Genomic DNA, 72,089 nt, shown 5'->3' with positions numbered 1-72,089 from the left:
CTTGCTATTGATAACGCAATGCAGATAGCGTCCTCTACAGAAATCGTCAAAATCTTTGCTGAGATTCTTGTTTGATTCACCTTTGAATCTGGTTCGGCACTTTTTGTAAATTTCACATTGTTGAGAATGGTTTGAAATAAACAAACGCATTCACAAGCATCTTGACACAAACTATATGAATTGCCTCCTGCTTTCAGTAAGATCACTGATTTTGGAGATAGTTTTCTCCTCTCCGGGAGCTCTCCATATTCATCCGTCGGGATAATTCGACCAACTTCAAAGCAAAACTATGAACCTGCATCCACAGAAAGGTTATCAATTTTAAAACATACTGATCTGTGTCGATTCCTTCAGGTGTTTGCTCCTGGTCTTGATATCTCCGGTTGACTTCCCGATTTCCCGACTCTTGTTCAATAAGAAAAGATATCTTATGCCAAAACAAATGAAACATAAGAGGGAAAACTTTTAAAAGAAATGAGAAATCTTTAAGAAATAGTATGTTGAAAAGTCGCTGCCAAGTCATGTCATATCAGGCTTTTCGAGCTCCTTTGAATCTGACACTTGCTGATGAGTTTCAGAGGCATTCCGAACATGTAGGGAAGACCCATGACGAAATTTTGAGGCCATCCTCAAAATTTCTGTCCTAGTTTACTTTCTTGCTTATCTCTCCATTGTAACCGAACAGATCGCGGAATTTTTGAGATCTTCTCAAAAATTCTGTCCCAGTCGCAAATCTCAAAATGTCTTTTGTCTGACTTGCTGAACAGGAGATTTCTTTTGAAGAATTTTTGAGTCCCTCTCAAAAATTCTGTCCATGTTCTATTTTAAAGGGGAATGGAAATCTTAGAGAGATATGACCGAGCCCTTGTGGCGCCTACGTATCCCTTTGAGGCAGGAATCAGGTAAAACGTAGTTCCCCTTAAAGGTTAACAAGAATGAAATTTACAAATAAAGCCAATCGAGGCCGACAAAGGCCGCCTACGTATCTCATTCTTGAGAATTCAGGTCGAACGTAGTTCAGATAAAAAGAGATAATTAAGGGGGTAAATGGGGTGACCGAAGCCGACATAGGCCGCCTACGTATCTCGTTCTCGAGAATTCAGGTTAGACGTAGTTCGTAATAAAGAGGGATGAGAATTCAAATTTAACAAATACAGGCAAACAAAACAATTACAAGTAAATGATAGAAAAATGCAAAGCAAAACTTCACGCGTAGTATCTCTTGACAGCATCTGAGTTGATAGGCTTGGGCCATACAGTGCCATCCATCTCGGACAGTACCAAAGCACCTCCAGATAGTACTTTACGAACCATGTAAGGACCTTGCCAGTTTGGTGCAAACTTCCCTTTGTATTCGTCTTGATGAGGAAAAATACGCTTAAGAACCAACTGACCAACTTCAAAATTTCTGGCTCTTACTCTTTTGTGAAAAGCACGAGTCATTCTCTGTCTATACAACTGACCATGGCAGACGGCGACCATTCTCTTCTCATCAATCAAGGCTAGTTGATCAATCCGCTTACTAACCCATTCAGCGTTACTTAACTCAGATTCTTGGATGATCCTCAATGACGGTATCTCGACTTTAACAGGCACGACTGCTTCTGTTCCATATACTAGCAAGTATGGAGTAGTCCCAGTCGATGTTCTGACCGTTGTTCGATAACCTAGTAGAGCATATGGCAACATTTCATGCCAACCTCGCTGTTTGTCAATCATTTTCCTCAAAATCTTCTTGATATTCTTGTTGGCGGCCTCTACAGCTCCGTTCATTTGAGGGCGATAAGCAGTTGACCTCCGGTGAATAATCTTAAATTGTTCACATATCTCTTTCATCAGATGACTGTTGAGATTTGCACTGTTATCAGTAATGATGGATTCTGGAACTCCAAATCTGCATATCAGATTGTTGCGGACAAAATCAGCCACCACTTTCTTGGTCACCGACTTGTAAGAGGCTGCTTCCACCCACTTGGTGAAATAATCAATGGCCACCAAAATGAAGCAACATAAATGGCCAAGGTGAACTCATAGCATTAAGTTCGTGAGGTGGCACCCGTATCAGATCGTCGTGCACTTTACACTTGTGGAATTTTTGCACGAATTTGAAACAGTCATTCTCCATAGTTATCCAGAAATAACCTACTCGAAGAACCTTTCTTGCTAAAGTAAGCCCATTCATGTGTGTACCGCAAACTCCAGCATGTATCTGTTCAATAAGCCTCACAGCTTCAGCAGCGCCTACACATCTTAACAGACCCAAATCCGGAGTCCTCCTATACAGGACTTCTCCATTCAGAATGAAATTGAGAGCCATGTGACGTATCGACTTCTCCTGATTAGATGTAGCGTCTTCTGGATATGTCCTAGACTCCAAGTATCTCTTTATGTCAAAATACCAAGGCAAACCATCTGGTTCTGATTCAACGTATGAACAATGGGCTGGATTTTCCTTCAAATCTATATCCAGCGGGTCGATGTAATCAGTATCCGGATGTTTGATCATTGAAGCGATGGTGGCAAGAGCATCAACTAATTCATTCTGTATTCTGGGTGTATGTCTGAACTCGATCTTGCGGAACCTTTTACACAGATTTTGCACATATTGCACGTAAGGTACAATCTTCGGGTTCTTCACAGCCCATTCTCCTTGAACCAGGTGAATCAAAAGGTCTGAATCTCCAATAACCAGTAGCTCGTAAACATTCATGTCAATGGCCATTTTCAAATCGAGAATGCAAGCTTCGTACTCAGCCATGTTGTTTGTGCAGTTGAATCGTAACTTAGCCGCCATAGGATAGTGCTGACCAGATTCTAATACCAAGACTGCTTCAACACCTTTACCCTGGTGATTCACCGATTCATCGAAGAATAATCTCCAACCTGGATAAGCTTCAGAGATATCTTCACCCACAAATGACACTTCTTCATCGTGAAAATACGTCTTAAGTGGTTCATATTCTTCGTCAACGGGGTTTTCCGCAAGATGATCAGCTAAAGCTTGTGCCTTTTTTGCCTTTTGAGTCACATACACGATATCAAACTCACTCAATAGCATTTGCCATTTAGCTAACTTCCCCGTCGGCATCGCTTTCTGGAAAATGTACTTCAACGGATCCATTCTGGAAATGAGATACATGGTGTATGAAGACAAGTAGTGTCTCAGCTTCTTGGCAAGCCATGTCAGAGCGCAGCATGTTCTCTCCAGCAAAGTGTAGCGAGACTCGTACAGAGTAAATTTCTTGCTGATGTAGTAGATAGCCCTTTCCTTCTTCCCTGTCTCGTCGTGTTGACCAAGTACATATCCGAATGACAAATCTGAAACTGACAAATACAGTAACAAAGGACTCCCTTCTCGTGGAGGAACCAATACTGGTGGGTTAGACAAGTAGCTCTTGATAGCGTTGAAAGCAGTCTGGCACTCCTCAGTCCACTTAGTTGGGGCGTCTTTCTTCAGCAACTTGAAAATGGGCTCACACACCACTGTTGATTGTTCTATAAACCGGCTGATATAGTTAAGCCTCCCTAAGAAACTCATCACTTCTTTTCTCGTCTTCGGCGGAGGTAACTCTTGAATTGCTTTAATCTTGGAAGGGTCGATCTCAATACCTCTTCTGCTGACTATAAACCCCAATAACTTCCCAGCTGGGACTCCAAAAGCACATTTGGCGGGGTTAACTTCAAGTTGTACCGACACAAACGTTCAAAGAATTTCCTCAGGTGCGTCAAATGATCCGAACTCTCACGGGATTTGATTATGACGTCGTCCACGTACACTTCAATTTCCTTGTAAATCATGTCATGAAAGATAGTCGTCATGGCTCTCATGTAAGTGGCACCAATGTTTTTGAGGCCGAACGACATTACCCTGTAGTGATACACACCCCAAGGTGTGATGAATGTCGTTTTTTCTGCGTCTTCTTCTTCCATCAAGATTTGGTGATAACCTGCGTAACAGTCCACAAATGACTGCATCTCATGTTTGGCACAGTTGTCAATCAGAATATGGATATTAGGCAATGGAAAATTATCCTTCAGACTAGCCTTGTTGAGGTCTCTATAGTCAACGCAAATCCTGATTTTTCCATCTTTCTTGGTGACCGGAACGACATTGGCCAACCAGGTTGGATATTGCGTTACTTCTACCAATTGAGACTCTATCTGCTTGGTGATTTCTTCCTTAATCTTCAAACTCAATTCAGGCTTGAATTTCCAAGACTTTTGCTTCACCGGTTCGAACCCTGGGTTGATAGGTAGCTTATGAAATACGACATCAGTATTCAACCCCGGCATGTCACCGACTTCCCAAACAAACACATCACTGTATTCGGCAAGCATATGAACCAGGCTCTCCTTCTGAGTTTCATTCAGGCAAGTGCTGATCTTAACCTCTTTGACACTCTCTGCATCTCCCAAATTCACAATTTCTGTCTCCTCCAAATTCGGTTTATGTTGATTCTCAAACTGTCGAAATTCTTCTGCCACATAATCCGGTTCCCCACTTTCTTCGTCGTAGTCGTCAACCTCGTCGTCATTTGCCTCATTTTGCTCATTTAGCTCATGACACGACATGACATTGACAGGTTTGTAACTTACGTTACTGAAATCACAAACAGACAAAATTAGGAAAGTAAAAATATAACAAGCACTTGAATAAACAAAGTCAAAATAAGGAGGCTTTCATGTAAATCGAATAAAAAATGCAAACTTGGGTCATGGCACAAGGCCATGTCGCCTTTTAAACGTCATAAGAAAATTCAAAATCAAGAAAATGCAGAAATGATGGGTCTCGGGCCTCTTCCGGATGACCACCAATTTTGGTATGCACAAAATAGCTCCTTTCTACCACATAGTTTGGGACATCAGGATCGGCGTGGACATCCAATTTTGCAGCATCTCCCCTGGTTCAGCATCACGAATGCCAGCTAGCTCAGTCTCCTCCTCGATGATGGCATTGATCTCCTTGAAAAGGTCACAGATTCCTTCCCCATCGTCTTCAGGCTCGGCATGCTCCTGGACTGGAAAGGATTGATAGAGATGCGGGATCGGCTTAGTCAACCCTTGATCCTTTTTCAACTTCATCTTCATATCATCATCTGTGGGGATGTACCCCATACCATACTTTGATCCTTGATCAAGGACTGGAACTGGCTCGATGATCCCTTGGGCATTCCTTCCTAATCCGAAACCTGGTTCGAATCCGCTCTGCAGCATTACCGTGGCGATCATCCTGTGGACGGCCGGCATGGGAGTATGCGGGACCAAGCCCTCATCGGTGGCATTTACCAAATCCACCGTGTAGAAATCCGAAGTTTGCGGCGTCTCATCCAAGACCGGCACCTGCTTGCCTGAGTGGCCCTTTTCACCATGAATAACCAGTTCTTCATTTCTCCACACCAGTTTCATCAATTGGTGGAGAGTGGAGGGGACGGCTCCAGCCATGTGAATGAATGGCCTTCCCAAAAGAAGGTTATAGCTGGTGTTGATCTCCAACACTTGGAACTTCGCCTCGAAATCTGCGGGGCCCATTTGGATGGTCAAGTTCACCGCTCCTAACGTCTCTCGCTGCACACCATCGAATGCTCTCACATTGACCTGGTTTTGCTCCAACTTTCCGAGGTCAAACCTCAGCTGCTTTAGTGTGGACAAGGGGCATATGCTCAGGCCAGATCCATCGTCTACCAAAACGCGGTTGACAATCTTTCCGCGGCATACCACGGTGATGTGTAGAGCTTTGATGTGGGCCCTCCCTTCGGCCGGCAGTTCATCATTGCAGAAACTGATGCGGTGTCCCCGAATGACTTGTTGAATCATAGCAGCTACATTGTCGCTGATCGTACCTGAGGGAACATATGTGTCATCCAGGGCTTTCATCAAAGCCTGTCTGTGGGACTAGGAGCTCATCAGCAGGGCCCACACAGAAATCTGGGCTGGAGTCTTCTCCAAGTGCTTGACAATAGAGTAGTCTTTGGGCTGCATTCTCCTCCAGAACTCCTCGGCTTCTGCTTTGCTGATTGGTCTCTTGGCATGATCTTTATTTTGTCCTCCGAGAGCAATCTCGTCAGGAGTGTAACATCTGCCAGATCTAGTCATGCCTTGAGCCACGGTCATTTCTATAACAAACTTGGGTTTGGCGAGAGTCTTTGAGGGCACCAAGGCAACAGCCTTTGCAGGTGTCAGAATGACGAACTCTCCCTTTTCTTTGACGCTCAAAGAAGCGATAGCCCTTTCCTAGTCTTCCTTAAAAACATGAGTAATTCTCTTGGCTTCACGCTCATCTTCGTCAGTTTCTATCATGTTGATGTTTCCACCCCCATGATTTGGCAACGGATTCGTGTTGACGTTTTGCGCCGCAGGCTGAAAGGGAGATCATTTCCTGGTCAATCAAGTCCTGGATCTTGTGCTTAAGATTGATACAGTCTTCTGTATCATGTCCAACACTGTTGGAATGATAAGCACATCTCTGCTCCGGTCTGTAGAATCTGGAATTGACATCCACGGGCTTGGTCCCCATAGGGTGGATGTATCTGGCCGTGGATAATCTTTCGAACAATTTAGTTCTTCTTTCAGCCAACACGGTGAAGCTTCTGGAGGGCTTCTTCTCAAACCTGGGGCGAGGGGGATCATACCCGCCCTGCTGAGGGGGAGGGACTTGTTGATAACTGCGGGCATTTGGTCGTGGAGCTTGGGTTCTGGGGTAGGGATTTGTTTGGTAGTTTGGCATTGGGGCTTGGTAATTTGGATGGGGGCTTTGATATGCTGGGGTTTGTATTTGATAAGGGGGGGACAGTGCTCGATAGCTTGGCTGTACATTAGCGCAGCTGGGAGCGACATTCTAGTAATGGCTAGGGACTTGATAAGCTTGGGGGTAGTTTGGATATACGGAGGGAGAATTTTGGGGAGGATTCTGATACAACAAAATATGGGCATCTGGATAAGTGGGGGAGGCATTGTAGTGGCCGGAATGATTTGATTGTGGACGGTAGGCTTGATGAGGCTTTGATGGAGGGTTGGAGCGGCCTTGGGGACGTGGTAAGTTTCTAGAGGCCTTTCTTCCCCCGTATGATATCGCGGAAACTTCCTCTCTTTTCTTCCTTACCAGTCTGGAAGACCCAGGCGATGCAGACACTCGGGCTATCTTTCCCGACTTCAGGCCATCTTCGATAGTCTCACCTACTTTGACTATCTCGACAAACTTGGCTCCCATTAATAAGATGACTCTATCATAATACTCGGGCTCCTGCACACGTATAAACACCTCTACAATCTCCTTTTCTGTCATCGGAGGCCTTACCCTCGCTGCCTCATTCCTCCATTTGTACGCGAACTCTCGATAGCTGTCTGTGGGCTGCTGCTTCATCTTCTCCAAGGAGTACCGATCAGGGACTATCTCAACGTTGTATGTGAATCTGTCGATGAAATCCTTATACAGTGCGCTCCAATTCGGCCATTGTCGAGTCTTGTGGGACGTGAACCATTCCAAGGCCTCACCGCACAGGCTCCGGCTGAACAACCTCATCAACAACGCTTCATCTTTGCCAACTCCCACGAGTTGGTCACAGTACGCTCTTAGGTGTGCCATGGGGTTGCCCACCCCTCCGAAGGTATCAATCTTCAAGATCTTGAACCCTTCAGGCAGGTTCAAATCTGGCTGGATACATAGTTCTGCGTAGCTTAACCCGGCGACATCAGGAGTGCATTGCAATTCTTTCATTGCCCTTTTGATCTCCTCCTTTATGTCTACCTTCGCTTCTTCCCTCGCCCTCCACTCTCTTTCTTTCTCATCGTAATGGTCCAACTCGGAGCCGTGCACCTCATGCTCGGCCGGGACGGGGACTTGAATGTGGTTCTTTTGGAGAGGGGTGGAGCTAGAGGGGTGGAGCTATGTAAAGGCTTGGGACATTCTGTGCGGTTTGATAGTTTTGCGGATAATTTTGGGGATTGGTATTTTGGTTTAAGTGGGGATGCGGTGTTTGGGAATTGAAGGCGGTGGGATTTTGGGGTAGTGGGGCTGTTTGAGTGTTGTGGGGGTGTGGTGGTATTTGTGGAGGATTGTTTGGGAGTGGTGAGGGAGTTTGATAGGAGACTGATGCGTATTGGGGGTTTTGGGTTGTCATATCTACCCCAGACGGGTTGTGCATGGGTGTCGATGGACGGTTGTGAGTAGGATCCGAGTTGGATGAGGGGAAATATGTAGGAGGTCCTGCGTCGAGAAAGTTGGGGCCAAATCGGGCGGAGGAGTGTCTTGCCTCCGTTGCATCTCTACCCTCATGTCAGCTATTTGTTGCATCAGCTGCGCAATAAGGTCATTCTGCTCTGCCACGGTGGGCTGAGCCACCACGACATCTGTGAGGCTGACTTGTTCATTGTTGTCTCCCATGTCTGTATTTGCGTTTGGTCCGGGGAAGGAATCTGCGGGACCTTTTGATCTGGTGAAATAGGGGTGATCTAGCAGCTTTATTGACACAGATCAGTAAAAGTTACCTGAGAGGTAAAAACAATTCAAAGGCAAATTTGTTAGTGCATATCTGGAGTACAAAATGCATAATATCGCACATAAAACATATAAACACACAGGTCTCTTTGTTTGAGGATATATTAACCCACGAATGAGGACGGAAATATATTCTGACCAAACAGGAATTTTTTTGTTTAGCGCTATTTCGGGAAAGTTGAATCACGTTGAGCCATGGTCTTCTTGCAGCTGCTTTTCGACGTCCGTTGATCTTATCTTCGTATCTCCGAAACATGGAGGAGAATGAAAATTTTCTGTGATAGGGGCTGGGCCGGGAAGGCTGCCTACATATCTCACAAGGAGAATTGAGGCCCAACGTAGTTCGGATCTTAGGGTGAAATCTTTTCATTCACTCTCTCATTGTGATTACAAGGGAATTGAAAAACAATATTGAAATTCCTAGAAGACAACATTGTGGCGATTTCTCGTCTTGTGGCTGCATCATTCCTTTCCTCTCAAACACTCGGAAATGGAGGCTTTTAGACGATTTCCTCCTCATCGTCCTCCTCAATTGATTCTTTGTCGGGACCACCGTCATCTGCTCCCTATTCACGGGCGGGATATTTTCCACCCTTTAAGTTGCTATGGGTCACCAATTCCTCGTAGAGTGCCGCAGTTCTGGCCAACAACACGGCAGTCTCAATATCTATCTTCGCTTCTCTCGCCTTTCCTTCGTGTATCTCCAAACGAAGCAAGTTCAGTCTTTTCCTTAGGATTTCGGTTTCCATCTCAACCTCCTTCTTTCTCTTTATCTGCGACGCCAGATCTTCATCCAAGGTCGTGACCGCAGCTTTGTAGATCGCCGTGGTCATGTCTACTTTGAGCCCTTCCTCCTTAACCTTTTGAATCTCTCGAGTGATTCGCTCGATCTTTCTTCGCAACCTCTCCTCGGTGAGCTCCGTCTAGACGTTCTTGCCTTTGTCCATAGCGGTGATTCAACTTTCCTGAGATGATAGAGCGGTATTTAGGATTTATGGTATGGGAGATGGATTTTTGAGTGAGAAACTTGAGACTTGGGAATTTTGGTCGGACATTTATAATAGTGGCTTCTGTATATTCTTTGGAATTTTTGCTAGGAGTGGGTTTACGATATCCTTAATCATAGCGACATAACACATAAACATTTAAACATATATATCGCGTCCTAAACATGCATGTGACCCTTTTGTGCCAAGGGTAGGCCTAACGAATTGAAGGATGTATATGCTTTTTAAACCCGATTATTATCCCCACAATATTTCATTAATAACATCAAAAATGTCTGATAAACATAAAACAGAAAATAATCCTGAAAATAAATCACAAAACAAAGTACAAATAAAACAGTCCCACACAGGGGATGGTAAAAATCAGGCCTCCTGTAATCCTTCGTCAAGTCTGGTCCTCTTGGCGATGTTGACCTCTTCCCACATGGCATATCTATTCGCCCAGAGATGATCTCTCGCCAATCGAGCTTCTTCTTTACGTTTGAACCCCTCTATCGATTGAATCTGTCGCTCCATGCTATCATCTAACTCTGTCATGCATTTTCTGGTAGTTCGTAGTTCTTGTTTCAATCGAGCTATGACTTTGGCATCTTCGGAATGACGACGTTGATGCTCTAATTCACTCTTATCAAACTTCTCTTGAAGGCGGTGAAGTCGAACTTGATGTTTGGCTCCAACATCGGCAATAATGTGAGAAACGTTTGGACCAGGCTCAATTGTTCCAGCGAGACTCTTTTTTAACCATTCTTTGTACTCCCTTGAACATTCTGGACGAAACCTATCTATTACAGGCTCACCCAACACTCTTCGAGATCTCCACATCCTACGGATGTCTTCTGAAAATGCAACTCGCCCATTCTCACGGTCAGTTACGAATTTCCTCATATCTGCAATCTGGGGCAACTCTTGTTTCCCTCCTAGTTGCCTCAGAACTCGACCGGGAGCATATAATCTAGTTCCTCTTAGTCCAGCAAATACCAGATAAGGGACTTTTTCAGTTCGAACCACCATATTCTTAGTTACCACCAAACTATCTATTGACCATTGTACGTCTTCTTCTCTCAGCCCTCGAAGCCTCGGATACCAAAAACTCTCTCCTCCAGTCTTGTTACAACGATTGTGATACAACCACCAGTCATGACTATGTAGCTCGTCGGATCGTCTTAAAGGATATGGTTCTTTTGGGTTATGAGTCTTGATTAAATGACGCATCATCCACCACTGTAGTATCAGATTACACCCTTGAAAGAAGCTTTCTCCGTTCGGACAATTGTCTAAAGCCCTGTAGATGTCGTCAAGAATCATAGGCGCTAAAGTGTAGTACTTTGTCGATGTTTTGTAATCCACTCCATAAAAAATTGCATGAGTGACCATATATACACTAGGATGAATAGTATATTTTGGCCCTTGAGGGAAAACCATCGTGCCGAGCAAACAAATCTCAAATGCAAGGGGACGCGTCTCTTTCCATTTTTCTTTTGAGAAGAACTCGTCTTTATGTTTCTCATAAGCCCTTGCACGCCCAAATCGATAATATAACTTTCAGAATGGTATATTCGGGCCAGGGAGCTTGTCCATCCACTCGGCTTTATCCAATGACAACTTCTCTTTTAATTTTAGCAAAATCCCATATTATAGGATTTAGGAGATCTGTATCTGGATGTCGTTTCCTTTTGTTGCACATGGCGACACATTCATAACTGATATATATATATTGGAAATATGCCATGAGAATGCAGTTTCTAGAAAAATTTATAACTTAAACAAATAAACAGTTAATACAAATAGTCAAATAGAGTTAATCTTTAAGGTTAGAATCCTCCAAGATCCCCAGCGGAGTCGCCATTTCTGTTTTATCAAAAAATTATTTTTGAAAAGAGTTTGTTTTATTTGTAGGTATTTTTCGACTTTAGGAGTCGCCACTTAATTTTTTAAGAAAAATCAAGAAAACTTTGTTTCTAAACAACTTAAACAGAAAAAATTGTTTTGAAACTATTTTTAGGGGGTTCGGGATTCTTATTAGTGTCTTAGGAAGGTCTAAGGCACCTAAGACACTCCGTTAAACACGATTTACCGGCGATTAACTGTTTTGACTATTTATTTTTAACCTTTACAATTTCAAAGTTGAGCTTATTTCATTTAAACAAGTTGACAAGTTTTGCAATCTTTGTTGTTTATTTCACAATTTTGCGAATCTATTTCAAAGTTGACCTTCTTTAATGTTTTATCTAAACCAAATTTCACGAATTTGAAATACCGTTTTTAGGACTTAGTTTTAAATTTAGTAAAGTAGAAGAGCGCCTCGGCGGGGTTTGGAGGTTCCTAAGCTTAGACTAACGACATTTAGACAACACACATAGGCAAGTAATAAAGAGTGAGAGAGTAAGGGAAAGAGAGAGATTTGGGTCCAAACTCGGGTTCTGTTCGCCTTGATCAAGTTTTGGACCCACCTATTTTTTGGGTTTTTGGACCCATTTTTCTTTCGTATCTGTCCTAATCTAAACATACAAAATAATACAAGAAAGTAAAACAACAAGGGCTTATTCCCATTACAAATAAAATACAACGCATAAAATAAAGGAATTTCTAATTTATTTCTTCAAGTTCTTCAATCTTTGTGACATTGGGGTCCACACTTTGCCTAGAATCGGTAGAAGAATGGAGCCTTTACGGCTCTTCCGAAATGCTAAAAGAAGAAAGGAATCCCAAACGGACTCGAGAGAAAAATTTCCCACGCAATGAAGGAGAAATGAGTTAGCATACAAAATGACAAAATAAATCAGATGAGTTTTGGATGAAACATAATAAATAAAAACATAAAACTCTAAAGAAAGTCAAATAAAAAAGAGAAACCAACCAAAATATCCAGGATTAGCAAACGCGCTAACTTTAAGATTCATTAACTTCCAACATGCTAGGCCATATCAATTGCCAACATCAATAAAGAAACATCCCAAGGAAAATAACATGAATAAATTGACATTCAAAGATCTTGTATCATGCTGAAATAAATAAAATAATAGCTCAAAACTACCAAATCTACAGCTACGCTATTTTGACTTTAAATAGGTGCAAAGTTTGGTTACCAACACAATAAGAAACTAGACTTTAACAAAGACTTTCCTTCACTAATCTCAAGTGTCATTTCAAACGTTTAGATCAAAAACAAATAGACATGAGGTTCTAATCTGAACCCAAAAACAACCCAAACTCGCTTGTAATTCAAAGGCAATAAATACAAAAGAAAACTCAAAGGATGCCAAACAAGACATCGGATAAGCCTAGTTGGTGTTCCTTAAGGAAATAGCTACAAGAACAACAAAGAACATCCAAGTTGTGACATAAAGAAGATGATAGACCCAACTAAAGCAAAATCGAATGTGACTCTATACAAGAGTTCGAACAAACAAATCAACCCACTTATCATATTGGAGAAGATAAGCGAGAGAATTGCTATACAATACAAGTGAAGAAAAAATAAGAACTAAGATATTTCCCCTTTATCAAATAAGCCTGAAACAGTTGTCCAAATGCAAATAGAGAGAAGACATATTCGAAAGCTTAACAGACAAACCACGTTTCCGGGATGAAACATATAACAATTGTCATGCTGATTCCAAATTTCAAACGGCAATGTATTACTTAATAAACCAACAAGAACAACTAAGTCATATAAAAGCTAACTTCCAAAACATATATCGAATAATATCGATCTCACAGCGACTAGCCAACCAGCAGACCCAACTGAACAGAATCACAGCTCGCAATACACCTTGAAATCTAACAAATGATAGATATAACACTTTTATGTTCATGGCAACATAGGCCTTATACCCACATTCGAACCTTTGGCTCACCTAATCCAACACGAACTAACAAAACGAACATTATCGACAACAGCAGCATTCAAAACACAAAGCGACGAAGAAGCATTTTTGAAATAAAAGAGACGAGAAGATAGTAAGAGGCAGGGGAAGTTTACCTCTTCGATAACAACAACTGGGACGGTGAGCAGCAGGCGACAGCAGCGAACTCCACCATAACGCGAGGATTCGAGAGACGATTCGACAACGACCCAAATAGAAAAACAAGACAGGAAAAGAAAACGAAAGTCAGGCGGAGTCTACTGTCGTCTGCGAATTTATTTAACACAAACGGAAAGGGAAACTGAGTGCTCTCTAAAAATTCGTCTCAAATCTTCGTGATAGAACTCTCCAAGTTTTCTAACGATTTTCAAATCCGAAAAAAATCAACCAAAATCTAACCAAAACGTCCAACAACAGACGGAAGAAGAAGCAGAGTCTTTCGAAAATTTTCTCAACCAAAAATTGCTAACCCCCCATTTAGTCTAGGGTGGGGGGTTTATATAGAGAGGACGAAAACTAGGGTTTCTCCTTTGGAGGGCGGGAAAAAAAATTCAAAATTTGAAATCTCTTTCCCTAAACAGAGCAACATCTTTTTCCCAAAATTCAAACCCATTCCGAAAACGGAAGGGTAGAATGGACGCTCTCGATCAAACCCTTGTCCCATAGACACCACGTGGCATCATCTCGCCATCTCAAGGACGAGCACGCGAGCTTGCCCTCGCTGAAAAGCACTGCGCCAGCAGAACGAGGAAGAGAGGAGACTTCGGGGAGGGAGAGGGGGAGAGAGGAGGAGAGAATGTGGGGAGAGACGCGGGAGGAGAGGTCACATGGGAAGGGATTTCCATTTGGGGGGGGGGTCTATTTTTCTGCATTTTTTCTTTTCTCTATTTCTGGGAATTGTTCGTTCTTTTCTGGAAATGTTGGGGCATCGCGTGGGGGGAAGGGGAAAGAAGAAAGGGGAAGCGGGTAGGGGTCGGGTCAACGGGTGTTGGGTCGGGTAGGATGGGTTGGATATTTTTAATGTTTTGGGCCGTTGAGGAATTGGGTTTTAAACAAAATAAAAGGGCTATTGAGGAATGTTTAGCGGGTTGGGTTATAAGATTAAAGGAGGGTGTTGGGCTGTCCAGGTTGGGCTTGGGAATTCATTTAGTGTTGGGTTGAAAGAGTTGAGATGGGAATGGGATCAATTCGTGTTGGGCCTAGGTGTTGGGCCGTCTGTAGTTTCTGAAGTTTAGGATGGGAGAGGGATTTTGGGCTAGAAAAGGAGTGGGCCTGGGGTTAATTGGGAGGGAATTGGATTAATTAAATAACCAATTGGATTAGAATGATAACATTGGCCGAATCCTTAAACAAAACGATCTTGTATGAATTAACGAATGAGCTTCCTTATTTTAGTGACATAATCGCAAAAGTGGCTTAAAAGGTGTGATTATAATTTAGATTAAACTAATTTAACAAAATACTTACTAAACGAAACTATGTATATTTTGGTTTTTTTGAACAATCATGGGATATACCAATTTAATACACCACGATGTAAAATATATATTATCGAAAAATTTCGATAAAAGTATCCGGAGTGGCGAAAATCCCCGTATTATATTATTATATTCGTAAAATTTATAAAACTAATTAATTTAAAATATTTGGAAATTTAGGAACCTCGATAATTAATTTATACCGACGCAGGTCAAAATTGGGTGTCAATAGTTAAGATTAAGTCAAAACCATATTCCTCGTTGTATTGCCCTCAACCTACAAGCTAGGTTTTTAGTTGATAATGATCGCTTATACTTCTTTAGGGAGTTATAATTTGATCTTATCAAATTTGAGAGCTACTGTAGCAAAATGTGGCTTTTAGATTAAGTTTAACTATATTATAGAACTTTAGCAAACTAATACCTAATTTTACTTTTTCTTTTGTTTTTGTTTCTATCAGTTCCTACTCTATTTCATGCCAAGTACACAGAGTCAAGGTGAACCACTGACGCCTTACGATCTAGAACTGAACAGAACATCGCGAAGGATAAACAATTAAGGGGACATCTAATCCTATTAGAGGAAATCTAGGTGATGGAGTTGAGTTGCAACCACCTGGGATTTTTAATGAGAAGCTAATGATCGAGGTGGTCATCAAATGGGAGATGCATTGAGGGACATAATCCACTAGAACCAAGGTATTGTGATAACTATAGGGTCGACTTACATGTCACTGAATGTGAATGACCTATTGTTGTACCTCCTCCACCCCTGGGTATACAGTCGTGGCGATGAGCATCCTGATGTAGATGCTTACAGCGAGGGTCATATGAAGTCTAAAACTTGTAAAATGACTTTGGATAGATAGAGTGTAGTATATAGGGTCTAAATGTCCAATAATGATGCCTCAAGGACTAACCAAAGGGTAGTTGAGGAGGAACCCGATATGGGTGTGCAGGCTACCAAAGCAGCCTGCGTGAGTCAAGAATCAATGGGCTGCTGCACGACACGCATCCCACACGGAACCTACTGTGTCAATTCATTTTTCAAAAATAAAAATATGTGTTGGCCTCGCTACGCGGATCCATTTCCCAGATTCGGTAAAACCCTATTTTTGACATTTTGACTTCACAAAAAGACCCATTCAAGTGAGGGATGTTTTGGGTAATTTAAGGGGTGACTATATATTGACCTAGGATCAGTTTTAAGACATTTTATGTCACTCCAAACCCAATTCCCAAAACAAACCCAAAAGCTCTCATCTCTCTCTACTTTCTCTTTCCCAAAATTTCTCCATTGAAGAAGGTAGAAAGCTTGAACAAGATGGTCAATTTTGTCTAGGATTTCACTTGAATTTCGTAGATTTATCTTCATTAAGGTAAGGGTTCTTCACTCCTGGGTTTTTCTAAATTACCCAATTTCATGGGGTTTTCCAATTCAAATGGGTTTTCTTCTAAACTTCAAATTGATTAAATTGTGATTTCCTATGACTTATTGTGTATAAATTGTTGACTTATCAATTTTAATTGATGCAATTTAATGTTGATCACGTTCCATTCTACAATTTCCCTAAATCTTAGATCTTGGTCATCAATTTATGGGAATTGAAGAACAAATAGAGTATTATACTTGTTTTATCTATTCTAATTCATGTATGGATTGAATAGGGTAATATATGGTTGGTATTGGATCTAATTCTTGATGAATTCACGATGAACCCTAATTCCCCTAATCCTAAGTTATGAATTGATGTTTATTGGGATAGAAATGATGCAATTGACCAAGCTCTTATGTGAATTACTATTGATTGATGTTACTACATCTCTTGTTGTATGTAATTGTTTGGTTGACGGTAAGACCATAATGATTGATATTGAAGGAGATTGAGTAATTCTTTCTAATCCTAAATTTTACTTCAATTATGATGGCTTGTGATTGATGATGTAGTTCAACTGAAGCATGACTTGCGATTAGCCTAAGTAGGCGTTGGTATTATGTTTAATTGAAATCTCTTGACAATGATATTGTTACATATTGTTTAAGATGAAATTATATAAGGTTGGTTATGAATTACCTATGTGCCTTATTATGACAGGATGATGATGTTATGTTAATCTCACATATGAGGGTTTCCATGAAAGGATATTCTTATGCAATTCCTAATGAGCTAATGACAATGACTATACAAGGGATTATACCCTATAACCTAAACTATGTGATGAATAATAAAGAAAGACATTTTAAAAAGGACTTAGATTAGCACCAAGTTAACTTGACATTGAGAGTTGTTGTCTTCCCATGGAGGAAGATTCATCCTATAGTTCCACACAATATGTTGACTCCCCTATGAGGGACACTCACCCAATGTATTCTCATGACATAAGGCTCCAATGCCAATAGGCATGTCAAGGGTTCAATACATATCTCCTAGTTCTTGAACTATGTTTCTCCCATATAAAGACTAACTAGTGGATCCACCTAGAAATTTACATTTATGTTTGGTTCTACTTTGGCCGGTAGATAACCTTCCATCGGTGTAAGGTTTTACAACACCAGATTCCACACTTAACTCTTGAGGTCTACATCGGTTAAGGAAAGTGTTCCAGAAAGTAAAAATATTGAAGTAGTGGACTATACATTAACTAAGGTGACTTGAGAGGTTTGACTAAGCTTAGGTAGGGGTATGGGACTCTACCTATGCCTTGAACTTGTTTTCCTTAAGGAATCCTTTGGAGGTTGTTATTGTATTCTTATAAAATATATGTTATGAATATGATGATTTACATGTTAATTATCTTATATGTTGTTAGTTTCATTTATGAACATCCTATTGGTTTATATTGCTAAATGTGATGATGAATACTATTGATGCTATGTTATAATGAGTTGGACATTGCATATAATCTATTTTTAGGTTTACTTGATTTAGTAATGTCATGGGGCTTTACTTGATCATTGCACTATGGGTAAGGATCTTACTTATGTTATGATGTTATGAACTCTTATACATGCTTGTTAATGTTATGAATTGATGTTGGAGTTGTCTTGATTATGTATTCAATTATGTCAATATAAATGTCGACTTGAATATACTTTTAATGTTGGTATTGTGTTGTACATGGTTATGACTTATGGATTATGTAAGCATTGGCTTATATTAGATCTTGATTGTGCATAAAGCTTTCCAAAGTACTTTGGCATGGATTTGAATAAATATCCTCTTTAGAACGATTTGACTTTTTTATGTTCATATATTCATACTCAGTACAAGTGTGTACGAACCCCATGTTTATGTTTAATACAAATTGTAGGATCTGGCCGTTGAGCTTAGTTGAAGGCCATTGAAGACTACTTGGATATTCCCTAAGTGTTGGGTAGGTCCTCACCTTCCGAGGACGATGCCACTATCTTGCTATTTGATATTGTTTAGTCTTAAAGAAAATTTAGTTCATTCTCTTTCGTTGTTGATTTTGTATATACCTATATAAGGCCTTAGATGATTTAACCTAAGAGGCTAGTCTTAGTCCTCAAAGAGAACCACAACGCCGATTACGTCTAGGGGTGCTCCCCGGATGTGACAAACTTTGTATCAGAGCATGAGGTTTAATATCTATTGGAAGATGTATCACTAAACAATGTCTGATTGATTCTTATTGATAAATGTTAAGCGCGCCAGAATTATGTATAGGAAACTATATGATGCTTAGGAAATTCTCATTTTCTTGGAAATCCAATGTTATGCCTCTAGAGTTAACTTTATGTGTGCTTTAACCTAAACCTTGTATTGTGGTGTAGGTATGAATACTCAAAGAAATGATGCATGAAGACTTGATGAAGAGATTGCTAAAGCTGAAGTTCCTCCCCGTGGAAATCAAGTTCCTCCTCTTGAGGAAATAGCTAATGATGATCAAGCCCCGACCAATCCTCCGGCCATAACGGATGGTTACATAAGGGATTCCTTTCTCCAAATATCTAAAGCCATTACTATACAAGAACAATCCGTCACTACTCAAGCTCAAGATATGATGGCCCAAGCAAACCGGGATGTGGTACCCCGAGGAAACCAACAAATTAGCACCATGGCCTCTCTCTTGAGGAATTTCATAAGGATGAATCCCCATACCTTCTATGGGTTCAGGACCTCCCACAACTGATTGATGAAACCTAAAAGATACTATATGTTATGGGGTTGACTACTAGTGGGAAGGCCGGCTAAGCCACTTACCAACTCAAAGATGTGGCCCAAATATGGTACGTCAAATGGAGAGATAATAAGCCTTTTAAGGGATGGTCTGGTGACATGGGAGATTTTCAAGACGGATTTTCTTGATAGGTTCTTTCCTAGGGAAAAGAGAGAAGCTAATGTGGAAGAATTCATCAACTTTTTCCAAGGAGGTATGAGTGTTCTTGACTACTCTTTTAAATTTATTAAGTTGTCCATATATGCTCCTTAATTGGTTTCCAACCCTAGGGATGAAATGAGTCGCTTTGTAATGGGAGTGTCGGATGACTTCAAAGAAGAATGTCATTCGGCTATGTTACATAATAATATGAACATTTCTCATCTCATGGTTCATGCTCAACAAGTGGAACAGACAAGGGCTAAGAGAAAAAGTAGAGATGCCAATATGTCAAGGTCTTTTGATGGTGGTTCTTCAAAGTAAACGCTCTATATCCAAGACAAGCCTTAGTTCAAAAAGAAATTCTCTAATACAGTTCCTTCTAAGTTCCCTAAGTCTTGTAATGATAAGAAGATTCCTAAAACTAAATCCCAAAAGGAAAGGGTGGAAACTCACCTAGTGAGAAGTCTACTTGTACCAAGTGTTGTAAGGGTCATGAGGGCGAGTGCTTAGTGGGAACGGGAAATTGCTTTGGTTGTGGGAAAGGGGTCACAAGGTGAGAGATTGCCCTAATTTAAAGGGTCAATACAAGGGGAGTGAACAAACAAGTGGTTCAAATGTTGATCCTACAAAGAAGAATGGGTTGAATGATCACCATTCTAGGGTTGAACAAGAGAGTTCTCCCAACATTCTGACCAGTATGTTACAAGTTTTCTCTATTGATATATATGCTTTACTTTATCCAGGTGCTACCCGATCGTTTGTTACTCCTTTGGTAACTAGTAAGTTTGATATTTTTCCCGATATCTTCAATGAACCTTTTATGGTGTCTACCCCGGTGGGTGAGTCAGTGGTTACAGAGAGGGTATATAGAGATTGTCCTATATTGTTGCCCAATAAAATTACTTATGTTGAACTAGTTGAAGTTGATATGGTATATTTCAAAGTTATATGAGGTATGGATTGGTTGCATGCTTGCTTTTCTTCAATAGAATGTAAAACAAGGGTGGTGAAGTTTAACTTTCCAAATGAATCTGTGTTAGAGTGGAAGGAGGGAAATTCTATTGCTAGAGGTCAAATCATTTCTTGTTTGAAAGCTTGCAAACTAATCTCTAATGTGAGTTTATACCATATTGTTAGAGTCAAAGATTTAGACTCTAAGATTCCTCCCATTGAGATGGTCCCCGTAGTGAGCAAATTTCTAGAAGTCTTTCTAAATGATCTTCTCAAAATCCTTCTTGAACGGGAAATTGATTTTGGTATTGATTTGCTACAGGATACAAATCCCATTTCAATTGCTCCTTATCGGATGGATCCGGCCATATTGAATGAGTTGAAGGCTCACCTCAAGGATTTACTAGACAAAGGTTTCATCAAACCTAGTATTTCCCCATGGGGCGCTCCAATTTTATTTGTAAAGAAGAAGGATGGGTCCCTTATAATGTGTATTGATTACCGAAAACTTAACAAAGTTATCATTAAGAATAAATATCCTCTTCGCTGGATTTATGACTAGTTTAATCAACTCCAAGGGGCAAGCTACTTTTCTAAGACGATTTGAGGTCGAGATATCACCTACTTAGGGTGAGAAATGAGGATATTCTCAAAACGGTATTTAGAAAAAGATATGGTCACTATGAGTTTAGGGTGATGTTATTTCAGTTGACTTATGCCCAGGTGGCATTTATGTACCGTATGAATAGGGTGTTTTGAAGTTACTTTGATTCCTTTGTCATTGTGTTCATTGACGACATCTAGGTATATTCGAAGAATGAAAATGGGCATGTGGACCACTTGAGAGTGGTTTTGCTAGTCCTTAAAGAACATCAACTTTTTGCCAAGTATAGAAAATGTGAGTTTTGATTGAGGTCAGTGGCTTTTCTTGGTCAGATCATCTCTAATGAAGGGGTAGAAGTGGATCCGATAAAGACTGAAGCGGTCAAGAATTGGCCTAGACCATTGGCTCCAGCCAACATGAGGAGTTCTTGGGTATTGGGTGTTATTATTGAAGGTGTTTTTGATTGTTTTACGTCCATTTCTTCTCCATTGACTACCTTGACCTAAAATAATAAGAAGTTCAAGTTGTCGGAAGGATGTGAAAGAAACTTCCATATGTTGAAAGATGGGCTTACCTCCGCTCCGACGTTGACCTTACTGGAGGGTACTAAGGGTTTTGTGGTATATTATAATACATCTCTACAGGGTTTAAGGTGTGTTCATATGCAGCATGGTAAAGTCATAGCCTAAGCCTCTAGGCAACTTAAGATTCATGAGAAGAATTACCCGACTCGTGATCTTGAGTTAGCGGAGGTTGTTTTTGCTTTGAAAATATTGAAGCATTATTTGTATGGGGTTCATGTTGATGTGTATACTAAGCATTAGAGACTTCAATATTTTTTTACCCAAAAGGAGTTGAATCTCCGATAAAGAAGGTGGTTTGAGTTGTTGAAAGATTATGACATGAGTGTGCTCTACCACCTCGATAAAGAAAATGTGGGTGTGGCCGCACTAATTCATATGACTATGGGTACTGTGTCTCATGTAGATGATGCAAAGAAAGACCTAGTGAAGGTTGTTGATATGTTGGCTTATTTGGGTGTTCGATTGGAAGATTTTCCCCGAATGGTGGGATTGTGGTTCATTATAACTTCGAATCATCCTTGGTGGTTGAGGTAAAGTCTAAGAAACACCTTGATCCATTATTGATGCAGTGGAAGGAATCAATCCTTGTTAAGCTTAATGAGTCTTTCTCCAAATGGGGGGGGGGGGAAGGTGTTTTAAGGTACTAAGGAAGGTGGTGTGTACCCAATGTGGATGACTTGAGAAATCGGATCCTAAAGGAAGCTGATCAGTCCATTATTCAATTTATTCGGGTTCTACTAAGATGTATCATGACCTTAGAAGAGCGTTTTGGTGGGATGGCTTGAAAAAGGACATAGAAGAATTTGTTGCAAAGTTTACGAATTTCCAACAAGTTAAAGCCGAGCACCAAAATCCTGGTGGTTTACTTCAAGAAATCCAACTTCCCTCTTGGAAGTGGGAATACATAAATATAGACTTTATAGTGGGTTTGTCTTGGACTTGAAGGCAAAATGACTTTACATGTGGATAGATTGACCAAGTCCGTCCATTTTATTCCCGTTAAGTCCACTTACTCGGCAAAAGATTATGCAAAGATCTATTAACATATGATTTTGAGTCTTCATGGTGTTCCGTTATCCATCATATCGGATAGGGGCGCACAATTTACATCTAGGTATTAGAGATCGTTCCAAAAATGGTTGGGTACGGATGTGATGTTGAGCACCCTTTTCATTTCTAAACGGATGGCCAAATAGAGCGTACTATCAAAACTCTTGAGGATATGCTTAGAGCTTGTATCATTGACTTCATGGGTAGTTGGGATGACCGCTTGCCTTTTGTTGAGTTCTCTTATAACAATAGTTATCATTCTCAATATTTATGGTTCCTTTCAATGTTTTGTATGGTAGGAGGTGTAGTTCTCTTATTGGATGGTTTGAGGTTGGTGAATCCTTGCTTCATGGTCCCAAATTTATCTATAATAACTTGGATAAGGTTCACCTAATAAAAAATCTCTTGCAAACTGACTATAGTCCGCAAAAGTATTATGCCGACAATAGGAGAAGAGCATTGGAATTCGATGAAGGTTATATAGTGTATTTGAAAATCTCACCCATGAAAGGGGTGGTAAGATTTCACAAGAAAGGGGAGTTAAGTCCTCGTTATATGGGTCCCTATGAAATTTTGCAAAGGGTTTGCAAGGATGCATAAGCGTTGAGGTTACCGTGTGAGCTATCTTCGGTTCATCCAGTTTTACATGTATCTATGCTAAAGAAGTGCATCGGTGACCCCAAGTCAATTCTTCCTATTGAAGGCCTTGTATTTAAAGAGAACCTCTCCTATGAGAAGGTTCCGGTTCAAATCCTTGATTTTCAAGTGAAAAGCTTGAGGAACAAGAAAGTGGCCTCCTTAAAGGTGTTATAGAGGAACCACCTAGTTGAGGGAGCAACATTGGAGGAAGATGCCAACATGAAGTCCTACTATCCTCATCTTTTCTAGCTAAGGTTAGTTATTCATATTAATAATGAATATAATGAGTTAATTTGAGTTCGACTTGTCTTGGAAAGATATGCATGTTCATGGTAAAAGGATTATTTTAAAATGAAAAAGGAAAATAGTTTTTTTGCTTTTTTGCTTGAATTGCACTTAATTCTGTATTTGGTATGTTGTTTCCTTCATAATCTGATATTGAGAATGTTGGTTGTTTGAGAAAGAAAATTTGGCATAATTTACTCCTAAATGATATGTTCAGCTCATGTTGTTGTTTTGAGAAGGAAATTCCTCATGTTGAGACTATAAGCACTTCAGTGTGGAAATTGATATTTTTGATTCATTTGTGTAAGTGCCATGATTATGTGTTGAATGGAGTTGTATAACACTCCTTTAGTTGTATATGGAAGTTTATATCGATGTGATATATTTTTGGTTGGGCTACTAATCTTGAGTCTATCCTTTCCCTTTTATAAAGTTTAGTGCCATTTTGGGACGAATGTTACTAAGGGGATAATGTAACATTCCAAAAAGTCGAGACCTAATCTAGATCCAAAAATGAGTTTCTAAAGGTTTAGATACTGTTATATGACCATAAATAATGTTTATAAGTCATCCGATAAGTTTTAGAGCCAAGACGTCAAGGAACGTCCATTACGTCCGGAATCTAGCTTAATTTGAACTAGTTGACGTCACTAAGTTTTGTGAAGGTTTTGAAAGTTCAAATGAAGTCTAAATCTAGTAAAAAGACTTTTTATAGATAGATTATAGTATATAGGGTCTAAATATCCAATAACGACGCCCCAAGGACCACCCGGAGGTTCCTTGAGGAGGACCCCAAATCTGTGAGCAGGCTGCCAAAGCAGCCTGTGTGAGTTAAGAATCAGTAGGCTTCAATGCGACGCACATCCCACACGGACCCTACTGTCTCAATTCATTTTCTAAAAATAAAAATGTATGTTTTCCTCGTGACGGGGATCCATTTCCCAAATTCGGTAAAATTGTATTTTTGACATTTTGACTTCACAAAAAGACACACTTAAGTAAGGGATGTTTTGGGGAATTTAGGGGGTGACTATATATTGATTTAGGATCACTTTTAAGACATTTTAAGTCACATAAATATTGTACTTTATCGAGCTATCGGTTTTGAGTAGGCATATCAGGGTTTCAACACAACACAGTCCATGAATGACGTAAAGAGCTGACTTGCCCCCTCATTTCGTACACCGCATCAAGGTAGATTGATGCAGGAGCTCCCATCGAGTAGAAGGACCTGAATATTGCCACTCAATATTTATTTGGGATCATCAGCATCTCTATAATTCCCTTGCTGAATGAGTCTATATTTTGCAACCCAAAGTTGGCTTGTATCGGACCTATCATAGCTAGGAAAAGAGTAAGCTTGGGACTTATTATGGATCAAGAGATGGCCATGAGTGCCAAGCAGCACCATACATCCATTGCCTTCCTGGTCCTCATTACAAAGCTATGCCACCATGCTGGGATTTCTCATGACGAGAAGAGGTACATAGAGGTCACCACACATCATCCACAAATATCCGATGCAAAGAGAGTGAGAACACATGAAAAGAGGAAGACAATAGGACACAAGCTTCGATGGATGTATCCCTAGAGGGTGATGTTGAGTCGATACCTACAGAGGCATCTTTAGTTACTCTGGCCATCGAGTCCGCTTTCACTTCCTCCTAGGTTGCTATTTCATCAACTTCTTCCTAACCCACGAGGATTAGTCAGGCAATGATTCGTATGATTGGACACTAACCCTAATCTATTGATGTGTGGTTTACCGAGTCCGAGGCTCAGGTACCTTGGATGACTAAGAGGGATACCCTAGCTGCATTGACACAACTCGGTACAGTTATTGAAACTCTCACAACTAGAGTAGAGGCTTGTGAGAGATGACATGGGTCTATATTATAGATGACGAATTTTAAAGCCTACGTTGAAAATTTGACAAAGATGTCGACTACTTGGTGTCAACATACTTCACTTTACTCTTGCGCAAATACTTTCAGCAAGCCATATATGGCTTGCTAAAGATATTCTGCAACTCACTTATCGCTTTGGCAAATCTACATGCAACCTAATTTCTGTAATTTTTCTTTAACTCTTTCAAGCATTCAACTTGTTTTTGTAGATATGGCTAGAACAAACCTAGATATTCCGGCCCATAAAACAGTATGGGGCATTGTTATAAATGAGAGGGCATCTTTTCCTTCAAAAAAGAGAAGAAGGCACCTACCGAGGAAGGCAAAAGCAATAGAAATGCACTTGCATCCAAAGTATCTAGATCACAAATTCGGTAGCGAGGGGGATTACTCTAATTCCCTTGTTGCATTCTCTAAGCCTGAGGATGATTAAGCTCTACAATCTGATAAGATGAGATTTATTCAAGAGTTCAACAAGATTTGTCTCGGATCCCAGAGGCCACACCTCCTTCTTCTAATACAATGCCAACCCGACATAGATGGTGGTTCCAGTTCCATTAATATAGGGTCCTCGCCTTGGATAATAAAAAATAAGAGGTATAGGGATTAAGGACGATTCGCAAGGAGAAGCTGTTATCCACAGATGGTATAGAAAATAGGTATCCTTGTGTGTGGGACACTCTATAATTCCATAGATTTAAGCAGTTTAGCAGGACTCGAGGCCCACACATTCTTACATAGTTTTGGGAATTTCACTCATCATACAATGACCTATTACTAAAGGGGAAGAATAATTCCAGTGCCTTCAAACGATAAAAAGAATCATGGTTTGGGGGATTGAGGTAGGGTGAAGCAACGATCAATTGAATATTGTACTTGACAGGGCTATCTATTTTGGGCAAGTGTATCAGGGATTGACTATAGCATAATCCGTGAATAACCTAAAGAGCTGACCCTCCCTCGTCATATCATACACCGGTCGAGGTGGATTAAGACAAAAGTTCTCATTGAGAAGAAGGACCTGAATATTTCCTTTCATCATCTCTATCATGTCCTCACAAAATGAGTACATCCTTTTCCATCCAAAGGTGGTATGTATCAAATCCATCATAGCTAAGAAGAAGGTCAACTTGAGACTTAGTATGGACTAAGAGATGGCAATGAGGTCCAAGCAATGCCATACATCCCTTCACTTCCTTGTCCTGATTACACAACTATGTTAGTGTGTTAGAGTTCCTCATGACAAGAAGAGGGACATAGAGGTCACCCCCACATCCTCCACAAATATATGATGCAAAGAGGATGATCACAATCGAGAGGAGGCAGACAATTGAGTGGACACCTGCAAAGGCATCTTTGCCTACTCTAGACACCGGGCCTTCTTCCACTTCCTTCTAGTTTCATAGTCCATCTAATGCTTCCCAACCCACAAGGATTACTTAGTCCATGATCTATAAGATTGGGCACTTACCCTACTCTATTTATGTGTGGGCTACCCAATCGGAGGCTGACGTACATTGGATGATTGAGGGGGCTACCCTAGCTGGGTTTACAACACTCTTAGAAGGTATTAACACACTAACGACAAGACAAGATACTTGTTCGTGTCGACCATGGTCTATATTATAGATGATGACTTTGAAGGCCGAGATTGAAGATTTAAGAAAGCATGTGGGATACTTGAAGTTCAGATACTTCACTTAGCTCTTGCAGGCAAGTGATAATAGGGATACCTCATCTAATTCTTACATGCCTCTTACCACTACGGAGATTTGCCTATGAATGTTGTGGCATTTGATGAGTATCAGTTAGAGATGCAAGAGGAAACAACATTTACAAACCTGCAAGATTTATAGGAGATGATTTTAGACTCGATCATTTAGACATCACAGAAAGAGACGTCGATGGAAGGCCCTAGTTGAGCCAGTACTAATAATGTAATTCGAGCATTGATACCCCGACATATAGAGCGACTGTGTAGACAAGACCCTTCTTTTTCACACTTCTTCTCATTTTTTTATCTTTGTATCATTTTTGTTTCATTTTAGGACAACTGCCTTTTTATTTGTGGCGGATGAGGTATTTCGAATACCTACCTCTTGTGACAATCTTTTGTATATATAATTGGGGTTTTTTACTTTTAATTGCGTGTAGATATTATTTTTTTGGATTTCTAAGCTTATGGCTTCTTATGATGAATATAAATTGTTATTATCCCTTCTAAATAATTGTTACCACTTTTTTTGTGTGACTGTGGTTGTTCTTGTGAAAAATTTGAGTATCAGTTGTGATCAATATTGATGACCTGAATAGTTCTTATACTCTAACAAAATGAATGTGTGTCCATGATGAGAAATAATAAAGTTGCATAAAAAATATGTGAACTTTTTGCATCTAGTTGTTACTACCCGATTATTGAATAAGTGTCTTTTGATGAACATTGCACACTAGCGAATGTGTGGAGTCTCGTTTAATATTTGTGCCAATGCCTTATGTGATAACCTTACCATGAACATTGTAGGATGAATACTAATTTTCCCCGTTTGTTTAGTTTACTAAGTGATGCAATGTACCAATCGGAGTGTATACCCTAGAAGATATGGCATCCTAAAATCGTCATCCACCATGTGAGACTCTGATAAGTTTTACTCAAGCCATACGTGCCATTCATTGCACCATATACTCCAAAATAAGTAAGAATTTATAACACTTTTTATACACGAAGCACTCTTTCATTTATACGCAACCAGAAAACTTTTAAAACATTTAACATTTAAAATGTCTGATTAAACCATCTAATACTTTTAATGTACAACATTAGGACGAATCCCATACAAAACATAATATAAAGACTAATACATAAAGGAACATGTGGGTCTTGTCCTCCAATCTATGAGGAATCAACAATACTTCATCTTCAACCCTCAGAAATGTATCCATCATCCATGGCATATCAAGACTTCCAATTCCCTACAATTTACTCAAAATGGGAAACAAAATGCACATTGAATGCTATTAAGTATGGAAGCCATACAAAAACCCATGATAAAGGGACATTTAGTATATAACATGATTTTAATATACTTTTACAAAAACCTTCATAAAAGAGTTATGAGAAATAATACAAGAGGTTATCCTAAGACCCACCTAGGTAAGGTACAAAAGGGCCGCCCATACAAACCCTTCACACACACCTAGATGGTTCGCTAGACTACATGATGTATAGTTTTTCAAATTCATCACATATCACATAACTCCATATTCAATAAGATAAGCCTTTACATCATTTACACACCCTAACTAAGGTTACTCTAAGATTCACCTAAGTAATACATGAAGAGACCGCCCATAAACCCTCTTCAAGACTACCTAAGCAATCCTCAAAGCTACCCTATATAAGTACCCTTTCCATGAACCATACTTCATTAAGAAAGCTATACTTTTAATAAAACCATTTTGAAAGAAAACCAAACATTTAGATGACTTTACATAATGGTTTTGGAAAGACCTAGGGAGCCTGCAAACATAGAATCATAAAATCCAACTTGTGCCATGTCTAAGTAGATTCCTATTCAACTACCTAGACGTTGTAAAACTTCTCCAATACTAGATTGTATCCCACATGATGAGAATAGGCATTAATTGACAGAAATCATACTACCTAGGCATGGAATCCGGAGTCCTCCCTACTCCGATTGAGGGTGTTCTTCTTGCCAAAGGTAGAACTAGGACACATCCCATGTAGGCACATGGTTAAGGAATATAAAGGATTTCTATAAACTCTAGTCTCCTTTTAAGGTAGAGATACTACCCAGTGCATATTCACTCAGTACTCAGACTTGTTTCTCAAAGAGTAAGTTCAATAACATAAGGGAATATTAAAAGGTAGAGATATTTTTCATTACCTAACCATATTTCACCTACCAAAGATGGGTCCCCTAGGTCTTTCACTCAATTGTCAAGAAGGATAGCTCAATGATTTTCTTACATATGGTTTCATTCCGTTACAGCTAACCTATCCCCAAGTTTACCATTATGAATATAAAGGGCTCCTTTGTACTCTATTCTTCTTCAAAAGTAGAACTACTACCCAAGGATATTCATTCATACATATACAAGACAAAGGTGTGTTAGACTACTTAGTCAGGATGCTCATATTTACATATCTTTCATGCATACAGAAGAGAAACTTAGGTCTACAAAATAAAGACAAAACATTATTCATATCCCATATTTAATGTCATTCAAGTACCAAGTAGGGACACCAAGTCTACCACACAAGATACTACATTATTCTTTAAGGACACTTCTTAGCCCTTCATCACCATACACCATCACATAGAGAAGAATAACAATCTTGTACCCTCATCTAAGATCTTATCATCACATGAATACTTCCACTTCATACCTTAACATTATATAAGATTACACATATATCATATCATGCTTCTATTCACATCTTCATACAAACCATAACATCTTATTCATAATCACATTACTTCACATAATCATTTTCATATATACCTTTATATAATCCCTAATATGATGCTACTATATGTACATAAAAATAATGCTGACAATGCATGTTCATAACCTAATAAACACATAAACACTGCCACCATAAGTTGACCATACCAACAAATAAAATTCAATACAAATTCTACATAGTTTAGAGAGATCAAGTTAACTTACAACCTTTCCATCATCATCATCATAAACTTTTCTTAGAAATTTCAATCAACTCACTTCACAAAGGTTGATATATAATATTCATATAATCAAATCGAGTGAGCCCATAAATCATTCAATCAGTATATACACATAAATAAATAACCCAAAGCAGTCTACATATGAATTCACCACTATCAAGTCATAGTCAATTCACCCACATTATAGTTAAATTTAGTGATTTGAGAAGGTCAATGGTTAATGTAGAATATAAGTAGAAAACATCAGTTATAAATCCATAACATCATATACTAACATTTGAAAATGTTACATGTAGGAACCCACAACTTAGAATGGAATTTGGACTTTTTCATAAACTTAAAGATCATTGAGATCACTTTTAAATTGACTCTAAGGTGATAGAAAAACTTAGATGAATATATCACATACCTTAATTGAAGAAAATCCAAGGAAATTTGGAGAATAGACCACTTTAAATTCACCTTCTAGCTTGAGCTCAAGTTTTGGCTTCTGATAGAGGTTTCAGAGAATTTAGAAAGCGAAGAGGGTTTTGGATTTTTGATTTCTTATTGGGTAGTAGGGTTTTTTCTCAGGAAAAGGGTTAAATATTACATAAAACCGTCAATAACCCACTTCCATTGTACCCAAAATACCCCCCACATTAATTGGACAGTTTTACACAAGTCTAACTAAACTTCAATTTTAAAAATTATCGTCCGTAAACAAGTCCACGATGTGAAGGTGCTCCCACATAATTTTTGAAAAATATTCAGAGACAGTGGCGTCCGCGTTGTTTACGAGTTGGGGACCAAATGTTGGTCCATGATGAATCAAATCCGCGATGCAGACTGGTTCCCTCTTAGTTCATTTTGCTGCTACCTTGGGCAGCTTGTTAAGCCCAAGGCTGGGTCCTCCTCAAGAACCCCTAGAGCTGTCTTTGGGGAGTTGTACCGGGACGTTTTGACCCTAAATATGATAATTTAGATGTTAGGGTCATACATTCTGACATTAAACTACAAACAACACATCAAAAATTCCAAGGCACACTATAATGCGCAAGCAGGTCTCAAGGCTATCTTTCGAACGTCTTGGACGTTCTTGAACATTTCACTTCCAAACTCTTCCAAACTCAACATACTACCTATAAAAACTTTTAGTAAACATTTAGAGACCTTATTAACTCATGACACACGCATAATCACATGCAAGAACATAGGTGACTAGTCATCGATTGCCTTGGTCGTTCCTTGACGTTTGACTTCAAATTTAACCGGACTGAATTCAAAAATCATATATATATTAATTAATATAATTATAATCCCTTAGAAAATCAGAAAATCTCTATATAATACTTGTTCATATTAGGGTCGTCACATGCAAACAGTTTCAATGATGTTAGGCAACGATTTTTAAGAGTGAACTAAATTGACAATATACTTTTTTTGTGCCCAACCTTGTGAGATGTGTGAAACTTGCTTGAACCACTTTTTAGCCATATACTTTCATTGGACAAATTAAGAAATCAAGACCCCCCTTTTTCCATTCATCCATAATCCACATGAATTGTGGTTTATTTAAATAGCTAACTTAGGCCATACACCTATGTTGGGGATGTGGTGAAAAAAGAAGCTAAATCAAGAAATATGAAGAATTACCCTTTAATCCAGGGTTTGAGGAAAAAATATGGAACCCCTCCATCCAAAAAAAAGAGAAAGAAACGAAGAAGGAAGAATTTTAAAAAATAAAAAAGTTTTGAAATAAATTTGCAAATGAAATAGGGTGTCTAGTATTCAATTGGAAGTGAATAATGGGTTAAATTTAGGGAATGAGTGAAAATCATTTACCTTTCAAGAAATCTAAATTTATTAGTGTGTAAATATAGTAAAATCTCCTTGACCAATGCTAACACAAAACCCGGACCTTTAGTCTTTGATAGAAATGGAGGATTTGAAAAGAAAATGGAAGATATGGGATTTAAGAGTGCTTAGAAATTGAAGGAGAGGGAATTATGGATGTAATGGGGATGTTTAGTGGTGAAAAAAGTGCAAATGATTGGTTTGTAATGGTTGGGGGAGGATGAACGTAAAAAGTGATTTTAAAGTGAAGGGTTATACTAATTTGGGGCTCCAGGATGAGTTAGTAGAAACCCTAACTTTGACATATGAGACCCCATCGATGGTCTATAGATAGGTATGTAGGTTATATCAATATATAGAAAAAATTACAGAACTTACATGGGGTCTACCTATGCAATTCACAATCTGTGAATTGACCGACGGACCATTAATGGATTCGTAGTACACTGCAGCAACTTAATTATATAGATTATGCAATTTTGTTCCTACACATGTAACAAACATTAGTCCTTCCTTCTTACATTTTCTGGACAGTTTTTAGCCACAAAGGTATTCTACATGTAGCTAACACTAAACATAAAAATTAGTAACACCTATCTAAAGATCTAAAAAAAGAAAAAGAAAAACACTAAACTCCTATATCAAAAAGAAACTTCCAGAGTTTGCTAGATTGTACATCTTGGGTTGCCTCCTAAGAAGTACTTGATTTAATGCAGTGGCACGATCCAGAACGCTTGATAACTCTAACTTCATCAATATAACAAGCCTCTATCACTTCATGTAAGCTTTCAGATTTCCTCACGTAGATGTTTATCCTTTATCCTTCGTCTATTCACCTTCAAGTTCATCCCTTACTTGTTCTCGAGCTCAACTGCTCTATGTAGAAATACTTGAGTTACTCTGAATGGACCGGTCCACTTGGACATTAGATAGCCATGGACGTATCCACTTTGAGTTGAGGTTTTCCAGGAAACAAGTGCAGTTGTTAGTTGAATAAGAGCACCAAATAACCAACAATAAATTCACACTTTTAAGTTTTCAAATCATGGTACATTATCATATTCTCGTTGTACAAGGCTGAACTTTCATAGTCATTTAGGTGAAACTCTACAAGATCATTCATGTTAGTTAATTCTTTACTCGATGCAGCGACCCAAATTGCTTTATTCTTTGACTCTATAAGTAAATTACATGACATACCATATAACAATAAAACTGGAAATACCCATGGGAGTCTAAAAAGTTCAGATATAGGCCCATAGAGCATCATGAAGCCTTCTTAGCTAATATGTTTTGTTAGCTTTCGTAGTCCTTGAATGGTTTTGCTTTATCTCTATTTTTGACAAATCAACTTGCCCACTAGACTGCGCATGATAAGAACTCTCTACATTCTGACCAACACCACATTTCTCTAGAAACGCCTTGAACAACTTGTTATAATAGTGAGAAACTTCATCACTGATAATTATCCTCGGTGTACCTAATCGGGATAAGATACTCTTATATAAGAAGTACTCACACTCTTTCCCTCATTATTTGAAATGGCAATGGCTTTCACCTATTTTATAACAATCATCCGAAACAAGAATATACTTCACACCATGCAAGCTCACAAACAATCCGATAAACACAAGTTCCCATACATTGAATAACTCAATCACCTATATCAGGTTCATAGATAGCTGTTCCTTCTTTTAAATTTTTTTCAATGGCCTAATTAGTTACAACGATCACATGACTTTACAAAATCAAGAGCATCATAGTGGATGGTAGGCTAATAATACACATACTACAAGATTTTATAAGTAGTCAGAACACCACTATATAGGTAAGAGAGTTCCTTTTTTTAATGTACTGGTATACACACTTACAATAGGAGAAGAACCTTTCAGCCCATGATTAGGCAATTGAAATTAATATTGAAACAAGAATGTTCCTTGATAAAATCATGTAAGTGCGCTCTATATTTTGAAAACCTAATGCTTTCATAAAATTCAGAGTCATTATCTTTATTGTTTTTAGGTGGATTTGTTACTGGATCGCGGTCCTCGTTTGACATTAACATGGATTTTCCTTGTTTTTCATCTTAATGAATATCTAGTAAATTAGGCTATAAGTTTTTCTCCATTTTTTTCTTGATGAATATATGTAATAGGGGGATCTAAGCTTTAACCTAGTTATTACATCTGAAAAAGCCTTCTGAAAAATACGACACCAACTCTAATATGGATATAACATAACAATGTTGGATAAACATACAAATATAATGCTCCTTGTTATTATTGTCCACAAAAATATATTTCCCATTGGGACAGAGCTTTTTTGTCTCCTCGAACACAAGGACTCAACTTCCAAAAAGTAATGTCAAAACTAACAAATCTTCATACACTATCTCTGCATCCATATTAAGTTTCTCATGGCAATTACGGTACAAGAACAGATCTGCTTCCCTAATTTCTTATGATAGCCAATACAAAATAAAATATGGGACAAAGAAAAGCGCTGATTTTTACATCATATGCTAAAGTATAAAAGATTAACTTAAGATGATTCTTTCAAGAAAAAATTATATGAGATACTAATATGGAAAAACATTTATAACAAAAATATTTTTCTTCATACCAAACACTAAATTCACATATTTCTGTCTGAAAACTTCTCGTAAGTTGATATAGTTAGCTCCTACTTGTGGGATTCATTAGAATGATATCTGCTATTATTTGTGATGTTAAAAGCTTCCATCTTAGCATATCTAACAAGATGGTCAATATTTATTCGTATTAGATGTTCATTGGTTTAAAATGATACATACAAGTGTATAGAATTTCAATTTTATTACATGTCACATGTGTTTTGACTTTTATATTTTTCTCTAGGTCAAGAAAAGTTATTCTCCAAAATGTGTTTTTTCAAACATCTGAGAAAATGGATTTTCCATTCATGTCGAGTGTACAACAAGCTACAGGCTAGATAATGGTCTTACAAAGATGATACAATGAAGAAATATACAGAAATAAACGTGTTCTTTTAAATATATGAGCAAGATATTAAATTAAACCAAGTTATATAATAAATGAATGTTCTTAATAATATGGCCAAAAAATTAAATTTAACAAAAATGAAATAAAATTAATGTTCTTAATAATATGACTAAGAAATTGAAGAAGGATAAAAGTGAAATGAAAATATAGTTAAAACAGTATTTGTCCAGATGAAGAAGAAAAATATGGAAAATGAAGAACAAGCCAAAATATATAATAAATGAAATGTAAAAATAGAAATTATATTTTGTTAGAAATCTGTGAGATTAATTAGTTGTTGAAAACAATAACTTAGAGTGATTTAGCCTGATACCCTTCATCTTTCACATTTCTTTCATTAAATTATATTTGAAACAAAAATTTTCATATTCAATCAGGATATTTTTTCTAAAAGAAATTATATTCATACAAAATATGGTTTTGTTGTTTGTTTTATTCTCTCTCTCTGAATATGATTTTCACTCTTCATTTTACCTAAACAAAGAAATAGGGGATAGAAATGTTTTCTTAATCAAACTAATCATCCCAACTTATAGCAACAAAATTTCAAGAAAATTTTCCATACAAAACATTTACGATGTTTGGATTCACTATACGAAACATTTACTGAGTTAATAGGAAGTGATGAGTTTGATTTACTCTGATGGGGGAGCTAAGCTTCTCTCCAAACTTACAAGTTAAGAAGGGATCAACATGAACTATGATTAATCAACAAAAGTATATTGGTAATTTGCTAAAAATCTTCAACATTTAAAGTACAAAGCCCCTTGATACACCAATAGGACCACTATTATACTAGATATAGCCAAACAACTAGTTGAGACAATATGTTGAGGAATTATTTGATCTTTTTTATATATAAAAACAAGTAAACAAGATATTGTCTTCATTGTTGGAATATTTTGAAGACTTTACACCTATCCTAAGGTGCCTTGCTTGAACGATGTGATGTACCATGGTTTCACAGTACTTTCAACGCTTTTTCCTTAAGTTTAGTATGTGTCTAGGGCCTTTTTATAGTAATTTTAATGGTTTTTATCTGTGTTTTGCAGGAAAGTCATCCAAAACGGAAATGCAAAAGATTGTGCAGAAGATGTGACCTACGAAGCCATCGATGACCTGTCGTTCAATCAAAGGTCCGTAAGTGGTGGTCGTCGACTGTAGGTCCAACCATGTGAAAGCAACTCGGGGAATTTCGACCAAGTGTGGGTCTACAAAACGATCGACTGTGCATCAACTAATCGATGAACCGTCCTAGAAAATCATTGATCAAATCAGAGGGTAATCCTAGTACCCGAATTTGAAGAAAAACAAAGTATGGAAAATGGAGGCATCAACGTACTATAGAAGTATTGACGTACCGTGCTATTGGTTCCTCGATTGGATCAGAGAATATGCACCGACGAACTCTATGGTACTGGGATATGCACCGACAGACTCTATGTGCATCGACGGACCGTCAATGGTGTTCTCGATTGAAGACGCGTTTCTGGATAGACTTTCCTTATTCCATTTAATTTAGGTCTTAATTATTATAAAAGGATTAAAAAAACTCATTTTTGGTGTTAGACTTTTTGTTATTTTTCATACTCTTGTCATTGGAAGTTGAACTTTGGATTTTGGTAATTACTTCAAGTTTTAGAATCGATTCTCAAGATATTTTCGTTAATTCAAGTGTTATTTTTAGATTTTCTTCAAACTTGTCAAAGTATGTACATGAACTCTTGTTTAACAACCATGAATTGTGTATTTCTAAGCATGAGTAACTAAATCAACAACTTAGGTTGTGGGAACCATGACCTATGAAGCCATCAATGGACTGTCGTTTCATCGATGGTCCATAGGTTGTGTTCGTCGACTGAAGTTTCAAGCACTTGGAAGCAACTCGGGGAATTATGATTTATTGTGGGGCTACAAAAGGATCGACATCCGTCGACTCATTGATTGACCATCCTAGCAAACAGTTGATCAGATCAGAGAGTAGTTCAATACCTGAAGTTGAAGAAAAACTAAGTATGGAACAAAAAAGGCATCGACGAACCATCGATGTCTCGACAGAACGTGTTGTTGGTCCGTTGATTAAATTAAAGAATATGCCAGGATGAAGGCTGAAGAAGTTGCTAAGTATGGAAGTACGATATGCACCGACGGACCGTATGTGCATTGACAGATCTTGCTGTTGGTCAGTCGATTGGATTAGAGAAGGTGCCGATTGGAGGCTTGAAGAAGATGCTAAGTGTGGACCGACGGTGGCAGTCAATGGTCCGTCGTTCTATCGACGGACTGTCAGTAGTGTCGTCGATTGAAGAAGTGTTTCTAAATAGACGTTCCTTATTTAGAACTCCTTTTAATTTAGGACTTCATTACTATTAATAGGGTTAAAAACCTCATTTTTGGAGTTATACTTTTTGTTATTTTTCATAATCTTGTTATTGGAAGTTGAACTTTGGATTTTGGGAAATACTTCAAGTTTCTGGAATCGACCCCAACCTAACAATTGATTTATTTACTTAATCCAATCGCTTATAATTCTTTAGGGAAGTATAAATTGAACGTATCAAATTTTGGCACCTTTGCCAGAGAAAATGGCTTTTAAATTATCTTTCAGCGCAATTACCGAATTTTAGTCAATAATTTCCTAATTTTAATTTTTTCCTTGTTTTTTTAAATTTCAGGTCTAGCTCTAGTGTATGCCAAGTACATGGAGTTGAGGAGAACCAATTCTTCCATTTGATCCAAAACTGAACCGTACACTTCATAGAATGAATGAGACATACAATCTTTGTCATATTGGTAATGGAATAAATTGTCAACTTACTCCACCGGTTGATGCTCATAACCAAGTGATCATGGAAAACCCTGATTAGGGCGCTTTAAGGAGAAAACCTCCTGCGCCACGCCGTCTAAAGTATTATAGGATCAATGTTAACATCGCTAATTTGGATGGACCTTTTATCCTACCTCCTCTACCACAACGTCATTCATTTTTGGTAACTAGTAGCTTGATGCAGAATCTCACAACTAGAGGTTTATTTTCGAGGCTACCATATAAGGATCCACATGCTCACATCGCCAAACTAAGGTTGGTGTGCCAGAGTTGTTTAGGGAGGCCGAAATTGGACATGGATATCATTGGATTAAGGGTGTTTCATCTCTCACTAACGGTAGAGGCCGCAATTTGATTTATTGAGTTGCCTTATTATTTGATCTATACTTGGGAGCAGTTACGGAATGGGTTCCTAGCAAGGTATTACTCAGTTTCTAAAAAGCTTAACCACAAAGATAGGGTGAACAACTTTGTGGAATTGCCTGGGGAATCCGCAAGTAAGTCTTGGGATAGGTTCGCTTCATTTCTAAGAAGTGTCCTAAACCACCGCATTGATGACAAATTGTAGAAAGAGTACTTCTGTAGGGGGCAAGATGATAACAATAGGGCGGTGCTCGATACTATTGCGGGTGGTGCTTATTGTGAGTGCACTTATGGAGAGATTGCGTCGAAAGTGGAGAAATTTCCCGAAACAACAAGGCTTGGAGAACTAAGAAGTAGGACACTGGGAGAAACACCTTTGCAGTGTAAGCTACACACAACCCGACTGCAGGTGAGATTCGTGAAGAGATGGATCATATAAGAACTTAGCGTGGGTTAGTATTGAAACATGTCACTAGGGATGTAGAGAAAGTGAATATGGTAAATTATTTGACTAAGCCACCACCGCCGGTAGATGAATTTTACTATGAATAAGACACTTATGTAACGAATGAGCAGACAGGGTTTTTTGACCAAACACCCAAGGCTCCAATCAGTGGAATTGGCGCAAAGGTCAAGGAAATGAAGATCAGAACTATTGGAATCACGACCGAGAGGGTCACTTTGTTCTAGATGGAAACTACAACCACGACAACAACTTCAACCGGGGTTACTATGATAACATAAATTATCAGAGTGGGCCCTATGTTCCACCCCAAAATCAGGAATTTGTTTGTAGGGATGGTGGAGGTAGTATGGCGCAATTTGAGAATGTGTTGCAGAAGACGATGAAGAGGTTTGATGCTAGTGATGAGCATTACCAAGAGTTGATAGGTGATTTAGCGAATATTAGGCAAAAGGTGGATGCACATGCAATCTCAATCAAACATCATGAGGTTCAAATGGACCAATTGTATTCTATGTACTCTTTCTAGCAATACAGTCCAACATTCGAAAAATGATTGACATAGTATGGTAGTCACTACTCGAGGGAGTAAGCAAACCATTGACACACCTGTGCCGTCTGGCGTAGAAAATGAGATGATGTGGTATATGAAGTTAGTGGTGAGTTGGTAAACAAATCGGGGAAAGAAGTGGAGATACCACAAAAGTTAACTCCTATTCCTAGACAACCACCTCCATTCCCGTAAAGATTGGTGAAAAAGAATGAAGATAGTAAATATCAATTTTTTATTACTTCCATCAATGCCCCTTTGATAGAAGCTTCTGAACAAATGTTAGGTTACGCCAAGTTCATTAAAGATATGGTCACTTAGAAGAGATTGATTAGTTTTGAGGATGACGATTGGATGCAACACTGTAGTGCTATTTGTACAAGGTCTCCTGTGCAAAAGAAAGAAGTCTGGGTGCTTTCAGTATTCCATGTACAATATTGGGTTGTTACACTTTGCTAAAGCATTATGTTATCTTGGGTCAAGCATAAATCTCATGCCTCTCTCTATTTATAAGAAGTTAGGTTTGGGTGACCCAAAGCCCACTGTAATGTGGCTATTGTTAGATGATCGCATGGTGAAGAGGCCTATTGGGATACTCCATGTGTTCTATTTAAAGTGGAGTCATTTATTTTTATAGGTCGATTTTGTAATTCTTGATTGTGAGGTGGATTTTGAGGTTCATATTATTCTTGGGAGGACATTCCTTGCTACTGGTTGCGCCTTGGTTGATATGGAGAAATGGCAGATGAAGTTTTGGATGAACAATGAAGAAGCGACTTTTAATATTTATAGGTCCATGAGGCAAAGTGGTGAGCTCAAATAAGTATGTACAATATCTACAAGGTAAAGACTTCGTCCGAGGTACAAATAGAAGAGAGTCTTAGTGTTGAGGCACTAGCGGCAGTGATCATGAAATTTGAGAGTAATTGTATTAAAGAGTATGTGTCATTGGTTGTGGCACTTGATCGAGCTGATATTCGGTTCAAACCCAAGAAATTGGATTTAGATATGAAACATCGCGAGTCTCCACCCGCAAAACCATTTATTGAGGAGGCCCTAAAATTGGAGCTTAAGGTTCTACCACCTCATATGAGGTATGTTTTCTTGGGAAAAGATGACACTTTTCCAGTAATCATTGCCTTAAATTTTAATGTGAATCAAGTGGAGTTTCTTGTAGAGGTGTTGAAGAGGTTCAAACGAGCCATTGGTTGGACTATTGCGGACATTATTGGGATTCCACTCGGTATTTTTCACACAAAATCCAACTCATGCCCAATCATAAGCAAAGTATAGAACATCAAAGACAATTAAATCCACCTAAGCAAAAGGTAGTGAAGAAGGAGATTATTAAGTGGTTGGATTTCGGAGTCATATATGCGATTGCTAATAATAGTTGGGTATGCAATATTAAGTGTGTGCCTAAGAAAGGGGAAATGAATGTGGTTTCTTATGATAAATATGATCTTGTTCCAATGAGGCCGGTGACCAGATTGAGATAGTGTGTGGATTATCAGAAATTGAATGCATGGACTGAGAAGGACCATTTTCCTATGCCCTTCATGGATCGGATGTTGGATAGGCTTGCATAACAGTGTTATTGTTTTCTTGATGGTTATTTGGGTTACAACCAAATCTTTATTGCACCAAAAGTTCAAGAGAAAATCACCTTTACTTGTCCTTATGGAACTTTCGTATTCAAGAGGATGCCCTTCGGGTTGTGTAATGCACCGACTACTTTTCACAGATGTATGATGTCTATATTCTCCAGTATGGTGGAGGACACCACTGAGGTGTTTATGGATGATTTTTCTGTTGTTGGTGACTCGTTTGATCATTGTTTGAGTCAGTGGGTTGAAGTTCTCACGAGGTGTGAAGATCGTAGCCTTGGGATAAATTGGAAAAACTGTCACTTCATGGTGAAAGAGGTTATTGTATTAGGACATCACATCTCAGAGAAGGGTATAGAGGTTGATCGAGCCAAAGTTAAGGTGATAGAGAGACTTCCTCCACCCATATCTATAAAAGGTGTGAGGAATTTTCTCGGGAATGCGGGATTCTACCGGAGTTTCATCAAGGTTTTTTCAAAAATTTCACATCCTCTATGAAAGTTCCTTGAGAAAGAGTGTAAATTTTATTTTCATGAATCATGTATGAAGGCATTTGGAGTGTTGAAGGAGAAGTTGGTGTCTGCGCCCATTATTATTTCCCCAGATTGGATGAAAAAATTTGTGGTAATGTGTGATGCTAGTGGGGTTCCTCTTTGTTTAGTATTGGGAAAAAGAAGGGATAAAATCCTTAACCACATTTATTATGCCCCTAAGGCCGTTAATGAAGCTCAAAAGAATAATACTGTGACTGAAAAAGAGCTTCTTGCGGTGGTTTTTGAATTTGAGAAATTTTGCTCCTATACGTTTGGCACGAGAGTCATAATGTATATTGATCATTTTGCATTGAGATATTTGATGCCAAAGAAGAATGTGAAGCCAATGTTGATTAGATGGGTATTACTGTTGCAAGAATTTGACTTTAAAGTGAAAGATAAAAAAGGCACTGAAAATCAAGTTGCAGATCACTTGACCCGATAAGAGGATGAGGCTATGAGATAGTTGGGTGAAAATAAGAAATTGATGATACTTTCCCTGATGAGCATGTTTTGGCCGCTTCCCATGACTTCATTTCATGGTTTCTCAATCTTTTGAATTATTTGGCTAGTGACATAGTACCATCGGACCTGTCCTTTCATTAAAGGCAAAAGTTCATGCATGATGTAAAAAAGTTCTTTTGGGATGAGCCATATTTATATAGGAGTTGTGCTGATGGTCTTATTTACAGGTGTGTGTCGAATGTTGAGATATTGATTGTTTTGGAGGCATGTCACTCCTCGCATGTGGGTGGTCATCATAGTGGATTTGGACTACCCATTAAATCTTGCAATGTGGCTATTATTGGCCATCCTTCCACCAATATTCTCATAAGTTCGCCAAGGCATGTGATAGGTGTCAAAGAGATGGAGGTATTTCTAGAAGGCGAGAGCTTACTTTAAATCCCATTCTTGTAATTTAGTTGTGTTATGTGTGGGGCATTGACTTTATGGGTCCTTTTGTGAGTTCTCATTGGATGAAGCATATTCTTGTGGCGGTTGATTATGTGTCAAAATTGGGGGAAGTCATACCACTTGCGAATAATGAAGGTAACAGTGTCACCGCGTTCTTGAAAAAGAACATATTTTCAAGGTTTTGCACCCCTAGAACCACTATTAGTGATGGGGGATCCCACTTTTTCAACAAGTTGTTCAAAGTGTTGTTGGAGAAATATGGGTTTCGCAGTAATGTAGCCACTCCTTACCATCCTCAGACTAGTGCGCTAGTTGAGGTGTCAAGCAGAGAAATCAAGCAAATTCTGGTGAAAACGATGAATGCTAGTAGAACGGATTGGTCAAGGAGCCTTGATGATGCTCTTTGGGCCTACCAGACAATATACAATACTGCCATAAGTATGTCTCCATACAAAGTTGTACATGGGAAGGCATGTCACTTTCCAGTTGAGTTAGGGCATAAGGACGTGTGAGCAATAAAGAAACTGAAGATGGATTGTAATGAAGCAGTATAACAAAAATTAAATGGGTTAAATGAGCTTGATGAGTTTCGCTTGAAGTCATATGAAAGTTCATCCCTCTACAATGAAAACATGAAGAAGTTCCATGACCAAAAGATTGAAAGGCGCGAATTTGCGTTTGGGGATTTGGTTATTTTTTTCAACTCTAGGTTGCGCTTGTTTCCATGCAAACTAAAGTCCAAATGGACTGGTCCATTCTTTATCACTCAAGTGTTCCCTCATGGTGCGATTGAGTTGGAGTACAATGAAGGTGTAGGGTTCAAGGTCAATACGCAAATAATCAAAATCTACCTCGGGCATGTGAAAAATGTAATGAAGTGGTTGAGGCATACGATCTTGATGACGTCTGAGTAATCAAGATTCGTGCATCGTGCCGCGACGTTAAATCAAGCGCTGACTGGGAGTCAACCAAATATGTATCCTCTCGCCAACATTACATTTTTCTTGTCTTTATTGCAATAGTTGCATTATTTCAGTTTTTACTTAATGTCATGTGTGGATTTTCTTTTATTTCTTTTAGAGTGTTGTCCAAAGAGTAGTCTAGGGTCCGTGTCTAAAAAGTGTCTAGAAAATAAAAAAATAATAACTTTTTGGGTGCTCAATGTGAAGGGACCAAACCTAAGAAAATCTGCAGAAATTGTTCTGGTGCATTGATCTACGGACCAATCGACGGGTCGTCATCCTATCGACGGACTCTCGATGGCATTTGTGGATCCTAGGTATGATTTTCAATTTTATCTAAGTTAGGGAACAGTTAAGGGAGTACTCGACGGACTTTCAATTGACTTATTATCCATCAACGGGAAACCGTTAGTTCCCGAGAACCCATGACCCGACCCGACTGCCTATATATTAAAATAACACCTTTTCAGTTACCCCCACCTTTTCAAATTGTCCCCAACTATTTCCCTCCCCTTATTATATTACTCCCCCACTCACTCCGACACTAAATCCACCATAATTACCTTCTCATTTCCCATCTTTTCAAAAAATCCTTAGTTTCACAAATACTTCTCTCCCAAATTCCCATCCTTTTCTTTCATTTTTCTGGTCGGTGTTCGAACGCGGGCTCAATGTTGTTCTTGCATAATACATTCTTCCACTCACTACACTATAGTATACTGGTATACTATCCTCATCCTCTTATTGAGTTCTCATTCATTTGCATGTTTAAATGACAAAAAATGTATGTGGGTCTTGACATAGGGACAACCTTGCATGATTTAACTGTAATTTGAGAGTTCTTGTCCCTAAGAAGATGTCAAATGTATGTTGTGGGGTTGAAATGAATACTTAATGGGTTAGTTTTATTGTTTTCCAACTTAGGGCTTTTTACTCTCTTAGATTCTACGATTGCAATTGGAATAATCGAAGCCCTAGAAATGATGAAATGGTGTGTTGATTGCTAAAGAACATGTTATTAATTGATATGTTTGAATTTGTGTATGTGTGGGGTGCAAAGGGTGTAGAAACAAATCTATCTCTGACCGACAGATTGTCGATGGGGTCCATCAATAGCCACACCTTGACCTAGTTTAACTCTCCAACGACAAAAGTAGACTAATAACCATCAATTAATCAACGGACCGTCGTGCACGTTCGTCGTTTCTAACAGAACCTTTTTCTCTAAAGCTTTCTGAAATTTTGTCTAAGTGTCCACGTTTGTCGTTTCAAAGTGCAACTATTGTGGACTTATAACTTCAGAAATATACTAAGTGTCCATCGACAGACCCTATTGACGAACCATCTTTCCATCAATGGACGATCGATAGTGCACGTCGTTCGGTAATGCAGTTCTGCACTTCATTTTGTTTTGTGTTCCAACTTTGGTGTTTGCTTCTTTCGAGTGTGGTAAATGATTATACTAGAACAAATAACCCTTCTTTGCAGGTACAAATGGCCCCCAAGGTTGATATTCTCTACTCTCGAGGATAATCCAAGTCTGTCACCTCTTCACACAGGTCGGTAATAGGTTAGTCGGGCGATTAGACTGATCCCAAATACATGCCACCAGGCACCTGGACAACAACAGCTGCTACTAGGACGACTCGAGGCACGCCCAAATAGGTGGCGTCCAACGTAGTGATTGCCTGCCAGTCTGATGAGGACCACACACTTACCGGCACACTATCTGGGTCTGCCGCGTATTTTGAGGGAGCGTCTGGCTCCGAGGAGGCTTCTGGGTCTCAGTTTGCCCACTCTTCATGATCGCATGGTACCACTAATTCCTGCTTTATTTGCCTCGTCTGACGAGGCTGATAGTGAGGATTCTACTCTTGTACCCCAGTTCGACGTCCCTGCAACAGTTGCTTATCAGCCAAATCGGTGGTGCATAGAAGGACAATACCAGGTTTACAGGGATGATAAGCTGCTCAATGATAAGGAGGTCACTGACTCGGACTCTAACCATCAATCGATGGGTGCATACATGGAGTCTCCACACGATCCCTCCTATACATGATCTCTTCATGTGCCATCAACTTAATTGGATGTCTAGGAGTGTGGGATGCTACATTGAGGAGTTGGTGCAAGAGTTTTACACTTCTTATGTAGCGACTCTCAGGGCTTCTTTAGATAGGCGATCTAATCCAACCAAACATGCACCATTTACCCATGTTCGAGTCCATGGACGTAGGGTGGATATCTCTTTGCACACTATTAATTATTTAAATTACGGTGCTGATACATATGTCACCAGGTACCCTCTAACCCCCGAGTTCAACTATAGTTTGAAACTTATTAAGGAGTGTCATTTTAAGTGAGATAAGGTTGTGAGAGAGACCACAAAGATGTAGATAGCCCAGTACAATTCCGTGGATCGTGAGGGTGCAGACCGGGTGTTGGAGCCCAGAGGCCTTATCAAGAAGGTAAACCTCATATTTGCTGTGAAGTTCATCTGGCAATTGGTTCGCCACTGCCTGTCCCTCACAACCGCTGACAACATTTTTACATGGGATAGAGAAGTCTTGGTTGTTGCTATTGTTACGGGGTTCGAGGTTTATTTTTCGAGGCTATTGCTGGCAGTTATCCATGAGTGGCATTTAAGGCCTTGACTACTTACCCTTTCCCTGTATGATTTTTGAGTTGTGCAGGTCTTCTAGAGTTCCCATTTGTCACGTTGATGATCTAAAGGCTCCTACTTGGACAGTGGACATTGGCCTCTTCCTGGATGAGGCCAAAGAGGTGACACCCCAATAGAGGGCAAAGTGTAGAGGTGCAGTTGCTAGGTAAGAACTTGGCGGACACAGTTTAGCAAGACAAAGGGGCTGATCAGGCTACATCATAGCCTACCATTCCCACCCCGGTTGAGTCTATCTCGGGCACTAGTAGAGCCCCGAGTTCCTCCTGATCTACACCATCAATAGCACTGGTCCCAATTTCTAGTGTCTAGAAGTTACAGGCCCAGATGGCCACATTGCTGCATCATATCCATCCTTGGATGCAGAGGAACATTGCTAAGGTAGAGGATAAGATCAAGAAAAGGATTGCCCACCAGACTAAGAGGAAGATTTTGGCAATCCACCAGCACCTCAATGCGTTCTAGTTGAGAGTTCTCGTCCGGCCAGCCCCTACTATTGATTTGACTACTCTCCGGGCTTCTCTACCAAGTTTGAGGGATGCTGTGGATGTCATTCGGGATATGCGGGTACCTGATCCTGAGGCCACACATGCGGAGCTTTCTTAGGATACGGTGATTAGTGCACTTTGCTAGACAACCATTGTGGCACCGCCTCCACAACGTCAGCATGAAAAGAGGCACCGACCCAAAGAGAGTGATGAACCTTAGGCTAGGAGAAGGAGCACACTGAGTTAGAGGTTGCAAGGAGAGAATCTTTGGAAGATGAGGAGGCCTGACAGATGAGGGCTCGTGAGTTGGCTGCTGGGGCATGTAGCTCCAGGCTTGTGGATATTGAGCGGAGCACCACTGAGGGTGAAGACATTACTGCGGACATTACTTATAGAGTGGGTTCCGGGTAACCAAACCCGCCAACTTATTGATGGTCGGTGCTATGCACCTTAGGTTTGCTTCACCTATCTCATTGTTCTTAAATTTCTTATGAATTGGGTAAAATTGCATGATTTCTTGTTGGGGGTAGGGTAAATGGATAGTGAGTGCTAGGGTGAAGTATGAGTAGCCCAACTCACGATCCCCTCTTGTGGTTTTCTTGCTTGTGTTCTTTTGCCCCAAGAGACTGATTATTTTACTGTTGAACCGGCATGTTAGTATCTTGTAAAAAGTATGAATGTGAAATCTGAAGCATGATGTCTAAATACAATGATATCCCGCTCTAAAGAGCATGCTTGCATGATTAGTCATAGTGAATGTTCAATGTGTTGGCTCTAAGAATGAAATAGAGATACATCATTGCATGAACCTCAATCTACACTCCAACTAGGTGTCCAATAATATGGTAGGGCAATGAGGTGTTAAAAGAGAATGAGGAAATTTTAATATTCCACTGTTGTTACCTAGCTAGAACTTGCTTGGTTAGTCCTACAAAAATTACTCTTTGTTAGACAATTAGGAAAGGATCATAGGCCCTTGTTCAAATTAGCCAATCCTTAGCCTAAATAAAAGAAAACCAAATCAAATTAATTCCATTTTGATCAAAACGATTTCATATTACAATGGAGATTTATTTTCTACAACTCGTCTTTTCTAGGTATAATGTATTGGCCCTGGTCCCTCCTTTGACATGTGCACCTTAACTTAGGCCAAAAGCATAAGTTAAGGGTGGCTAATGCAAAACCGATCTTGTCTTGTACCCAAACCAACTTTGGGTATTGTGCACCTAAGTCATGGCAAATCCAAGAGTTGAGGGTGGCTATTATGAATAATGTTCTGAAAAGTGGGTTTGAAAGAATTAATGTGAAAAGAAAACAAAAAGAAATAGTGAAGAAGAGAAGTCACTCAATCAAAGTTGAAATCAAGTGAAACAAAACAAAATAAAATTAAAATAAAAATTAAATAATAATAAAAATAAAAGAAGAGTCATTTGCACAAAAGTAAGAAAATAAGGAGAATAAAAGGCAAAGGATACAAGAAAGAAAGAAAAGGGCCTAATAGACAATGAAAGAGGTAGGACGCTTAGCCGTAATGTCAAGGATGGAAACAAAGCACTAAAATGCATCCATATGTACCGTATATACTATGAGCCAACATTACAAGCCAAGAAAGTCCAATCGTGATCCTAAGAGTCTAATCTGGTGAACTTAAAGAAGTGAAAATAAGAGCAAGCCTATGGCGACAAGTATCAATTAGGTGTAAAGTTGTTCTAAGAGTTAATGTTGAATAATGATCCTTATACTCAAATTTGAAACCACTGTGTGAAAAAGGAGGATATCTCTTGAAGGGAGAACACTAGTTGCAATATTGGATAGTTTGTGCCTTTGTGAAAGATAAAAGAGTAGAGGTGTCGACATGCTGAGTCTTTAACATGTTATGATCCACATAAGTGAGCCTAAGAGTGATATCATGCATGCAAGCAATGAAAATAATCAGGATTGATAGTCATATAATTGCAAAACCTTAAATGAGGATACTTTTGTATAAAGGTGTTTTGGTGAGTCATAGCGCGTCGCTTGAGGACAAACAACAAATGAGGGTGTTGATGTACCGTGGTTTCACGGTACTTTCAATGCTTTTTTCTTAAGTTTAGTGTGTGCTTAGGGTCTTTTTGTAGTAATTTTAATACTTTTTATCTGTGTTTTGCAGGAAAGTTGTCCAAAACAGAAATGTAGAAGATTATCCTGAATAGGTGACCTACAAAGTCATTGACGACCCGTCATTCCATCAACGGTCCATAGGCCGTGGTCATCGACTGGAGGTCCAAGCATTTGAAAGCAACTCGAGTAGTTCTGACCAAGTGTAGGGCTACGAAAGTTCGACAGTTCGTAGACTGATCAATCCATCATCTGGAAAATCGTCAATAAGATCAGAGAGTAGTCCCACTACCCGAAGTTGAAGAAAAACTAAGTATGCAACAATGGAGGCATCGATAGACAGTAGGCGTATCGACGAACACTGTTGTTGGTCCGTCGATTGGATCAGAGAATATGCTTGGATGAAGGGTGAAAAAGTTCCTAAGTATGGAATAATGATATGCACCAATGGACTATATGTGCATCGACGGACCGTGATGTTTGCCCGTCGATTGGATCAAAGAAGGTGCAAGTTGGAGTCTTGAAGAATAAGCTAAGTGTGGACCGATGGAGGCAGTCGATGGTCCGTATTTCATTGACAGACCGTCAGTGTTGTCTTTGATTGATGACGCATTTCTGAACAGACTTTCTTTATTTAGAGCTCCTTTTAGTTAAGGACTTTATTATTATAAATAGGGTTAAAAACCTCGTTTTTGGTGTTATACTTTTTTTTATTTTTCATAATCTTGTTATTGGAAGTTGAGCTTTGGATTTGGGGAATTATATATATATATATATATATATGTGTGTGTATATATATATATATCTTCACATAAAGTGTATGTATTTTCACTTTTCCTGAATTGTTTTTTTAAAAAAAATGAGTCAATTTTGCTATGCCATGCCCGTGGTGCTTGCTTTAAACTTAACCATTCCTTCTTCAATCTGTATACTTTGCACATTCCTACACTAAAAATGAAGCCTTCAGGTTGGCAATCATAAACTTTTTCTTGTATTTGCCATTTAGGAAAGCAAACTTAACATAATATTGGTACACATGCCAATCAAGTTGAGCAGCCAAGGCTAAAGTAGTTCTAATCTTTTCAAAGAGAGCTAGTCGATGCCTTGTTTTTGAGAGTATCCATTAGAAACAAGTCAAGCTTTATGCCTTTTGAAACTTCCATCAGCAGTGTACTTTGTTTTGAAAATCTATTTTAGCCCAATAACATTATTCCCTTCTGGCAAATCAACTAGCTGCCATGTCGAATTTTTCTCGATAGCCTAAATCTCCTTTACATCACATCTTGATACTTATCTTGATTTACAACTTCTTCATAATATGTTGGTTCGGTAGCTAACTGGGCAAAATACAAGATGCATAAACATCTTGTAGTGACCAGATTATTGTTTGTGGAGTCTCGCTGGATGACGCCAGTGGTGGAGAATGAGACCTTGGTGAAGTAGAATTGTTGTGACTTCCATGAGCAGTATAGTCAGTATTGCTGCTACCAGGTGAGGAAATATCAGAACTTGTTGTTTCAAGTATCCCTGTATTCCCTAATTCTTGTGAGGCGGAATATGGATGACTGAATCGTCTTCTTTTTCGTTCCACTCCCAGGCTAATTCTTCATGAAATACAACATACTTGGTGATAATCACTTTGCCACTAATAGGATTTTATAGTCTATATACTTTGGATTTAAGACTATACCTAATGAAAATACATTTCTCATATTTTTTATCTAGCTTAGACGTAAATTAACCAAAGCATAAGCTATACAATAAAAAACTTTCAAGTGGCTTACTCATGGTTTCCGTCCTGTCTATGCTTTAAATGGAGTTCAATTCAAAAGGACTTTTGTTCGAGAGATGTTTAATAGGTACAAAGTTGCAACCACTGCGTCTCCCCAAAAATGAACAAGAAGTCCCCTTGCATTAAGTAGGCTTCTGTCCATCTCAACCACAATACGATCCTTTTGCTCGGTCACTCCATTTTGTTATGGCAAGTACGGTGTCATAAGATTTTTGCAAATTCCATTCTCTTCACAAAACAAAGTAAAAACATTAGATAAAAACTCACCACAACTGTGCAAAGAGACTTAATGTGAGAGTCTGTTTGCTCCAACACGAGTGCCTTGAATTTCCTAAAATTCTCAAATGCTTTTAATTTGAAACTCAGAAAATAAGCCCAACTCATACGACTATAATCATTAGTATATAGATTAAAATACTGACTCTTACCAAGTGACTTGTTCTTCATTGGTCCACATAGGTCGGCATGTACAAGCTTAAGAAAACGAGCCTCTCTCCATGATTTTCCTACAAAAAATGATTTTCAACTTTGTTTCCCGGAGATGCAACTTTCACATAAATCAATTGTAACAACCTTAAAAATGGCTATGCTAAATAATGCTTTATGTGTCTAGAATGCCGATGAATAGACCGGGTTGACACGGATTGATGCGCGTAGAACCATACCTCAGAACCCTTACGAAAGACAAACGAACTAACTTAGGGACTTAGTGGATCTACGAAAGGTTTTGTCCAGCCATGTAGGGCTCCCGAATGTGAAGATTTACTCGGATGAGTCTTTACTGGAAATAAAAAGTGAAAATCTTATGTTTGGAGGATCTAGGGGTAAAATGATCTTTTTTCAAGCTAAGGGTAGTATTGTAATTACCCTAAATATATAATTAATTATTTAATTAATAAGGTGGAGGAGCATTTTTGGGAGTGAGGGCCAAAAATTGGCTCTTAGAGAGAAGTCTTGCTTCACCCGGGTTCAAACCTAGGTGGAAGCGATAATTTAAATTGCTTTTATTTAATTAAGTAAATTAATATATTTGATTGGTAATTTATTATTTATTGTCCTATTTAAAATAAAAGGAAAATCAGATTTTTTAATATTTAACAAAACCCTATTTGACTAAGTTTTAAACTAGAGTCCTAAGCCTAAGATAAGTCTCTCCTCTCTCGTCTATCTCCCACTTTCACGATCAAACAAACTCTCATTCTTATTATCTCTGCAAAATAACGTACAAGAACAGAAAATAAACACATGTTTTTCACACTTGAAGAACTCACAACGAAAATTTTAAAGAAACAACTAATCAAAAAAATTAGGTAAAGGAAAGAGATTTTCCATCAAAAGTTTGGTGTTGAAACTTCGATTTGGACGTGAGTGTTGGAGCAGGTTTAGGCAGCAACTTCAAGGTTCGAACTTCATAAAAGGTATGGTTTCTCTTCTCTTCCGGTCCCTTTTCCAAGAGACCCCTTAAGGTTCAATATATTTCATCCAAAAACTAGGGTTGTTTCCCCGTTACATGTCCTTGTCACTAGCTCCCATTGAATCATAGGTTGGTTATGTTTGCTGGTAGAAAACTAGGGATAAAACGTGTTTTCCTGATGCTTATGTGTTTATACATATGTTCGAAATTATGTGACTTATGTTGATGTTTTCTGAAAATGTAACTACGTGCATGTGGGTGTATTGTCGTGGGTATTGGTCACGGTTTAGGAATTGAAATGAAATGTTAATTCTTTGTATTTAATGTACACATGTTTACGTAAATCGTGATGTTCATATGATATGAAATATGGCTGATTTGAGGGATAATCTCTTGGCTAAATGAATCCATGAAAATGCATCTAAAACGTTCTAAATGCACTATGAAATTCCCCTAAGAACTAACATGTAATGGAATGGAAAAGAAGCTGAAAATGTAACTCAAATTTCCAGCACCTACTTGATGAATTTTAGCAAATTTAAGTTGTTTAAAATTTCATGAAAAGTGATAAAAAACAAGTGAGGTCGCTGAGGGAATCGAACCATGCTCCTGGCTGGAAAATAAAGAATGAAAATAAGAAATGAGAGGAGTGGGATTCAAACGCACAACCTCTCGGTTAACCATAAGGAAAAATGAAGAGAAAATCAATTTGTGGAATTGGAATAGAACCCACGACCTTTAGGCGGAAAAGGAGAATTAAAAGAAAAATAAAGTGAGGCTTTCGGGGTTCGATCCCACAACCTCATGGTCAACTCGAAAAGTCATGGAAAGAGAAATTAAAATAAAAGGGGATGTGGGGGTTCAATCCCACAACCCCTCGGCCAATAAAGGGAAAATTTAAAGAAAAAAAATTAAAAGAAAATGAAGGCGTTGGGGCATGAACTTGGGTCCCCAAGCTGTTTGGACCAAAATAAAATAAATGAAAAATATAAGAGTTGTCCAAGGGATTCAAAACCGGGTTCTCTTGCCCAAATTCCATATCGATACATAAGTCATACTTGAATTAAATGTTCAAGAATAATGCTACCTACGTAGATCGGAATTGAGATCTTGAAATACATACAAGATACATAAGTCTTGTACCACATAATCTTTGGAAGATATGAATCACTTAAACAAATTATAATTGAAGTATCATGGATTGTATGTATAGAACCATTAGTCTAACATACGTTAGAAGTAAGTGAACCTAAGATGTATGTATTGAAATGATGATATGAACAATGAAATGATGAAACTCTAGAAGGGTGAAGTAAGAGTGTGAAAAATACTAAATGGACAAGTGCATTGGCATAAGATGAAATGAACATTCACGTAAAAAGGGGTGAGTAATTATGAAGAGCAAATGTGTTAATACTAATGATTGTGGTGAAAACATGATGTAATCCTAATGTAAAAGATGAGAACAAAATGAATTGAGCCTAAATAAATGTTACCAAAATGTACACACTAATGAGAGTGTAAAGTTAATGAAGAAACCAGTCTATATGAACACTCTAATGAAAGTATTAAGATTAACACACTTAATACTAATGAGGACATGAGAAATCATCTATTGAGCTATCATTTCCTCATACTAGAAGCTAACTTCATTAAGTATGAGTTGTATGTAATGGAACTTTATATTGAGCACTGAGAGACAAGCTATGAGCGGTGATGCCTTCTTTCGTGCAGGGCGGAGGTTCACGTAACTCTCAAGGGATTAGACTGTCTGGTATGCCAGGTATGGGTCTCCTTATATCTCCTATTCTTCAAACCTATACTGCCAAAATAGGGATCTAGCGAGGTTCGATTACCATGTACACTAACATGTTTTGTTAAATTTTGCCGGTGATTCCACCTCTTTTCGGTGTGGGGGTGACACTGAATTTCATGATGCTAACAAGATTTATGTCGGTTAAAGTTAATGTTTCCAATGAATGAATGAGGTCAGCCTTAAATGATGCATATAATGAAATGAATGATACCAAAGGTGTGAGGATAGGATTATCAAGAGGTGAGGAGACTTGAGTAATGACAGTAGGTCATTCTTGATCATTGCATAGCGAACCCGATAAAAGTCATAAACTACATCCTAGGTATAGTTGGTGTTTACACTAGCCAATGAAAGAAATGAATTGAAGTACGTATGAATGTAGTAGACTCTCTGTTTGCTAAGGAAAGCTCCCTAGTTGATGTTCCATATGTTGAGCCCTCATTTTGGGAAGTCTTAATGTCAAGTCCATAATTCAAATGTCTCATGGCCTATGAATGAATGATATGAAATATGTTATGTGCTATATTCAATATGTTATGTGCTATGTGTAAGATGTTATATTCCGTGTGAAATATAATAAGTATGATGATGCATGTTTCTCTCATGGCATGACTTTCCCAATCAAAATTTAGAAAGCTCACTTACTTTCAAAATCCAAATTTGGAAAGGTCACTAACTTTCCTAATCCCAATTTTGCAAGTCCACTGACTTGACTTTCCATAATCACGTTGTTAGGAAAGAGTTGTTTTTACTCATGCATGTCCTTGGTGTGTGCTTGAATATACCCATACATAGTACAACCGTGTACTAAACCCATAGAATTCTACAATTTTAGGTGCAGGCACAAGTGGATTCTAGAGCTTACAGGTTGATGTTGCAACTATCCTGATGTGGAACTTTCATACGGATTTTGCAGGCCCTCATGATTTCAAGGATGTCTTGTTCCACTAGTATTTGTTTCCACTTTCATTTCAAACTTTGTATTAGTGTCGTTTTGGTAAGAATATATTTAATGCAATTATGAACTGTTTATTTAATTTGATTACACCTATATTATATGGTTAATTTGTGAATGCATATGATGTTAAGTTTAAAATGTTTAGCATGAAATAAGAAAACAAAAATTTCAAATTTTTTGTTAAAATAACCTAGATGAAGTAAGAATGATGTATGTAGGCTTGTCTTCAGCCTCCGAGAGGTCAACGACATAGGTATCGTCTAGGGTCTAGATTCTGGTCGTGAAAAATTTGGTATCTGAGTGCTAGGTTAAATTCCGAGTATAATTAGTTCACATCAACCACATTGAGTAGTTTCTAAGTCATGGTAGTGAAATACACCATTATCCTGAATTAGAGACTTTATGAGGCGTAGGAAAATTTTCCCTTATTCTGATCTTATCGTTCCTTTCCAAATGTCTGATTTTCTTGGTGTTATGAGAGTGTCTAACATAATCCTTTTTTTTCTTCAGAAAATGAATATTTGGAGAACAAATGGTGAAAGGAGAGGAGGAGCAACTGATGAGGACAATCAGGTTTAACCCAGGCTCTAGCTGAAGGAGTGGCTATGCCAGTATACGTTCTAGGTTAACTGATGCTAAGGTGCGGGCATATCTGTATCATATGGCAAAAGCCATGACTATGAAGGCCCAGGCCATGACTAACCAGGTCAACCGGCAGAATTTTTAGAGGCAGAACCCACCGGTTTGTAGTATGGCTGACAGGTTTAGAGACTTTACGAGGATGAATCCTTCTATTTTCACAGGGTCTAAGACTTAAGAGTATCCTTAAGATTTTGTGGATGAGTTGCATAACATCATTGTGGCTATGGGGGACACCAATACTCAAAAATAGATTTTGATTCCTATCAACTCAAGGATGTTGCACAGACTTGGTGCAAGATGTGGCAAGATAATCGAGTTTTGGGCGGAGTTTCGGTAACTTTGGAGATATTTAAGAGAGTCTTCCTCGAGAGATTCTTTCCCAGGGAGATGAGGGAGGCCAAGGTTAAGGAGTTCATCAACCTTAAGTAGGGATCCATGACAATCACGGAGTATTCCCTGAAGTTCGTTAAATTGACCTGGTATGCTACTTCCCTTGTATCTTACAATAGGGAGTAGAGGAGCAGGTTCCTCATAGGAATCAACAGATATTTAGAGAAGGAGTGTCGATCTGCGATGCTCCACGATAACATGGACCTCTCCAGGTTGATAGTGCATATCTAGCAAGTAGAGGACAGCCGGAAGAAGAGAGGTATTTGTGATGCTAGGAGTCCTAAGCCTCATGATCAGGCATGTCCTAGAAATGGGGGCAACAGGAATATCTTTGGTGTCCGTGAGCAGCCCGAATTTAAAAAGGGGCAACAGAGTTCAAGGAACTCTAACATTCATAGGAGTTCAAAACCTAGAGGAGCTATACCTGATCCCAAGAAGGGAAATGGACGTGAGATGCAGCGTCCTAGAAAGGAGTGTGCTAAGTGTTGTCGTGTTCACAGTGGAGAGTGCAGACAGGGCACAAATGCCTGCTTAGGTTGAGGTAAGAGCGCACACATGGTTAAGGACTTCTCACAGAAAAGAGGTCAGGCTTGAGGTAATGCTCAGCCTAGGCCTAATCCATAGGATGCAGTAGCAGCCGAGCCTCCTAAGAGGAATAGGTTCTACTTCCTTAAGGGCAGGAAGGAGCAGGAGAAGTCCGCTGATGTGGTCATAGGAATGCTGCAAGAATTCTCAACTTCTGTTTATGCTTTACTTGATTTAGGGTCTACACTTTCCTTTCTAACTCCTTTGCTTGCTCTCACTTTTGAAATATTGCCTGAAGTTCTGCATGATCCTGTGGTTAGTACACTTTTAGGAGAAAATGTAAGAACTTATTGAGTATACAAGGATTTCCCAATAGTTGTCTATGGTAAGACTATGTGCCCTGAATTGATTGAGTTACCAATGCATGATTTTAATGTTATTTTTGGCATGGACTAGATTCATAGTTGTTATTCTGGCATGGATTTTCGTAATAGGGTTGTGAGATTTCGTTTCCCTAATAAAGAAGATATAGTCTGGGAGTGGTACAACTTGAGTCATCCTAATCCCTCGATTTTGAACCTTAAAGCCAATAAAATGATGTCCAAGTGGTTACGTGTCATCTTTTAAGTGTTAGTAATTTAGATCATGACATTCCTTACATAGACTCAAATCCTGTAGTGAATGAGTTCCCAGATGTATTTCCTGATGATTTGCTGGAGTTCCTCCCCCCCGAGATATTGACTTTGGTATCGACTTAGAGCCCGATACTAAACTAGTTTCGATTCTTCCTTATAGAATCGCTCCAGCTAAACTCAAAGAGTTGAAGCTGCAGTTAAAAGATATCACTGATAAGTGTTTGATTCCGAGCATATCCCCTTGGGGTGCTCCAGTGTTGTTTGTGAAAAAGAAAGATGGAACCCTTAGAATGTGTATTGATTATTAGCATCTCAACAAAGTCACTATCAAGAATAAGTATCTATTTCATAGAATAGATGACTTGTTCAACCAACTCCAAGGGTCTACCTTATTCTCGAAGATTGATCTTCATTCAGGGTACCATCAACTTAGTGTTAGGGATGGAGATATCTCGAAGACACCATTTACCGTTATGGTCACTATGAGTTCCTAGTTATGTCATTTGGTCTCACGAATGCACCTGCTGCATTTATGGATCACATTAACATCAGCTGTTTGCCAAATTCAGCAAGAGTGAATTCAGTCATAGATCAGTGACCTTCCTGGGTCATATTGTGTCCGACGAAGGTGCGGAGGAAGATCCCAGGAAGACTGAAGCTGTTAAGAACTGGCGAAAACCTCTTACTCCCACATATATCCATAGCTTCTTCGGATTGGTTTGTTATTATCGCAGGTTCGGTTGAGGGCTTTTCTTCTATTTCTGCCTCACTGACAGCTTTGACTAAGAAGAAGGCCAAGTTTGAATGGACGGAGGCTTGTGAGAAGAGTTTCCAGGAGCTCAAGGATAGACTCACTTCAAACCCGGTTCTTACTTTGCTTAAGCGTGGTGAGAATTACACTATGTATTTTGATGCATCTAGGGGGTTTGGGTTGTGCTCTTATGCAGGGTGGTAAGGTGATAACTTATGTGTCCAGAAAACTCAAGGTTTATGAAAAGAATTATCCCACTCATGACCTGTAGTTTACAACTGTGGTGTTTGCACTGAAATTGTGGAGGAACTACTTGTATGTAGTGCATGTGGATGTGTTCACAGACCACAAGAGTCTCCAATACATGTTGACTCAAAGAGAGTTAAATCTACGTCAGCAGAGATGGTTGGAGCTATTGAAGCACTATGACGTGAATGTTCACTACATTCTAGGAAAATCTAATATTGTAGTTGATGATTTGAGTAGGATGAGCATGGGAAGTACAGCCAAAGTTGAGGATGGGAAGAAGGTGTTGGTTAAAGATATACATAGACCGGGTGTGCGATTAGTTGACTCTACTAGTGGGATGTTTCAGTTAATCTTAGTTGTGAATCATCCTTAGTAGTTAAAGTCAAGGAGGGTCGGCATCTTGATCCTGTGTTGATGGAGCTTAATGACTCAGTTTTAGTTAAGATGAATGAGTCTTTTCCTTGGGGAGATGGTGGCATAATTAGGTACAAGGACAGGCTGTGTGTACCAGATGTGGATGATTTGCAGACCAGGATCATTGTAGAGACCCATGGTTCCAAATAGTCCATACATCCATGTTCCACCATGATGTATCATGATATTAAACAGATATATTGGTGGGATGGAATGAAGAACGACATTGCAGATTATGTGTCCAAGTGTCGTAATTGTCAACAGGTTAAGGAAGAACATCTTTAGCGTGGCGGTCTTACTAAGATTATTGAGGTTCCAACGAGGAAATGGGAGGCCATTAATATGGACTTCAGGGTTGGTCTTCGAAAGACTAGGAGATAGTATGACTCCATATGGGTTATTGTGGACCGGATGACTATGTCTGCCCACTTTATCCCTATGAATTCTACTTACAGAGCCGAGCATTATGCGAAACTCTACATTGATGAGATTTCTATATGGCATCAGATTCATTTGTCTATCATTTCAGATAGGGGAGCTCAAGTATCTTCACATTTCTGTAGATCCTTCCAGAAGAGCTTAGGCACGCAAGAAAATCTTAGTACTATCGCAGACCGCTTATTTCAGACAATAGAGGACATCCTGAGGGCGTGTGTGATTGACTTCAAGGGTAGTTGGGATAACCATGTGCCTTTGATAGTGTTCTCGTATAATATTAGCTATCACTCCAGCATTAGGATGGCACCATTTAAGTCATTGTATAATAGAAGGTGTAGTTCTATAGTTGGGTGCTTAGAGGTTGGTGAGTTATCCATTTTTGGTCCATATATCAATAATGAGGCCTTAGAGAAGGTCAGGATGATTAGGGACAGGTTGGCTACTTCATAGAGTAGGCAGAAGTCTTATGAAAACAATAGAAAATCACTCTTAGAGTTTGATGTTGGTGACCATGTCAATTTGAAGATAGCACCTATAAATGGGGTGATGAGGTTTTGCAGGAACGGGAAGTTGAGTCCGAGGTATGTTGGGCCATATGAGATCCTAATGCGTGTGGGAGAGGTGGCCTATGAGTTGGCATTGCCTGCGGAACTAGCTTCTGTTCATCCACTCTTGCATGTCTCTATGTTAAAGAAGTGCCAAGGTGATCCCAACATCGATTCTACCTGTTCAAGGATTGGGGGTTTATGAAAATTTGTCCTATGATGAGGTACTTGTTGAGATTTTAGATAGACAGTTCAAGAGGCCGAGGAACAAGGAGATTGCCACAATGAAGGTATTCTAGAGGAATCATCTTGTTGAGGGTGCTACATGGGTGGTCGAGGACGATATGAGATCCCTCTACCCCCATATTTTCAGCTCTTGAGGTTAGAGTTTCTACTCTTAAGTCTAAGTTTCCTTATCTCTTCATTCTTTGTTGCTATTTCTTGATTGTGTATAGTAGCTATGTTTTGATTTGACAGGCGTTCAATGAAATAGTTAGTAGTGTCATTAAGGGATGAATGTTCTTGAGGGAGGGATAATGTAACAGCCCTAAAAATGACTATGCTAAATAATGCTTAATGTGTCTAGAATGCCTACGATTAGACTGGGTTCACACGGATTGATGCGCCTAGAACCACACCTCTGTACACTTACGACAGCCAAGCCAATTAACTTGGGGAGTTATTTGAGCTAGGAAAGGTTGGGTCTTGATGAGTCTTTACATGACTTAAAAAGGGGAAATTTTATGTTTGGATGGTTTAGGGGTAAAATGATCTTTTTCCAGGCTAAGGGTAGTATCGTAATAACACTAAATATATAATTAATTAGGTGGAGGGTAATTTTGGGGAGAGAGGGACAAAAATTGGCTCTTAGAGTGAAGTCTTGCTCCACCGGATTCGAACCTAGGTGCACCTGATGATTTAAATTATTATTTAAGTTGTTAAATTAATGTAATTCCTTAATATTTATTAGTTATTGGCTGATTTAAATTAAAATTGAAATAAGATTTTTTAATATTTAACTAAACCCTATTTGACTAAGTCCTAAATTATACTCCTAAGCCTAAGATAACACTCTCCTCTCACATCTATCTCTCACTTTCACGATCAAACCAATTCTCATTCACATTCTCTTTGCGAAATAACATACAAGAACAGAATATAAACCAAATTTCTTCACACTTGAAGAACTCACAACGAAAATTTTGAATACAAAACTAATCAAAAACGTTAGGCAAATGAAGGAGATATCCCATGAAAAGTTTGATGTTGAAACTTTGATTTAGACATGAGTGTTGGAGCAGGTTTGGGCAGCAACTTCAAGTTTTGAACGTTATATAAGGTATGGTTTCTCTTATCTCTTGGTCTCTTTCCCAAGAGACCCCTTAAGTTTAAGTATATTCCAACCGAAAACTAGGGTTGTTTCCCCGTTGCATGACCCTGTCACTAGCTCCCATTGAATAATAGGTTTGTTATGTTTGCTGGTAGAAAACTAGGGATAAAACATGTTTTTATGAAGCTTATGTGTTTATCTGTATGTTCGGAATAATGTGACTTATGTTGATGTTTTCTTAAAATTTAACTACGTGAGTTTAGATGTGTTGCCGGGCTATTGGTCACGGTATAAGAATTGAAATGGCATTTTAGTTCTTTTTATTTCATGTACACATGTTTATGTAAATTGTGATGCTCATATGAGATGAAATGTGGCTGATTTTAGTGATAATCTCTTGCCTAAACGAATCCATGAAAAAGCACCTAAAACGTTCTAAATGCACTATAAAATTCCTCTAAGAACTAACGTGTAATGGAATGGAAATGAAGCTGAAAATTTAAATAAAATTCCCAACACCTTGTTTATTTATTTTAGACAATTTAAGTTGTTTAAAATGTCATGAAAGGTGAATAAAAACAAGTGAGGTGATTGAGGGTCGAACCCGTGACTCACCACGTTAATAGTTATGAAAATAAAGAACTGAAAAAGAATGTTGTAAGGGGGAATCAAACCATGCTCCTAGCTGGAAAAAAAAGTATGAAAATAAGAAATTAGAGGAGTGGGATACGAACCCACAACCTCTCAGTCAAGCTTAAGAAAAAATGAAAAGAAAATAAGTGTGAGGCGTGGGAATCGAACCCACGACCTCTAGGCGGAAAAAAAGAATGAAAAGAAAAATAAAGTGAGGCTGTGGGGGTTCGATCCCACAACCTCATGGTCAACTCAAAAAAGTCACGGAAAAAGAAATTAACATAAAAAGGGCTGTGGGGGTTCAATCCCACAACCCCTCGGCAAAGAAAGAGATAATTTAATGAAAAGAAATTAAAAGAAAGTAAAGGCATTGGGGCTTGATCTTGGGTCCCCAAGCCGTGTGACCAAAATAAAATAAATGAAAAATATAATAGTTATCCAAGGGACTAGAAACCAGGTTCCCTTGCCCAAATTCTCTATTGATACATAAGTCATACGTGAATTAAATGTTCAAGAATAATGTTTCATACATTGATCGGAGTCGAGATCTTGGCATACATATAAGATGCATTACTCTGGTACCACATAATGTTAGGAAGATATGAATCACTTAAATGAATTATGATTGAAGCCTCATGGCTTGTATGTATAGACCCATACGTCTAGCATATAAGACCCATAAGTCTAGCATACATTAGTAGTAACAAAACCTAAGATGTTAGTAACGAAATGATGATATGAAAAATGAAATGGTGAAACACTAGAAGGTTTAAGTATGTTTGAAAAACACTAAATAGCCATGTGCATTGTCATATGATGAAATGAACATTCACGCAAAAAGGAGTTAGTAATTATGAAGAGCAAATTTGCTAATACTAATGATTGTGGTGACAACATGATATGAGGATAATGTAAAAGATAAGACCTTTCTCAATTGAGCCTAAGTAAATGTAACAAAAACGTACACCTATGAGAGTGTAAAGTTAATGAAGAGACCAGTCTCTATGAACACTCTACTTAAAGTATTGAGATTAACAAATTTAATACTAATTATGAGATTAGAAATCATCTACTGACCTATGATGTCCTCATACTAGAAGCCAACTTCCATGACGTATGTGTTGAATGTAATGGAACTTTATATTGAGCACCAATAGACTAGCTATGAGTGGTGATGCCTTATTTTGGGAAGGGCAGAGGTTCACGTTAGTCTCATGAGATGAGACTGTACGACATGCTGAGTATGGGTCTTGTTATATCTCCTAATCTTCAAACCTATATTGTCAATATATGAATCTGGGGGGTTCGATTCCCATATACCCTAGAATGTTTTGGGTCACTTTGGCCGGTGATTCCACCTCTCTTCGGTGTAGATGAGACACTTTATTTCATGATGCTAACATGATCTATGTCGGTTAAAGTTAAATTTCCCAAAGAATGAACGAGGCTAGCCTCAAATGATGCACATAATGAAACGAATGACATTGCACAGGTCATTCTTGATCATTGCATAGTGAACCCGACGAAAGTCTTAAACTATATCCTAGGTATAACTTGTGTTTAAACTAGCCTATGAAAGAAATGAGATGAAGTACATATGAATGAATGAAGCAGTCTTTATGTTTGTTAAGGAAGGCTCCCTAGTTGAGGTCCCATATGTTGAGCCCTCATTTTGGGAAGTACTAATGTCAAGTCCATAATCACCCCCCGCTCGGAAATAGAGAACCAAGCCCCTTTCTGATCCATTCATTTCTGCAAGCAGGGAGGATCCAGAGCGTTGGCCCCTTCTATTCGAGGTCGGATTCCAAGGTCTCATGGCCTATGAATAAATGATATGAAAGATGTTATGTGCTATATGCAATATGTTATGTTCTATGTGTAAGATGTTATGTGCCGTGTGCAATATAATTAGTATGACGATGGATGTTTCTCTCATGGCATCACTTTTCCAAGCCAAATTTGAAAACCTCACTCACTTTCCTAATCCAAATATGGAAAGATCACTAACTTTCCTAATCCCAATTTGGCAAGTCTACTGACTTGACTATCAATAATCTTGTTGTTAGGAAAGATCTATGTTTACTCATGCATATACTTGGTGTTTGCTTACATATACTCACACTTAGTACAAGTGTGTACTAATCCGATACAATTCTACAATTTTAGGTGCAGGCACAGATGGACGCTATAAATTTATTAATCCTCGAAGTTATCTATTTCATACTTTAAGTATTTCCCCCTTTCCATAGCTTAGTTGTATCTCATATGTGGTATTGCAATATGTGGAACATTTCCCAAGGTATCTTCAAGTGCATTGAGCTATGTTTTTTTCTTTAGGAGCCTTCGTAAGCAAAAGAGTGTTGTCTTTAGTCAACATCTACAAAGTTTGATTTTTAATGAGGATTACGTCAGTTCCATCAGCCCCAAAAGGTTCTCTTTGTTCTAGTTGTGTGTTTGGTGTTGTTTTTGAGGATTTAATTTTAAGTTTGTGCCATAAGATATTTTAGCTTCAATTTTTTCGCCAAAGTTTGACTACTGCAAAAATCATGCATAACACACCAAGATGGAAATTCAACTAGCACAATTAGCTCCAGAATGTCGAGTTTGATCTATAACGACATTTGGTTTTTATCTTAAGGTGTTTTGGATGATTATGTGGCTTTTTTCTTTTTTATGTTTGGTAATAAGTGTTGAATGTCGTTCTTTATGAAATTTCAGGAATTTAAGCATTGTTCTTTATGATTCTCACATTTTTGCTCAATTTATTCTACAATATTCATCAAGAAATCTTCCCTATAAAATCCACGAAATCTCCTCAAATTTTTACTAATAAGAATAGAAATTTAGTACAACCACTTGCTAATTTTCACGAATATGGGTATTTCTGAAAGCATAATCTTTTTCCTCGAATTATGTCTAAATTTTAACTCAAAACTAGTTCAAAATTATACCAAATGAATCCAAATTTCTTATTTGAAATTCCTCACACATTCAAGATATTTTTAATTAAAGGGATAATACTCAATTACCCCCCTAGCCTATACCCAAAATCCCTACGACACACCTTATCTTTGATGAGGTCCTATTACCCCCTCCAACTTTTTTTTAAAGTAAAATATTACCCCTTGCGTGCCTACGTGGCAAAAATCGTGATTTCACCCATCTAGGGCGCGTGAGTGCGGAGTGAGTGCTGAGTGAGTGCAGCTTTTGGCTAACAATGGCCAATAAAAATGAGCCACGTGTCAAAGCAATTTGAAAAAAAATTCAAAAATAAATTTTATTGTTTTTCTCAAAGCATCTTCTTCCTCTTTTCAAGGGGTAATATATTACTTAAAAAAAATTGGAGGGGGTAATAGGACCTCATCAAAGATAAGATGTGTCGTAGGGATTTGGGTATAGGCTAGGGGGATAATTGGGTATTATCCCTTAATTAAATAAAGAATAAATAAGAAAGAAAATACTTATCAAAGATAAAAACAAAAAAATGATTCCTCTTTTGAAGTAATGAAAGAACTACTTTCTAATTTGAACAAGTTATTACAAAATTAAACTCAACTCATAGATAAATAATATTACCAAATATATTCAAGAAATATCCAATATAGAAAAAAATATACAACCCCTAAAACTCATCTACTAGAATAGTCATAGAAAAATATTATCTATCACAATAGTACAAATCTTTTTATATATATACTACTAGGATTGACCAAATTAAGAAAATACATAAATACCCCTAATAACATAGACATCATACTATTCTTAAGAAAATCATAAAACGTTATGATATTCTCTTCCTATATTGTGGAACTAAAACATCACAATATTTTATTGGTTCTTTTATTTTCTTAATCTCTTCAAATACTATATTCTCTTGATACAAATTGAAATATTTCAATGTAATGAATACTTCCCAGAATTGTACTACCTAACCCCAATACGTTTTTCATTTCCGTTTACTTTTGTAATATCTAATATAATCAACCTCTAAAATTTCCTAACACAAACATTTGTGCATCTCCTAACCAGGCATTTGTGCATCTTTTTATCAAATGTACAAATTATCTCAACCTTATTTCCCTCATGTTGTCCACCATGGAGATCACTTTTTCCTCATCCCAAATATCCTAAATAGCCTCCTTCATAATTTTATCATTGTTTGTATACCCACACATTTATATTAACATCTTTATTAGTACAACATACAAGTTCTTACTATTGGATTTCATGAATGACTAAGACTCCACCACATACATCAAAAACACATTAACCACAACTCTATAAAGATAACTTTTTAATTTCGTTGATACATTTTTATCATAGATGATTTTGAATGCAAGCCCTTCACTTCATTCCTCAATGTGTAACTGCGATTATAAGAAAGTTCCACTATTTTTTCATTATATGTAAATTATTTTCTCTTATGACATAATCCTTTTTCAACAATTTTATTTCTTAAATATTCTTCCATTGATTTACAGCTATTATTTTCTATCAAGAAAGAATCCTTTTAATTCATAACATCAGAGGAAATATTCGATCCAAAAATAATATCGAGGATAACAATACATTTGACAAAGATTGTATCCATAAATTATAGCCTACATGAATCCCTAGTTTACTATATATTTTCAAACCTTTATGAAATATTATATTACATGAGGTGTTTTTAAATTGACTGGTGAGAGTTTGAATAATTTTCTTGATTTGATAAATGATGAGTCCACGATTTGGACTCATTCAAGGCTATATTTTGATAGGTTTAGTGTTGTCAAATGCATGTTTTGTCTTTAAAAATAATTAATACCTTGAGTTTCAAGTATATTAGAAACAACGCATGGATACTATGGAGAAAAAAAGGACAAAAGAAGCTAAAAGAACGAAGAAATAAAGATTTTAGTATTGTCGACCCCTTTGGTGTGTCACCAAAAGGTCCGATCCTCACCTTTTGTTCTAGTGAGATACGCCTTGAAGGAAAAGATCAAACTGTCGGTGAAAAAGAGTAGTTGGCGTATTACCAGGAAGTTTTTCAAAGCAATACCATGTCTCCCAATAATCAAAAACAGGTAGATGTTTAAGGCTAATGCAAGACATCGATGACAATGCCAAGTGGTGGATCGCCGAGTTTATCGGTGATCCGACTAACTGGGCCGAGCGGTTAATTGAATTTTTTCTAACTTTTAGTTCTACTGAGTAATTTTGAGACTGAGTTTCTGATTTTAATTTCTGAGTGCTTTTGGGAAACTTTTCTCTTGACTTTTGAGATTTGAAGATTTTAACCTTGAAGAAATCCAAGTGGTATTGGAAATTCTTCATTATAGACTCCATTAAAGTGAAAATAAATCATACCTAGTTGATGTTATTTTGATTTCATATAATTTCTTCGTTTTCTTTATGTGTAGATAAATATGAGGCAAATTTACTTTTGTGTGTTTCTTATTGTTGGTATATTCTCTTCTTAAATGTGATTTCACATAGTAGTTGTGTTGAACTAAATGAGGTAGTAGTTTAATATAAAAATTCACCTTAGTGATTTTGGATTGCACGATAGAGAGATTTTAAAACTAAGACTACTAAGTTGATGACCAGTTGTTATTCGGTCATCATGGGTTCATCCTGAGAGAGTGAATCCTTGTCCCTTTCCCACACTTTCAGCTCAAATGAGTGATTTGGATAAGGCGGAGGCTTGGTTAAAGGCTGTAACTTGTTGTTCAAGAGAAATCGAATGAATTTGGGGTAAGTTGCTTCACGAGAGAATTTACCCCGCTAAAGTCTAGCCTAGTTAATTATATATATTAAGTCATGTACTATCATTAGTAACAACCCTGCAATGTCTTTTATCTCAAAAACCTATCACATCCCAAGAATCTCGTTTCCGTATAAGTCACTCTTACTCTTTTTACTTTATTAGTTATTAATTTTCATGCAAAACCCCCATTCTAAACTTACACTTATATCACCCCTCTAATTTACTGTTTTAAGTTATAGATTATTAACATTTTTTCATTTTGTTTTGTGTGGTCGTGTATTGAATCATGAAAATAAAAAATTATAATCATTACGGGTACTAAATAAATCATCCCGTATGGGTACCAAATGAATAATCCCTTTCTAAAACTGTTGAACCTTAGGTACAACCTCCTAACATTTAATCAAGTAGGGGATGAGAACATTAAGTAAATGTGATAGACATTTCAGGCAGTGCTCCAACTATGCCCATCTCATGGAATTACAAATAGAGAGATGTTGGGGTGATTCTATTGGGAACCTATACTTGAAATAGAACTAACGCCGATCAAATTTTCACGAGTGGTATGCTACACTATCTCTACGAAGTCGTAGCAAAACTACTTGATGCGATGGTTGAAACTAACAAGAAAGTCAAAAGGCAAAAAAAGTGGGATGCACTAGTAGCTGAACATGATGTTCTGTCCAAAGGAGTCATGGAAAAGGACAAGAACTTATCTCTTCGAGAATGTAAACATGGGAAGAAGCATGGGTGGGTGCAGCATGATGAAATCCTCTCACTCATTCAACAAAAAATTGAAGAACAAGACAATAATTAAATGAGATGCAAGACAACATCTAAATGCTGAATGAAATGTCTACTTAAAAATGCATGACTATCCTATTGTATGATGCCTGAATAAACAATTTGTTATCACGTCAATATCCACCATTTTTCGAGGACTTACCTAGATACAACATGGAAAACTCCATGGATTAGGAATAGGTGGACATTCACCGTACATCAATGTTAACTAAGGCGCTATTTGAGAGGCAACCCAAAAGCCTTTCTATTGTTTTTTGTTTATTTTTAATAATTATTTGTTAGTGTGCAGCATGAAGTGTAGGAAGTAGTAGGAAATAAGGAGTTTAGAAATGAAAATGTTTAATTCGGTGGATCGTCGAAGTTGTCGGCGATCTCGATCCACTCCGTCATTGGGCTCAAGAAAAATATATGTTAGAGTTTGTAAAACTCGGTGAGCCCAAGAAATTATTAGCGATTTTCCAACCAGTTCGGCGATCTCATCAGTTACAACCATTTGGAATCCTAAAATTATCTCGTGCATTTTAAAACTTGGTGAAGTAAGTGACTACTCAGCGTACCGCCGAGTGGTTTGGCGATCACGACTAATATCACTGAATGGGAAAAAAATGGATAGTTTTTGAAATAAAAGGTTTAAATTTCACAAACTCCTTTCAATTCCATCACTTTTAGGTCTTCAATTTCACACCTGCACCTACACTTTTATAAATCTTCAACTGCGTTTTATTTTGGTTATTCAGTTGTGCTCGGATCATGATTGTATGGCCACCTAGTATCTCGTACACATTTTAATCGGCACCCAATATTGATTTCCGCACCCTAAGTTTAATTTATTTAAAATTGTATTCAAATGAAAAAGAATTATCTTGTTGATGTGTGTTGGATCTCTCTGGTAGGATTAGAATCGTTATGTACTTATTTTAATTCAATAAATTTTGATGTAGTGCATCAAAAAAGTTGATTCTAGAAAAATGTTTCTTATAAAGGATGAAAAATGTTGGGTTGTGAATGATTGTTACTGGGGTTAAGCATAGTGCATGTCTTAATATTGCGGTCGACGATTGCATGAATTTGAGTTGAAAATGGGAATGTTTAGATTGTTGGCGAGTTAGGTTGAGCTCTCCTAACCACTTGGCGATTCGCCTTATGTCTCATGTTGCCTTTGACTACAGTCTAAATGATGTGTTTGATTCATAAAGTTTTGATGAGAAGTCTGAGGTCGCTGATCGCATTCAGAGTATCGTAAAAGATATTATTGTTCGCCTTTTGATGTACCATTGTATTCTCTATGCGCTACACTCAACCGATCTCCTAAGTAGTTGAACAATTCTCCATTTTGTACGTCAAAGCATTTCTGCATCTAAACTTCCATTATTTTGTTTAAATATGTTATTATTCTTTTGTTTACATAGAGTTTTATCTAATTTTTAGTTTTTGAGAATAATTTTTAGACTAAGTTTATAATTTGAGTTATTGAGAGCGTTGGGAAACATTGATCTTGAACATTGGAGATTTGAAGATTCTCCCCTTGAAAAATTTGAAGAGGGTGTTAGAAATTCTTCATCCTGGACTCAGTTAACATGAGAATAAATCTTACCTAGTTAATGTTACTTCCATTTGGTATCATTTCTTCCATTATGGCTAGCTAAAACCCCAATTCTTGAGACGTGATTTTGTGAATATGAGATAAATATATTTTTGACTATTGATTATTGTTGGTATATTCATTCTTTAAATGTGATTTCACTTAGTAGTTTTATTTGATCTAAATGAGGTTGTGGTTGCCAATAAGAATTCACCTTAGTGTTTTTGTCTTGCTATGGTTTTGAAACTAAGACTACTAAGTTGATGGCTAATGGTTATTGGGTCATCATGGGTTCGGCTCGAGAGAGTGAATCCTAGTCATATTCCCACAGTTTATGCTCAACAGAGTGATAGGGCTACAACGAAGGTTGTGATTAACGACTGTAACTCCGTGTTCTAGAGAAATCGAGTTGATTCAAGGTAAGTTCCTCGAGAGAAAATTTACCCCACCAAATTCTAACCTAGTTACATATATTCAATGATGTATCATTAACAACAATCCTTCAGTTTCTTTTGTTACACATTGCAGTCACATCCAAAGAATTGTGTTTCTCCATTAGTATCTCTTATTGTTTTTACTATCTTAGTTGTTAATTTACTTACAAAACTCCAATTTTTAACTAACACTTTTGTCATCCCTCTAATTTAGTATGTGATTATTTGATTATATCTTGTAGGTATGACTGGCATAACCTATTCTGTACTTGGCTGAATTATTTTCAGTACCACTCGTTGTGGGAACGATCCCAATCCTTAGTTGGGTTATATACTGATTGACGACTGTAGATACTTAGTATTGGATGAAGTATCCTTGATTGCATCACCTGTCAATTAACATTGAGACATAGATGTTTATAAATAGTTGAAACCGTGAAAAAGGATATGTGAAGTTCCAACTTTTGAGAACTCATCTTCACAAACTTAAAGCGTACATTTTTCTTTTTTTAATCTAAAGGTTCAGTAAATTATATATAACTCTTGAGACCATATCTTTTTCATGTACTTCTTCCAATATCTGAAGTTAAATATTTCCATGTTTATATTAAAGTTGATTGTACAAGATTTGGAGGTGTGGGGGTGGGGGTGAATTTATACCTTTTACTTTTCTTTGTGAACTGACTATTTTATCAGTAAACTAAATAGTACGTAAAATGTAAAGAAATAAGTCATGTATAGTAAGGAAATTTAACATATGATGTTTTTATACTAGATTGTATCAAGAATTGATCAGTAGTCTCCTTAGATTGCAAGACTTTTCTGTTCTATCGTTGTAATATTGAAGTTGTTAGAATTACAAATCCTAAATATACACTTAACTCTTTATTTTCATTTGTTTTACATCTTTTAATATTGGGCCTCACCAAACGAATTTTCTCTTTTATCTTTTTCTATTACATAGCAATTAATTCAGGAAAACAAATTTTGCTATGAGGAGATGAGAATCGTAAGAATGTTAAGTCACCCAATATATTGATCTTCAACAACTTCTTTCTTTTTATAGAGATGATCAAGGCTTTCTTGAATGTTAAGGAAACCCAAGAGATTTTATCCTTATAAAAGGAAAGGGAATCCAATTCCCAAGTAAAATCAACCCCTGATGTTTTTATACTTTTTGGAATCCAATATTGATCTTACTCTAGTGCCCTTTGGTTGAACGAGTGGTATATTCTTGTTTTGTGATATAGATATAGTTAAAAGTATAGATCCTAAGTCTACACCAATTCTCGCTTTTACTTTAGTTTTATTATTTTTATACAAGGCTCACCAAACTAATTTTTTGTCCCCTTTTCTTTTCACACAATAATTCATTTAGACAAACAATATTCGCTAAAAGTAGAAGAAAATGTAAGAAGGTTCATGAATCGATTAAATTAATCTTTAGCAACTTCTTGCTTTTTTTATAGAGACGATTATGGGTTCTTTTAAGGTAAAGTTAACCCAAGTAATTTGATCCTTAGAAAAGGAAAGGGAATCATACCTCCAAGAATATGTTAAAGTATTAAAGACTATGGTAATCTTCAAAAGTATATACGTGCATTTGTCAATCAATCACTCTTCGAGATCTTCCTTGATTTATTGATTTACAAAATCTCCTTTAATTTAACATTCTTCATAACAGGTTGATACCAATTTATAATCCTCACAACCTGATTCTATTGATATATTCCTTTTCAGCATTCTTCCGAGATATTTGGTCAACGAGCTATCCGTTCATAGATATTTACCAATCAGAGATTTTGTGTCTTCCTTTATTTTTCTAAATAGCATGCCATTTAGTACTGTGGTCCTACACATACATCATCAAAATTAACACTAACAATATTCCCCTTTTTGATGAAGACAATTTATCATTTATAGTCAACTTTTCTTTTTGAAGAGATTTGATAGTTTTCTCAGCCTAAGTGTAAGAATTTAATTGATATGATTAGTTGACAATCAAGAATTTTTTACCTCCCCTAGGTTAGTTATTGTCTATTTGGATATAAATATCCCTCTTTGACATAACAAAAGTGAAGAACGAAAGAAACATAGCAGAAGATACATGTATACACATAGAAATGAGCAACATAAGAGAATAGAAGCAATTCACAACAGAGCAAAAACATAATATGGAAATACCTTTGGCTTATTCAATATAAAATATTATTTGAAAAAGATTATCGAAAAAATAATGTGTATAAAGTGATCACAACAACCATTAACGATATTTTAAATAAAATACAATAAAATAAGAGGGAATGTTGACAGATAGATGACAATGGCGGATTTCAAGGTTAGAAATTGATTGGAAATAGATGTAGAAATAACGCATAGTCTCTTCGAGAATCTTTAGGAGAATCTCCGCCATATAAACATATGTTTCCTTTGCACTATTCCTTCTCTCTCCACAGTCTCTTTGAGGTTGCACAAGTTTAATTCTAAGGTACACTCCCCAAAATTTTAATTAAAGTAAGCTGGTCAAGTTTCAAAAGCATCAAAACAAGAACATCTACATAAAAATCAAACAAATGACAAAGCGATCGATCTATCAATACAACTCCTGAGGTGGACGTGTCGACCCTTCATGCTGCGCTCGAGCGTCTGCGAGCGGACATTGATATGATCCTAGAGTCTAGGGTGCTTGAGTTTGAGTCCCCTGCTGAGGA

Source organism: Solanum lycopersicum, chromosome 11 (assembly GCF_036512215.1).
Source record: "Solanum lycopersicum chromosome 11, SLM_r2.1".
NCBI classification, from domain to species: domain Eukaryota; kingdom Viridiplantae; phylum Streptophyta; class Magnoliopsida; order Solanales; family Solanaceae; genus Solanum; species Solanum lycopersicum.
This window is presented reverse-complemented; position numbering follows the sequence as displayed.